Source organism: Lynx rufus, unplaced genomic scaffold (genome assembly GCF_022079265.1).
Source record: "Lynx rufus isolate CCGP_SWC_20201006 ecotype Redwood Valley unplaced genomic scaffold, mLynRuf1.p SCAF_19, whole genome shotgun sequence".
Classification (NCBI taxonomy): Eukaryota; Metazoa; Chordata; class Mammalia; order Carnivora; family Felidae; genus Lynx; species Lynx rufus.
The window spans coordinates 36,795,821-36,867,909 of NW_025814833.1; the positions used below are offsets into that span (position 1 = coordinate 36,795,821).

Here is a 72,089-nt window from a genome sequence, read left to right on the forward strand (position 1 = left end):
GCACGGAGCCCGACGCGGGGCTCGAACTCACGGACCGTGAGATCACGACCTGAGCCGAAGTCGGACGCTTAACCGACTGAGCCACCCAGGTGCCCCTAGAACTAAGCTTTTTAATTAATCTCCCAGAGAATACTATGATCTGGCTCTATTATTAGACAAAGAGGAACACTGGCTTGTTCTCATAAGGTGTCTCCCCAATGATAGTGTTAGTATCTGAAAGCAAAAGGATAGAGAGGAATGCTTATATTTATTAAGGGAGGCTGGGATAATTGGGCTGTGGGAATTTGGGTTTGGGAATACCCTGAGACCTATGTATCTGCTGATATTACCCTTCCTATTATCTATACCCAACTTGTTCCTGTTCAGTGTGATAGCTCCCAATAGAGAATTGGGGAAGCTATGGATTTAACTGAAATTGTGATTTGGCAGGTACCAGGATCATAGTAAGTATTTGGTTTTCCTCTTACTCAACCCTGTAAATAGACAATATATTCATTTAGCATGCTCATGGTCACATAAATCCTTGCCTGGACACTAGAATTTAGGGATTTGAGAATCTTGTTTTTCTTCCACGAAGTGCCCAGAGCTGTTGGAAGCAGCTATCTGTACCCCACGGTCCTTGAATTTCTGCATAGTGTCCTAAAAAGTGACAATCACTCCCCCAAATTTTACCTTCAATGATCACCACATTCTAGGTGCCTGGATGCCTAATTTAATAATCCATTTTGACATCGTATGCCGTGGGCTACTGAGTGATTATCCACAGATATTGGCGGGATCTTTCATAGCATTCAATCCACACTGAGCAAAATAATTGATCCTAGCTTCCCTGTATTTCTGGGTATCTGTGGCACGTAGCACGTTCACTGTAATAATCTCAGGATCGCTTGGTATTCTTGGTTGCAAAGAACAGAAACCAATTCTAGTTGACTGAAGTAAAAGGATCAAGGTATTGAAAGTTTTCTCACAGAATTGACATACGGCAAGGAGAAGTAAGCTCAAAATATGGATAGGAACCAAGGGAGACCGGGGCTTGCCTTCAAGTGTGTTTAGGCAGTAGGCAGCTGAAAACACACTTAAAAAAAGACAAATGAAAAGCGTAGTGAGTAAGGGCATGGTTTTAAGTCCCAGTATGCCGTGCCAACAGGAATTGGTCGAGCAGTGAAGCAAGTAACTTCAAGGAAGTAAAAATGAGTTTCAGGAGAACCAAATCAAATAGGACTCTAGCATATGTACAAAGTAAGCAGATATAGGCCACAAGATAGGAGCTCAGTCCAAATTGGAAAGAAAAAGGCAAACAGAAATGAAGTTCCCATAACAAGCTAGCAGGTTTATGTAAACAGCATATTAGGACTATGGCTGTAACCAAATGGCAAAGCTTTGCAAGCTTATGTTCTAATCTCAGAATACCGCTCTATTTCGTATGAAAAGATAAGTGGTTGCATAATGAAAGTCGGAAGTAGAGACTACTTGGTAGCTCTCTTGGGATTCCAGCAGTTGCCCACAACAGACTAAACAACAACAGCAACAACAACCCTGAATAGCAAAAGGTTAGGTTAAGTTAGATCAGAGTCGTAACTTGGTTTTGATATTAAAACTTTATTACAAAGAACCATAAAAGCACTAGGAGTCTCTCCTGTATTTGGGGCAAAGCTCTGGCATTTTGGCCTTTAAATTTCACAGTCTTCCTTTCTAGCTAAGTTCTTCAAAACATATTAAAGCAAGTACCCCTCCATAATTACCACCTGCTTTCCCATCTGAACTTTCTTTACCTAAGTAGGTAATATCCTTAATATCTGTCATTCTCAGCACCGTAAGCCCTCTTATTAACCCACAGAGGGAAAACCAGGTGAAATCATGGTCTCTTTTTTGTTTCCGTTGTCCATTTATACAGTTTTGTCCAATTAGAAGACAACTTTGTGGGAAATGGTTATACTTTGAGCTCAAAATGTGATATTTGAATAGTACAGATTTGGGGGGAAATAATCATTGTTTTCTCGACAGCCATGAACTTTCTCTTCTAAAGAGCAAATATAAAACCCATTTTAAATTGGAATATCATTTTCAGTAAGCGAAACTGAAAGTGATGTTAAGTTTTATATCTAAATTCAAAAGCATCATTCTCGTTTCAGTCTACCAGTATTGATATATAGGTTTGCCTCAAGCATTCTGTTTGACTTTTTCAGTGTCAACGTGAAAAGGCATCTTTTCTTAGATTGATATTAAAAATTTAACTTCTTTCTTGCCAAAATGATAAAAACAATTATAAACAACAACTTTAGATGTGTTGGCTCTAGCCAAAAGCAAAGTTAAGATAAGGTCAGTGATTTTAGGTTTTATTTCTCTGATGTATCTTAGGTCTTTGGAGAAGGATAATTTGAAAAGTTTAGTTTTCTCCTATGGGTAATCAAGTCTAAAGATTGAAAATTATATGCTGTAGCACTTACCCTACTGTATTGGTATTATATGATATGAGCTGTTTGGAAAGAAGGTATAGAAACCAACCTTCAGTATGGCTCCCAATGATCCTTGCTTCTTGTATTTGTGCCCCTGTGTTGTACTCTCCCAAGTGAATCAGGACTGATTCTCTGTAACCAATAGAATATGGAAAGGTGGCCATTTATGACTTCCAAGGCTGTCATAAAAAGCAATGTGGCTTCCACATTGGTCTCTTTTCACTTGCTATGGGGAAAGCCAGCTTCCATGTTAGAAGAACACTCAAATAGCCCCATGGAGGGGCCCATATAGACAGAAAGAGTTTTCTCCTTTTCTCAGCCAACACCAACTTGCCAGCCATGTAAGTGGGCAACCTTGAAAACTTATCTCCCGGCCACAGTCAAGCCTTCGGATGACTGCAGCTCTGAAAGACATCTGATTTAGAAATGGAACCAAAACTGCCCTGTGAACTACTACTGGAATTTCAGACTTAAAGAAACAATTAGAGATAATAAAAACTTATTGTTTTAAGCTATTAATGTTTCACAGCAATAAATAAATAATCCAGAAGGGAATGTGTCTGACTTATTACCAAGAGTTGGCAACCAATAAATTTTTTTTTTCTGTGAATGAACAAATGAATTTCCACAGAAGTAGAGAATTTCTAAAAAGCAATGCTGATTTATAAGTGTCAACTCCTCTGTCAGAGGCACCTTTGGTTGGCCTTTGGAAACTTGACTTACTGGAAAAAAGGCCCCTGCTGAGTCTTTCCCAGTCTATACACAGTTAATGTTAGTAATGCAAAAGGAAACAATAATGCTTTTCTTTACCACTCCTGTGTTATCAGGATGTTTCGCTGGATGAAGTTCACTAAGACAACCTAATATGTAGGATCCTGAATTCCTTTGTAGTTGCAAGTCTACTTGCTCATTTTATGGGATCAACCTGCATTTGTCTGCATTTGCCTTCTTCTCAGTTAAGGCTCTTTTATTATCCTAAAGTTAAACCATTTTATAAAGCAGTACTGTAGGTAGAGGAAAATGTGTCCATTTTTTTCCTCCCTTTGACCTTATAAAAGATAACCATTGATAAACCTTTTATTCTAGTGGAAGATTATTCCAAAGCTCTTCTAATGAGACTGTTTATGAGGTGTTACTTATAGCTTATTAAAATATGCAAGATCCTTGCTTATGATAGCCATTTAGTAATTTTGACAAGCCTACAAGTCAACAGGGAATCAATTCTCTAACTGATGTTTTGTTTAGCATTTATATTTCCTCCCATATTGATTAATCTTGGACTCAGTCAATTGAATTGACTGCATGTTTTATTTTTTCATTTTAATTTTTTCAAAGTTTATTTATTTTGAGAGAGACAGAGACAATGCAAGTGGGGGAGGGTCAGACAGAGAGGAGACAGAGAATCCCGAGCAGACTCCGGGCTGCCAGTGCACAGTCCTATGCGGGGCTTGAACTCACAAAACCATGATATCGTGACCTGAGCAGAAACCAAGAGTTGGATGCTTAACTGACTGAGCTACTCGAGGGCCCCGTTTGAATTTTTAGTTTTTTAATTTTTAGGTTTTTTTTTTTAATTTCTAATGTAGAAAATATTTCAGATGGAGAGCAAAAGTAAAGAGCAAATGTGATCCTCGTTCAGATTTAAGGGGTAGTAATTTTTGCCTTATTTGTATCAGGCTTTTTTATTTATTTATTTTATTTGTTTCTCTTTAAAGAGTATTTTTTTAAGGTTTAATTTAAGTTCTAGTTTGTTAGCATACAGTGTAATACTAGTTTCAGGTGTGCAGTATAGTGATTCAACACTTCCATACAACACTTCCGGTGCTCGTCACTGTATCAGATCTTTCAAAGAAATTAACTAACCCGGATCATTTTTTCTCTTCTCTTCTTGGAGAAGTTGAATATCATCCCGACGCCAAGCTTTAAGATTTTACTATATATTATGTATTTACCAACAATAGGTGGTTTTGTTGTGTTATTTACAAATTCACGTAAATTGATAATAGCTAATAAGCCTAATAAAAACATAAGGCTAATAAAAACTACATTAGCCTTTGTAGAAGATGAGGGCTCTGCTTCTTCCATTCTAATTCTAATATATTTTTTTTCCTGTTTTATGTTACCTAAGATCTCCAGTATTAGGTTGATAATGATAATATTAGACTTCCTTCTCTCATTCCTAGTTTAGAAGGAATGTTCCTGTAAGTTGCACCATGAAGATACAGTGTTCACTATAGATTTTGGTAAATACCCTTCATCAGGTTAAGGATCTTCTTTCCTTTCCATTCTTAGTTTGATGTTACTTTTTACAAAATCAATCATCTATTGATACATTTCAAAGTTTTTTTCTCCTTTAACATGGTAATGCATAGAATTAAATCAGTAGGTTTCCTTTTGTTAAGTCATCTTTGTATTCCTTGGGTCAAATCTGCTTGGTCACAATATATCATTTTTTATACGTTGATGGAATCACTTTGTTAATATTTAGTGTTTCAGGTCTGTACTTACGATCGAGATTTGCTTATAATTTTTGTTCTTCATCTGGGTCTTGTCTGTCTTGATAAGAGGTTTGGTCCGACCTTGTAAAATGATTTGGAGGAGTGTCTTCTGTGTGCGTGAGTGGAGCTGAAGCAGTTCATTGCAAGACTCATCGTCGCTAGAGTCTAATTGGTCTTTTGGCATGATCTCATTCTCCAGAGGAATTGTGGGCCATCACACAAGTGGCAGTGGCAGTGGCAGTGGATGGGTGGGGTAGCGGCATATATGCTCAGCTGTGAGTTTTCTGGGAAGCCACATGGAAAGTCATTTTTTTACCTTTTAAGATGGGTGGTGTTTAAAGGTATGGCCTCTGGGGGGCGCCTGGGGGGCTCAGTGGGTCAAGGGTCTGACTTCAGCTCAGGTCAAGAGCTCACACTGTTCAAGAGTTCGAGCCCGCGTTCCTTCCGGCTCTGTGCTGACAGCTCGGAGGCTGGAGCCTGCTTCAGATTCCGGGTCTCCCTCTCTCTGCCCCCTCCCCTGCTCGCACTCTGTCTCTGTCTCAAAAATAAATAAAACATTAAAAAAAATAAAAAATCATAAAAAAATAAAGGTATGGCCTCTGAAAGTGACTGTTTTGTCCCCAGCTTTGTCACTTAATGAGTCTGCATCCTTAGTCAAATGACTCAAGCTTACCATATCACAGTTTCTTCATATGTGATGAGGAGAACGTTATAGTACATACTTCACAGAGTGGTTGTGTATATTTAACGAGCTGACGCAACTAAATGTTATAATCGCCTTTGGCACGTAGCAATTACTCGGTGAATGTTAGTTCTCCTTCTCTACCTCTTTGACCTCTTTCTTCTCTTCTTCCTTCTTCCCATCACCATTCTGTACTCACTTTCCCGTTTTTAGTACAGTGCCCAAGTATCACTTGTGCCTGGTGTTAGCCACTCTTTGCTGTAGCATCTCCAGAGAATAAACTCTTCTGCTGGGTTATGGGGGTTTAGTCACCTACTTTTTGTGGGATGGGTATGCGGACCTTCTGACTTTTAATTAATTTTCAGGTTTTTCGTTCCACTCATTTACTTTTAATTCTAAATCATTCTGGGGTTCTGGGGCCTAAATGAGCTGACTTCTTGGCTTTCTGAACTGCTGCTACCTTAAATCAGCTATTCCCATCCTGTATGGTTTCGAACTTTCTTTTTTTAAAATGTTTTAAAATATTTTTTATTGTTTATTTATTTTTCAGAGAGAGACAGAGACAGAGAGACAGAGACAGAGTATGAATGGGGGAGGGGCAGACAGAGAGGGAGACACAGACTCTGAAGCAGGCTCCAGGCTCTGAGCTGTCGGCACAGAGCCCGACGCGGGGCTCGAACTCAGGAACCGCCAAGATCATGATCTGAGCCAAAGTTGGTCGCAAGTCCACTGAGCCACCAGGCGCCCCTCCAACTTTCAAAATTGTATTGTCTCCTCTCCCTTTTCTAAAAAATGTTTGTTTATTTATTTATTTATTTAGAGAGAGAGAGTGACATAGAGAGAGAGTGCCCACACACGAGTGAGGGAGGGGCAGAGAGAAGGAGAGAGAGAGAATCTCAAGAAGGCTACACGCTCAGCTCAGAGCCCAATGAGGTTTGATCCCACAAGGTCATGAGATCATGACCTGAGCCCAAATTGAGAGTGGGACACTTAACTGACTGAGCCACCCAGGCACCCCAACCTTCTCTCCCTTTTTATTGTATGTTTATACCTTTTTAATTCTTTTAACTATTTAGTCAACAAAACAGCGTAACAGTTACTCAATAAAAATCTCATTTTTCTGTATATACACACTGGTCACTACTTTTTATCAGTTTCTTGTCTATCCTTCCAGAGATTTGTTGGACAAAAATAAGCAAATATGAACATATATTATTTTTCTTATTTTCTATTTTGAAGATGGTAACATACTGTACTATTGGACTTTGCTTTTTCTTTTTTAATCTCACATTGTATACTGGAGATCTTTCCATATAGGTATATAGAGAACTCTCATTCTTTTTTTTTAATTGCTGATGAGTACTCCGTCGTGTGATTGTACCACGATTTATTTAATTATTCCTTATGGATGGACTCTTGGAGTGTTTCTTATTTTCTTCTTTGTAAACTAATGCAGCAATGAATAAACTTACACTTTTCTGATATTTAATTCATGCATGGATGTGTATAGAATAAATTCCCAGAGGAAAGATTGCTTCATCAGAGGGTAAATGCATTGGTAATTTTAATAGGCATTTACAAGTTGCCCACAGAACTGTCAAACTTTCGGATTATTTACCAATCTCATAGGTGAAATATGCTATCTCAACAAAATTTTAATTTCTAATTTGTATTTATCTTATTTTGAGTGACACTGAGCACCTTTTAGATGTTTAATGGCAATTTGTAATTAATGTGATCTGTTTGTTCATATTCTTTGATCATTTTTATTGGATTATCAGTTTCTTTAATATTACTTTAGGGAGACGAGGCCTTTGTGTGTAATTTGATTTTCAAGTTATTTCCAAATATGTCATTATTATTTGATATCGATTTTTTTCTACACGGACAATAATGGAGTTTTTTTTTTATATATTCATACTCTACTTCATCAATCTTTGATGACTCCTGAATTCAGAGCCATTAGAAACGTTTTCTCCAACCTGAGGTTGTAAAGAAATTTGCCACCTTTTTCCGATTACTTTTATGTTCTCAAAAAATATTTGGCACATGTAGAGTTTATCATGGCATTTGATAGGAGAAGTGGATTCAAGGATATATTTTTTTCTTCATATGGCTGCATAGCTATTTCAAAACCATTTACTAAAAAGTCCTTTCCCAAATTGACATATGATGTCATCCCCATATATATCTGTGTATTTCTGGAACTGGTATTTTATTTCATTGTTCTATTTATATGTCCTCTATATTATTTACATCATTGAAGCTTTATGTAATGTTTTATTATCTGGTAGGGTTAATTTCCCCTCATTGATATCCCTTTTTAGGATTGTACCATACATATTTGCTGTTTTAGTTTTGTATACAAACAATAGAATCAGCTTGTCTAGTTCCCCCTGCTCCCCCCCCCCAAAACCCATGTATACTTTTATTGAGCTGGTGTTAAATTAATGAATTTACAATCCTCTAAGCAGAAGTGACGTGTTTTTGATATTGAGTCTTCTCTCTTACTTACGTGGTGTGGTGAGGGTATTATATGAAGGTTTAATTATTAAAATCATCATTAAAATAACATGTAACTTCCAATTAGAAGACTGCAGTTAAAAAAAAAAGAGGCCATATCATAAGATGCACCTTCAAAAGAGAGAACAAATACCAAACATATCTGCCATATCATTAAATTTAATTGGGCTAAATCCACTTGTTAAAAGAGAAATTTACATTATATCATGAAATCAACCCAACTCCATAATGTACATAAGATATATTTAAAAAATATGATTTAAAGGTTAAACTAAAATAATGGGCAAATATGAGACAGTAAGATCTTGAAAGTTCTCATCACAAGGAAAAATTTTTTGTTACTTTGTATGGTGACTGGTGGTAACTAGACTTACTGTAGTGTTCATCAGGTAGTATATACAAATATTGAATCATTATGTTGTATACCTGAAACTGATATGGTGTTTTAAGCCAACCAGACCTCAATTAGAAAATGGACAAATATATACCAGGTAAATAGAAACAAAAAAATCAAGTCTTAATATCTTAATATTAAAGTTAGTGTAATTCAAGCCTCTGAAATACTAAAAAAAATTTATTTAATGTTTTTATTATTTATTTTGGGGAGAGAGAGAGAGGCAGAGAGACAGGGAGACACAGAATCCAAAGTGGGCTCCAGGTTCTGAGCTGTCAGCACAGAGCCTGATGCGGGGCTTGAACCCGCCCACCGTGAGACCATGACCTAAGTGGAAGTCTGACGCTTAACCGACGGAGCAACCCAGGTGCCCTAAGCCTCCAAAATATTAAATAAGACAAAGAAGGACAATTTGTTATGCTAAACATATAATTAACAAGGAAGTTGTGTGTGTGTGAGTGTGTGTGTGCACACGCGTGCGCGTTTTCCTAAAAATGTTCTTTTTACCTTCATCGTTGAATAGTATCTTAGCTGGTTGTAGAATTTTCGGAAGGCAGTTATTTTCCTTCACCACTTGAAAGCTTTATTTTCTATAATCAGTCACTGTTCTCTGACACTCTCAGTGCCGTTGAAATAGCTACTATTGGCTTATCACTCTTTTGTAGATAAGCTGTATTTTTTCCAGTTGCATTTCAGTTTTTCTTTTGTTTTTGGTGTGTTATATCATGTTAAATGTGGATTTATTTTTATGTGTCGTAGGAAGATTAAATATTTTGTTCTTCCCTCCAAACAATTGTTTATTTTATCAATTCAGGGAAAAATAAGATTCATTCTTTCTAGTCTCTACTTCTAGGCTTTGATTAGAAGTGTGTTAATTTTCTGATTTTTCTCCCCCATATCTCTTGTTAGTTTACTTGTTTCCCTCCATTATGTGCTTTGGGTAACTGAATCATATGTAGCTTCCTGTTCAATATTTTCTGTTCATCTGTGTTTGATGAATTTTTAATTTTAATGACTGCATGTTTTCAATTTAAAGAAATAATTGTGTTGTTTTCCAAACTTCCTGGTATGCGTTCTGTTTCCACCACTTACTAACTCTGAGAACTCAGTCAATTCACTTCTACTCTTTTTAAAAAAATGCTTATATATTTATTTTGAGAGAGAGAGAGAGAGAGAGAGAGAGAGAGAGAGAGCGCAATCAGGGGAGGGGCAGAGAGAGAAGGAGACACAGAATCCCAAGCAGGCTCCAGGCTCTGAGCTGTCAGCACAGAGCCCGATGCAGGGCTTGAACTCATGAACCTTGAGATCATGAGCTGAGCCGAAGTTTGATGCTTAACTGACTGAGCCACCCAGGTGCCCCAAATTACCTTTATTTTAAATAATGGTTTCTGTTTTCTTTGATGAACTCAGCTCTTTCTGTTATTTTTTTAAATCCCCTATTCATTTTTATCACAGGAGATTTCCATTTTTTCTTATAAATTCAGTTATGCATTGTTTATAAAATTGTCATATTCTGTTTAGTATTTCCGGATATCTGTCATGAGAGGATTTTCAGGCTACCTTTGTCGAGCAATATTCCAAACCTGTGCATTTGTGTTATATATTAGATACCAAGAGGAGTTATTGTCATATTATTGTCAAAATGTTACCGTTGTGGAAATAAAAGGGAAAAAATTAACACACATAATAGTACTTATCTCTTTCTCGAGTTTAGTGAATTGTTTTCTTTGGACTTACATAGTTTACATGTCTAAAGGAAATTGCATCGAGAGTAAATTAAAAGTAACTGGTTAATGGTAGATGTGGAAGAATAATATTATTAAGCTGGGAGAATACCACAAGAAAAGACACAGAGTTAATTTTTTATTTACCTAGAACAGAAAAAAGTTGGCTGAACTATACATCTTGTGTAATTGAGAACTGTGACCACTGTTGAGCATAAGGAATTATTAAATGGGATATAGATTTTTGTATTCATAGACATCGGGCCACACTTCCAGGGCAGAAATCAATCATTTTTTAAATTATTTTTTTAACGTTTATTTTTGAGAGAGAGACAAAGAGAGCGTGAGTTGGGAAGGGGCAGAGAGAGAGGGAGACACAGAATCCAAGAAGCAGGCTCCAGGCTCTGAGCTGTCAGCACAGAGCCTGACGCCGGGCTGGAACTCACAAACTACGAGATCATGACCTGACCCGAAGGTGGACGCTTAACTGACTGAACCACCCAGGCGCCCCCAGAAATCAATCATTTTATAACAAACAGTCATTGAGCAAATATTATGTGTCAGATGTTTTAGGTGCCAATGATGCCTTGACAAATAATATGAACAAAAATCTCTGCCTTTCTGGGTGTATATTTTAGAGAAGAAAAACAAATAGGGCAGGGTAAAGGATGTTGGGATTATAGAGAAGAGGGTGTTGGGATATTTTTAAAAAAAGTTGTTGATGTAGGCCTTCCTGAGAAGGTTACATTTAAGCAAAGACTTAAACAAGTGAGGATGAGCCGTGGAACTATATCTGGGGTAAGAACCACCTGTGCATTGTGAATAGACAAGTCAAACACCTGCCGGTGAAAAAGAATGGCCTGGCATGTTCAGAAATAGCAATACTGAATTAAGTCATTCAATTCTCTTTAAGTGGATGGTCTCGTCCAATGCGTAACAAATCAAGACTGTCTTTGCGGGTTTGCTCATGAAGGAAATTTGTTTACATAGTCTATTAACGATTATTGTTGCAACTAAATGGGGAGAGGGGGCTGCGATTCTGACATAGTTGCACTTATGTGAGAATCTTGTTAGAGTAACCGGGGATGAAGAACTCAAGAGGAAAAACAGAACTAATAGGGATTGCACGTCAGAGAAATCAGCAAACTAATAAAATAAAAATGTCACGCTTCTTAATGGAATGCCAAGGATTCTCATAAATGAAACTCTATCATCATATATGTGCAATATCTTTCCAATTATCACATGCATTTTTAAAATAGCAGTAAGAATACATAGAAAAGAGGGGGACCTGAGTGGCTCAGTCAGTTAAGTGACCAACTTCAGGTCATGATCTCATAGTTCCTGGGTTCGAGCCCCGCGTCGGGCTCTGTGCTGACAGGTCAGAGCCTGGAGCCTGCCTCGGATCCTGTGTCTCCCTCTCTCTCCGCCCCTCCCCCTCCGCCACTCGCGCGCACACGCGTGCACGTGCTCTTTCTCTCTCTCAAAAATAAATAATAAAAATGAACATTAAACAATTAAAAAAAAAAGAAAAGAGATATTTAACAGTTACTAGCATGTATAGGAATCCTGAATTTCAGGGCCAAAGATAACTTGGGATTTTATTGGAACTGTGGTTGCAGAACAGCCAGGAGCCCTTTTACTTTTATTTCTTTACAAGCCTAGATAGTGATGTATTGCATGTTTTTGAAACCACTGGATCTTTCTAAGGAATTCCCAAGTCATTTCCAAAGAAAGAAAGTGCTGAGTGTGATTGTTCCTCCTTATAATGTAAATTGCACTCATTAGGAATTTGATGCACACTTTTTTTTTCTCTATTGAGCTGTCGGATTTCTTAGGCAGCAAAGACACGCTGGGTTAGCCAGAACAAAGGAGATATTGAAAATTTGCCATACATACTGAGCGGAATTAAGTAAAAATTAACAAAATCAGTTTGAAACTTAAATGGCATAAAATCACTTACAATTATCAAATGAAACCTAATGTTCTTTTATGGTTTAGTTGGCTTCTGTATGACGATTTATCTTCTATAGATTCACGTTATATCTTGCAATTAAATTTATACAACTGCTCAGGTTCTCAACTCATTCTGTGGGGTCTCCGCCAACAGGTTTAATTTCATATCAACTCCTTTTTGTTTTAAGTCAAGGATTTTTCTGAATAAAGTTTCCCAATAAAGTCTCCAATCTTTAAAATTCAGTTTGAATTATTTTCCCACTTAATAGCCTACATAAATTAAGAGACTTTCACTAGTCCTCAACGTTATTAGGTTAACTTGGTGTTATCCATATAAATATATACTTTGAAAGAACTAATGAAGAATCTAAACATAACCACAGATCCAATTTTGTGAAAATGACACCGTTTTTATGAACTACAATATCGCAATCTGACTGAAAGACAGTTTTAGCTGTGAATTCCATAATTTATATTGGAATGAGAAGTTTCCTACTTATTAAAAATGCATTGAAAAGCAGGTCGCTAAATAATCAAAATAATCATGATATGCAAATAGTTTAGTGCTTTGAGAATCCAAGCAGCAAAAGTAACATTGTGTTTGTGGATTAATAATGTTATAAGCAAGAAAATCCAATAAGGGAATATGGACCCACACTCTAATTAACGTAACGTGGCTATGTTCAAATGCACAATATATTCCAATCTATTGACAGCCTACAGGTCATTTTCTCCGGGGTTGAAGGCAGCTGAAGGTATTGGTGGCAGGGTTCCCATAACCTCTATTCTTCTAGATTTCCTGAAAATCAGCTGTGGCTCTCTTGGTCTTTTCTGCCCCAGGCTTCCAATAATTGCATAAGCCTCTCATTTTCTGTTTTCATGATTGAACTCTGACAGATTCTTCGAAGACACTATGTATTGCTTTTTTAGTTGTGACTCCTGGTGGATAATGCCCCACTGACTTGACCTCTCTGTTGTACTTGGTGCTGTTAATAATTTGACTTCTTGCATTTGTTCCTGGCTACTGCTTAGCATGAGCTCGTGCAAGGTCCTTTTCCTCCAGTCTCCTCTTAAATGTTGGGGTACCCGAGTTCCATTCTTGAGGCTTCTTTTACTGTACACATTATCCCTATATTATTCTCCACTTGCCCTTTGTCTCAAAAATCTAGATCCTCTAGCCCAGACAAAATTAAATGAATGAACAAATGAAGTAGAGAAAGAAAACTGAATGGCCGGAGAAAATGTGCACTTTTGACATATGTTATGTTTTAACTGAGCACATTGGTTCCGCCTCCAGAATGGAGAAGATTGATGCTGATTTCAGGAAACTGAGGAGAAATGTAAACTTTCAGGAACCTGGAAGAATGTGTTTTCTAACTTAATGTGCTTTTCTTGAGCCTTAATGGCACAACCCTGTGGAAGACAGTCTGGTAGTGTCTTACAGAACTAAACATGCTCTTACCATACAATCTAGCCATTGTTCTCCTTGGTATTTACCCGAAGGAGTTGAAGACTTATGTTCACATAAAACCTGCACAGGGATGTTTATGGCAGCTTTATTCATAGTCACCCAACTTGGAAACAACCAAGATGTCTTTTAGTAGGTGAATGGGTAAATACACCATGGTATGTCCAGATGATGAAACATTATTTGGTGCTAAAAAATGAGCTATCAATCCATGAAAAGACATAGAGGTACCTTACATGAATATTACTAAGTGAAAGAAGTCCACTTGAAAGGTTCCGTACCATGCGATTCCTACTATAAGGAATTCTAGAAAAGGCAAAACTACGGAGACAATAAAAAGATTAGTGGTTTCCAGGTAGCACACAGAGGATTTGTAGGGCGGTGAAAACACCCTATGTGGTATTACAATGATGATTATAGGCCATTAAACATTTGTTGTAATCCATGGAACGTACGACACTAAGAATGAACCCTATGGCAAATCATGGACTTTAGGTGATTATGATGTGTTGATGTAGGTTCATGCTTAGGTAAAAAAAACAATATCCTCCTGAGTGGTGTTGATGATGGGCAAGGCTATGCATGGGACATGGTGTTTTGGGGAAATCCCTGTACCTTCCTCTCAATATCATTGTGAACCTAAAACTTCTCTGAAAAAAAAAAATGAAGCCTTTAGGAAAAATTACATTGTTTGTCACTGCTTCATAGTGCATTTACTTTTTAAGCAGATTTCCTCAAGGATTTAAGCAGAAATAACCTGGAGCCCCAGTTCTTAAATAAAACCCTGATCCATTTGCAGAACGTTTGCTGGGGAAAGGGAGTAGTACACTGGAGAGAACAATATTGAAAATAATATGGCAGAAAGGCAAGATTTCCAGAAGATAGGAAAAACACAACGGTCTGTTTGCCCTGCCTGCAGTCAAACCCTAGGTTCAGAACCCTTGAAGCCAGCGGCTGTGGGGAAGGGGAAATGTGGAGGGAAGGGTACAACGTTTCAGTTATACACGTTAAAGATCTGTTATACACTGTAATACATCTGTAATACACTGGAGATCTGTAATACAGCGTAGAGCCTATAGCTAACAAAACCCTATTGTATACTTAAAATTTGCTAAGAGAGCAGATCGTATGTTAAATGTTCTTACCACACACACATGCAAATAACAACAATAAAGGGGACAGGAGGAAACTTTGGGAGGGAATGAATGTGTTTATGACCATAATGGCCGTAATGGTTTTATGAACGGATACTTATCCCTAAATTAGACTTGTATACATGACATATGTACAGCTTTTTACATGTCCATAACTCAATAAAGTGGTTTCCAAGATATGAACAAGAACCGTGGAAGCACCCCCAGTATGTGGCAAGCCATCGTTAAGTCATGTCTGCCTGGGACTCCAGTGGGAGTTTGTAGTATATCCATCAATTACCCATGCTTCAAGCATGGCCGCAGGCAGCACCGAGTCAGGACTGAAGAGGCCTGTTGATGGAGGTTAGAGTGGTAACATGTCTAAACAGGTAACATACAGACAATGGAGCCCACATACCCCAACCCACTGCTTTGTGTTGCTGCTACGTAAGATCCTAGGGAAGAGGGGGGGATAGCTCCAAGAATTACTCAGATAGGGGGCCACTGGGTGGCTCAGTCGGTTGAGCGTCTGCACAGAGCCTGGAGCCTGCTTCGGATTCTGGGTCTCCCTCTTCCTCTGCCTTCCCCCACTCATGCTCTGTCTCTCTCTGTCTCAAAAATAAACATCAAAAAAAAAAAAAAAAAAAGAAGTACTCAGATAAAACTTGCCACCGAGTGGTGTTATAAAAGGTTTTCTTTGGAAGATAATGTGGTATTTCTGACTTAACCTGTGTTTTTGAACTTTAATTCATAACCATTACGAGCCACTGGGATTTGATGTGAGATTTCATTGGAATGAAATGGGCTAACAAACTACGAACTATAGTCCAAATTGAGCCTATCATCTGTTTTCTAAAGTTTTATTGGAACGCAGCCACGCCCATTGGTTTACATACTTATAAGCTTATGCTTGTGCTACAGTGGCAGAGGTGAATAGTTGCGACAGAGATCTTGTGGCCAGCAAAGTAACAAACACCGATTAGAGTCTGCCCTTTACGGAAAAAGTTTGCTGGCCCTGGGGCCCAAGACCCTGCGCCTAGAATATATTTGAGAACTTTTGAAGTAAATGAACCTCAACCATTGCAAACACAGAAGAAAGAAACATGCTCACGATTTTGGATGAATACCAGAAAGACTACAAGTTTCAAGTGTTATTGGAATATTTTAACCTCGAATCCATTTTAGCTTTATTCTAATCTTAGGAAACCTCCTTCAAATATGATCTTACTTGCATTTGCACAAGCATACTACATCCTACTCAAAGTCTTATAACTGCTCATATTTAATATGCATTCTTCAGAAACGTTATGCATTGTATTCCGCTGGAATCACCCATGGGGCATTTAGGCTACCCCATCTGGTTTTGAAGTGTACATTTTGCTTTTAGGTGGATGTGCAGGTTCTGATACTGATATGGAACTGTGTTAAGTCTGAAACTATAGACTCTGTTAATGTTCTAATTTTCCCTCTATTACAAAAGGGGGGGGGCAATTCATCACAACCTTATGATGAGTTAGAGCTTATAAAATGACTGAATCGAGATGAGGCCAACTTAATAAATGAAAACTGGACACTTTTATCCATTGTCTAGAAATTTCTAGATGGACGAGTAAATGGTAATAGTTGAGGGAATCAAATGTCTAGATAATTAATGGATGAATGGAACTTTTCATTTTTCCTCAGGATACTCAACATATCGCACAGCCGGTGTTTGTCTACCAGTATGGGATTCATCAGAGGAAATGCGAGGAGAGGCGTATATAGGAATGATGCACCTGGCCAAAGTATCTATAAATTTTATGAGCCCGATAGAAAATCTTTAGCCACAAACGTTAACAACCTGAACAAAAATCCCAGCTTAAAAACAGAACTCCAGTCTTTGTTTAGGACAGTTTGCTCTGCCTGACATCAAGGAAAGAAGTCACTAGTAATTCTAATCCCTTTCTGCCTATAATTCCTGAAGACAGCTAGATGAATGGCAGGGCAGTTCGCCAAGCCCCCCCCCCCCCTCCCCACCCCCGCCAAAAATATTCATCATCTTTGTGGATATTGGGCTTAAGCAAAGCTCAGAGAACCAGAGAGTCATTTCGATGCATTTTCTTTAGGAAGAAATTGCATCACTAAGGATTCCAGGCCAAAAACAAAGTAGAAGAGAAATTCATGCTGCTTCAGCTGGAGAATTTCAAAGGTAATTTAATCTCCAAGGGAAATCTCACAGCCTGAATTCGCAACATCACTTAGCATATATAGTCACGTTGTGCTGCCACTATATCAAAAAGATTGCTTGTGCTAATTGAAAAGGAGGAAAAATATAGCACTAAATGAAAAGATGGAGTATCTCCCCTGGGTTTCTACCATTTGCCTAAGTTACCTGTTTTTTTTGTATGTTGATGAACACTCCTGATGCCAGTTGGAATCTAATAAGAGTTACCTATATCATGTTTGGAAATATGAAAACATGTAACAGAAAATTTTATTTTCCTTTAAACACATTCCCTAGTTAACTGAGAAATTGGTTAGGACATACTGAGAAAGGCAGACTAACTACATGTCACAGTAATTTAGTTTGGAAAAAGTGATATTCAAGAAGACAACCGACAGTTAAAGGGCATTCTAAAATTGTTATCTGATATATGCTCTAACATAGTATAGAATAGCAATGTCCGATAGAAATATAATGTGAGCTTCCTATGTAATTCTAAATTTTTTAGAAACCGTGTTAAAAGAGGTAAATGGAAATTATGTAGTAATATTATATTATATACATGTATTATTATATTTAGTAATATATTTTATCTAACCCAATCTGTCCAAACTAGTATCATCTAAAACTTACACTCAATATAAAAACGACAAGATATTTTACATTCCTTTTTCATAGACTTGTCACATTTCGAGGGCTCAGTAGCCGTATGTCACTAGTGGCTATTGTATTGACATTTAAAGGGCTAGATTGTTTTACAAGCTATGTGCAAAGGAACATCTTCCCATTTAACAAACACTGAAAATTTTATATGCTTCTTTGGTCAGCATTTAGCTATGTATAATAGAGCACATCTAGAGGGTATGTGAGAAGTGGTTTAACATAGCCCCCTTTTTGGGCAGTGAACTGCTAGGTAAATAATTTGAACATAAAAGTAGTTATTTTTTGTGGCTCAACACTTTCAACGTTTCCTGAGGTAGTGATAAAAGACAGGCTGTTTGAAAGAGGTTATTTTCTCCCTTGCTTCATTGAACTAAGGTTGATGGTTCTGCTTACTGATAGCTGCAATGACAAGGGACATAATTTACTGGGAAGCCTTGTTGTTATTGCTATTTTTTAAAATTTGGTGATTACACAAAGACACATTGGTAGTCACAGCATTCTGAAGATGGAGATCCTAGATTATCATTCCGCGCCTGCCCCCTGCCCAGCCGTTCATGTTTTCTGAGGTTGGCCGTTGATATTAATATGTTGAGTCCAAGGCATCTTATGGATGACCAGAGGTATCTTGAAGATAGGCAAGTCTTAAATAAGGGGCATCATCTGAAACACAGGGTTAGAGACTGGGAGAGTTATTGGCAATATTGAGTTTTTGAGCTTACATATGAATGGGGGTGCATTTTGTGATCAAGCATGCTGGGATGTGAACACAAACAGACACGAGGCTGCTGAAATTCAGAATTTGGGGCCTACAAAGCACGCTGGGCATAACTGAGTTTCAGTATTGTTTGGGGACTGAGAGATAACAGTCCACAGTGCACCTCATCACACGAGATAGAAACCTGGAAATCATCTTTAACTCGTCCTTGTCCTTTGCCCACACATGCACATCGTCTCCATTTCCAGGCCTGTCAATGCTTTCACCAAAATAGCTTTCGTCTGTCTCCTTCTCTGATGTCTCCTGGCTCCTGCTTTAATCTGGTCACTCGTCAAGTCTCTGGGACAAGTATTATTTTTCTTTGACTGAAGACTGATGAGTAAGCGTTTGTGTTTTCCCTTATAACTCTTAAAATAAATATACTGGATCTGAATTTCAGGGAGGAGTTTACTCAAGTTTTTCATGTTGATATGAAAAAGAGGGCTCAATTTGGGCTATATTGGAATAGAGTTATGTGGATTGGTTATGGGTTAAATAAATACACTGGATGACTAGTTAAAGTTACTGATATAAAATGTAGCATAGCCTATGGTGCCTACCCTAGGCCCTGTCTATAGTATGGAACAGAAGGAGAGACTATTTTACTGGAAAAAGAAAATGTATAGGTTCAGTAATTATATGCAGTGCAGGTAGTGAGATCTTATCGGCAGGTAAGTGGTACAATCACGAGGTTGAAAATGTTTGAGTATGTTTTGTGTGTTAGTAAAAATGTAGATGAAATCAGTGGAATTAGACTGTCGTAGACTGTAAGTCTGAAGTTCTCTTTTGGCCAGCAAAAGAGCGGACACAGGATTAAAGCGAGAGATGGCTAATGTCCGGGAAAAGACAAGAGCCCTGAATAAAGGTCCTTGCCCTCGTTTTTATTAAGATCAGAAGGCTTACAAACGTGATGGACGTGTACAAAGAGACAAGGAAACTGGGAACATTAACGTGGGGACATGAAGGAAGAGGGGGGTTTTGAAGATATACATTGTTTGGGGTTTGGGTTAATACAAAACAAAATCCGGGCACTGGGCTGTCGGGAGGAAGGTTGTTTACAGCAGACATGAAACAGCACCTCTGTTTATCTCAGCCAGCCTTGGGGATGAGACAGATAGGGGGAGTCACCTCAGGGTTGACAAGGCACCATTTCTTTTGTTAACCATCTCCGCTCCGGGCTGCTTTGCATGCAGCGCAGCGGCCCGTAGTTCAATTCACCAGTTTACCTAACCTGGTCCTATCCGCCTGTGAAAGCAGCTTTCTGCCATCGTACTAAATTGGGGGAGCTTCCACCCTGAATATCTATTATTGTTTATTTCATAGACCTGTGTATTGGGCACCTTTGCACCCATTCCTATTTTAGGCCTTTGCCTCTCCCTCTCTATTTTGGGGGCTCTGCCCCCCTATCTCTTTTGGGGTGCCTTTGCACCTCCCTATTCCTGGCACCTTTGTGCCTCCCTATTCTCAGGGTGTCTTTGCACCTCCCTATTCTTGGAGTGACAATCTGGTTTACCCAAACTCAGGTGTGAGCATTTTATGATTTTGTATTTCTTTATGCCTTGTTAACCCATTGGTGTAAGCCCGGGGGATTCCTAAGCTTATAACCCACATTAGACAACCAAGACTTTACTAACAAAAACACTTGTTGGTCAGTAAGGTATGAAGACACAGGCAAGACAAAGAAGAAGATACATTATTCTTCTGTATTTATGTACCGTAGATAGGAGCAAGGAATGTAGTTGGCGACTAGGTAGAAAAGACATTTTGATCGTGGATAAAGTATGTGTGCTACCCCAAGTTTCCCTGGTTACTGCTTCCCTTCATGCTCATGACATGATAATGGACAAAACTGTGGGCCAGTGATGAGTGGTAATGTGGTGGGAAGCCATATGCATTCTTCATAAGCCTTCCTCAAGGGGAAGGACTAGGGTGCAGTTCAAGTAAAATTTGCTTTTTGTTTCCCTTCCTGCTACGATATGTACTGTCTAACTGCTAGTCACAATTCCACTCATGGCAGAGAACCTAGATTATGAAACAATAGAACTACTGCTTCTTGTTATTATGATCAGCTGGGTTACCGTGTTCTGACTTTGTTAGTTTACTGTCTGAAACTGTGGTCTTCCCTCTTGTTTTCATAGATGACCGAGCCCTCCTAGCTTTGACTAAAGAGAATGTGACCACTTTGGAAAACTCCAAGTACAGGCAACATTGGATGGAATCTTTCCAAAGGGCAAAGCATATAGGTCAGTATCTAATTGTCTTATTAATGGGCCAAGAAAGGATTCTATTTCCCAGAGGTTACAGGGAGGCAGTCCCCAGATGGATAGAAGGAGGAGTATCTTCATGAAAGGAGTAAACAGATTTTACTGCCTGGCTTTAGTTGAATTATGGGGGAAGGTCAGAATCTGAGGAAGAAAATTGACTGGGTGCAGAGTTGGACAAAGCTTCAAGTAATTAAGGACTTCCATTTAAAGTCACGTGGAAAATTTAGGATGTCTAGAAATACATTGTGACCCTTTTACAAGTCATTTTGCCCTCACAGGAGAGGGGGAAATTAGAAGAGTATTTAGGGCTCCGGGGACTGTCAAGGCTAAAGGGCAAATTCTGATCATATTTTGAAGTTGAGCCATCAGGCACAAAAGGGGAAAAAAATGTTGAGGCCTCATCTTTTCAAAATGGGAGGCAGAGGATAATGGGTAGGAGAATTTTTCATTGACTACCTTTACAAAAGAGGCTAAAGAGAGGAAGAAGACTGAGTGGAAATAATAGAAAACATTGAATATAGTTAGGCCCTATGCTGGTCACAGGTTTTTTGCATTGTCTGGTTTATTATTTTTTTAATTTGGGAAACCATTTTAAAACAATTGTATTTAATCTCCCCTTGCAGGAAAACAACTATGGAATCTAAATTAAAAAACAGAAAACAAAAAACAAAAAACTAACCATAAAACTATAACTTGCACCAATTTACCGAGTGCTAATTGATTTAAAAATGTGTTTAGAGATTTCAGATTTTCAAAAATAATTGCCAGCTTGGGACGTGCCATTTCAACCAACAGTTAAAACTACCTAAGTGGGAACATAAAATTTCCATTGATAAAATTTTAAGAACTTGTTTCGAAACCTAGGTTTTGGAACATAGTTCAACATCCTGTTCAAGTTAAATGCTCGGATCCTGTGTCAGAAGAGTTAAAAGGCTAAATATTCCCTCAGTGTGAGAATCCACTGTGATCCTGGAGTATATACACTAAAATAGAAGGGAATGAGGATAATTAATTGCTGTGTTATTATAAATTAACTTGTCATTTAAGTCACAAATCTTTATATTGAAGTTATATGTAAAGGCTTGGCCATGTTAGAAAGGATGTATTTCTGGGGTGCCTGAGTGGTCAGTCGGTTGAGGGTCCAACTTTGGCTCAGGTCATGATCTCGCTGTTTGTGGGTTCAAGCCCCACTTGGGCTCTGTGCTGACAGCTTGGAGTCTGGAGCCTGCTTCTGATCCTGTGTCTCCCTCTCTCTCTGCTCTTCCCCTATTCATTCTCTGTGTCTCTCCCTCTCTCAAAAAAAAAATGAAAAAAAAAATGAAAAAAAAAGAATATATTTCTGAATCCTAACCTAGATTTCCAACTGCATACTTGATACCCTAATTTGAATATCTGATAACAACTGGAATTTGATATGTACCAAACCACACTCTTCATATCACATTCCATGTCAACTCTTCCCACAGTCTTTCCCATCTTAATTAATAACAACCTCAGTCCTCAGGTCAAAATATCTTGCCATATTCTTGACCTCTTTCTCACACCCCGTATATTGTCCATTAATAAATCTTATCACCTCCAATCCTGAAATATATTCTAGATTTGACTACTTGTTTTAAAATGTTTTTATTTATTTATTTTTGAGAGACAGAGACAGAACATAAGTAGGGGAGGGGCGGAGAGAGAGGGAGACACAGAATCTGAAACAGGCTCCGGGCTCTGAGCTGTCAGCACAGAGCCTGATGCGGGGCTCAAACCCACAAGCCCTGAGATCATGACCTGCGCCGAAGTCATGGTTATTTTGTATTTGGTCTTTTCAGTATTATCTACTTTTACGTATTTCCTAATTTCCATCATAATTTGTCTTTGACATGAGTGTGTTTTTAAATTTCCAAATGTATGTTTTGGTTGTCTTTTTATAACATCTCTAATTGGAATGCGTCATAGTTGGAAAGTACGATGTGTATGACACTGGATACCATACTTTGAAACTTGTTGATGGGGTTGACAGCCTGATATGAAGTTAACTTTTATAAATGCTTCATATATGCTTGAAAATAATGATTTCCTAATATGGGAGTATAGGAGTAAGCTTGTAAATTGTGTTGCTTACACCATTATCAGTCCATTTGTGTTTAGCGTGATTACCGATATATTTGGATTTTCTATTTTATTTTCTATCTTGTCATCTGACAACTTTTCCTTGTTTGTTTTCTTTACTTCCTTGTCTTTATTTAACTGGTGTTTTATTTCTCTCATTTCACTTTTTCTCCCTATATTTCAGCAAATTTCTACGCTTTTACTTTTTATTTATTTTATTTCAATTCTACTATGGTCAAAACACAGCGCTATATTAGTTTCAGGTGCACAATATAGTGATTCAACAATTCTCTACATTACTCAGTGCACATCATGATACGTGTACTCTTTTTTTCATTAAAACAATTTTTTTTTTTTGAGAGAGAGAGAACACATTAGCAGGAGAGGGGCAGAGGGAGAGGGAGAGAGAGAATCCCAAGCAGGCCCTGTGCTAGCACAGAGCCCTGTGCAGGGCCTGAACCCATGACCCTGGGATCATGACCTGAGCCAAAATCAAGAGTCGGATGCTTCACCAACTGAGCCACCCGGGCGTCCCAGTATGTGTACTCTTAATCCCCTTCACCTATTGCGCCCATACCCTCCCCCCACGTCCCCTGTGGTAACCATCAGCTTGTCCTCCATAGTTAAAAGTCTATTTCTTACTTTGTCTCTCTGTCTCTTTTTTCCTCCCTCTGCTTGTTTGTTTTGTTTCTTAAATTCCACATATGAATGAAGTCACATGGTATTTGTCCTTCTCTGACTGCCTTATTTCACTTAGCATTATACTCTCTAGCTCCATCCATGTTGTTGCTGACGGCAAGATCTCATTTTTTATGACTAAATAAGGTTCCATTGCATGTATATACCACATCTTTATCCATTCGTCTGTCAATGGACATTTGGGCTGCTTCCATAACTTGGCTGTTGTAAATAATGCCGCTATAAACATAGGGGTGCATGTAACATTTTGATGAGTGTTTTCATACCCTCTTCCACAGTGGCTTCCCCAGCTTGCGTTCCCACCTACAGTGCACGAGGGTTCCCTTTTCTGCACATTCACACCAACACTTGCTATTTTGGTGTTTTTTATTTTCGCGGTGATAGCTCGTTGTGGTTTTTTTTTTTTTCAATGTTTATTTATTTATTTATTTTGAGAGAGAGGGGGAGAATGCATGTATGTGCACTTGCACACCAGTGGGGAGGGGCAGAGAGAGAGAGAGAGAGGGAGAGACTCCCAAGCAGGCTCATGAGTCAGCGCAGAGCCTGACGCGGGACTGGATCTCACAAACCGTGAGGTCATGACCTGAGCCGAAATCAAGAGTCTGACACTTAACTAACTGACTGAGCCACGTAGGTGCCCCTCATTGTGGTTTTGACTGGATATGGCTGAATAATCTTACTCACTTGCAATCTTGCTGCTGGCAACAACATGCATGGACCTTGAGGACATTATGTTAAGTGAAATAAGTTAGACAGAGAAAGACAAATACTGCATGATCTTTCTTATGTATAAAATCTAAAAAACAAATAACAAGCTCATAGATACAAAGAACAGATTGGCGGAAACATAGGTGAAGGGGGTCAAAAAAATTAATAATAATAATAATAATAATAATAAAAGTAGGCTCCCGTCCTGTTGGAACTTTAGACCTGGTGCAAACAGAACATCTATATGCCTTCTGGGTATGGAGTAATGAATGTTTGGAGTACTGCGTGATGTATACTATTTATCTACTTAGAAGTTTTTTTTTCCCATGAGCTCTACGTTATTCCTGCGCCAAGTGGTGCTTGGGGTATATGTCCATGAGCTCTTTGCATGACAAAAGGCAAAGGAAGAAGACCATAATTCCACAAGGCAAAGTGGTTGTTTAGTTGGAACAAGTCTTTGTCTTGCCAGTTGAAGATCTTCGGGATTTAGTGGAGCTCAGGGGCAAACCTATGAATGATTCCTGAATCTTTTTACTGAGTTTACATAGTACGGCTATATGTTCACTGGCTGTTTTTCCATTCATTCTAAATAGTTTTTCTAGAAGCCCTTGCTCTGATTCTTTTTTTTTTTTTTTTTCTGAGGCCTCAGTTATTTGCTATCATACTCTCTCCAGGCTCAGAGGAACCAAGTCCACATGTACATGGTCAAAATTCAGTGAAAATTTCCTTTTTCACAACGACAGAATGTTTACTATTTCAGCTATAATCTTTATATCCCCCAAACAGGACACTATTTTTTGTACTAACAGTTTCTGTGTAGATTTACACACATGGTTAACCTTTTCTTTGATAAGCATTCCTCTTGCACCTTGCACTTCACTTTTGAGATCATAATTTTCCATTCTTGAAGCGCTACGTGTTTCTTAAATGAGACTTTTGATAAGCCCAGTTGCTCAAAAAGCCTTCCAGGATTTTAATTGGGATAAGGGTTGTATCCATTGATGAAATGGGTGAGAAGCAGCATCTTTCTAGTATTGAGTCTTCCACATCTTGACATCCCGTCATTCCTGACATTTCTTTGTATCTTTTCCTTGTTTTTCAATAGGTCGTTTTAAATGACCAGAGGTTGGCCATTTTAGCAATTTCTAGGTAGAATCTTCCCGTTTGATCGTTTCTATTTCACTGATACTCGTTCCTTTATTATTTTTCTTCTATTCTCATTGGGTTTACTTTGCTATTCTTTTCTTTTTCTTTTTTCTAAAATTTATTTATTTTGAGAGAGAGAGAGAGAGAGAGAGAGAGAGAGATTGAATCCCAAGCAGGTCTGCACTGTCAGCACAGAGCCTGACATAGGGCTCAATCTCATGAACTAGGGACCATGACCTGAGCAGAAATCAAGAGTCAGATGCTTAACCGACTGAGCCACCCAGGCACCCCATACTTTGCTGTTCTTTTCTCTTATGTAAGATGAAGATTCACATAATATTGTTGATTTTTAGGCTTTCGCTTCTAATAGAAGTATTTAAATCTATAAGTTTTTCTTTGATTACTGCTTTAGCTGTGTTCTACATGTTTTAATACATCTGATTTGCATTATCATTTATGGTAAAATACTACCTAAATGCAGTTATTTTCTTTTTGTTAATGAGTTATTTAGATGTGCACTGTTTAAATTTTAAAACATATGGGAATTTTATGGCTACTCTTTTGTTATTAATTTCTAGCCTAATTGGCCAGAGAATTTTATTCGGATGTTTTTATTCTCTATATTTGTTGAGATTTGCTTTAAGGACAGAATATACGTAATTTTTATTGTAGGGGTCTTTTTGGCCTTCATCTTATGTAATATCAATTTTATCAGGCTTCTTTTGATTAGAATTTGCTGCATATCATATCCCACCCTTTTCCTTTCAGTGTTTATTTTGTCATCCATACATTTAAGATTACACAGGGTAGGGGGTCCCTGGGTGGCTCAGTCGGTTGAGCATCCGCTCAGGTCGTGATCTCACGGTTCATGGGATTGAGCCCTGCACTGGGCTCTGCACTGACAGCACAGAGCCTGCTTGGGATTTTTTCTCTCCCTGCTTGCTGCCCCTGCCCTGTTCATGCTCTTTCTTTCTCTCTCTCTCTCTCTCAAAATAAATAAATAAACATTTAAAAAATAATAAAATTACACAGGGTCATACTCTTTTGGGGTTCAGTTCTACAGGTTTTGACAAATGTATACACTTATGTAACCACTGCCACGCTCATGATACAGAACAGTTCCATCACGTCTCCAAATCCTCCCATGTTGCTCTTTTGTAACCCATCCCAATACCCCCAAGTCCAGGGAGACCTCTCGTCTATTATCTGTGTCTACATGTAAAGTCACATACATAGAATCGTAGAGTATATATAATTTTTCCGTCTTCACTTATGATAACGCATTTGATATTTATCCATACCCTTGTATGTATTAACGGTATATTCCTGCCATTGGAGTTGTTTAAAGCTTTTGATGATGATGTATAAAGCTACCTTAAACTTTCCCTTAGAGGTTTTGGAGTGAACATAAATGATGATTTTTCTGGTGTAATATCTAGGAGTAGGACTGCTGTTCCATACGGTAAGTGGAGGTTTGACTTTACTAGCAACCGCCAAATTGTCTTCCTAAGTGGTTGTACAATTTTGCATTCCCACCAGCAATGTATGGATGTTCCCTTTCCCCTGCATCCTTGCCATCACTTATTATTTTCAATATTTGTCAGAAGCATGAAATGTTTACATTTTAGAATGGTTTTATACTTACAGAAATGTCACATAGATAGCACAGAGTACCTGTAATCCTCTTGCCCAGTTTTTTCCTTTTGTTAACATCTTACATTATCACGGTACATTTTTCTCTCTTATGAATGTGAGCTATGTTACCCTTTTTCTTTTATCTGTGGCATCATACTGAGGAGGTAACCCTGAATGAGAGGTGGAAGAATTCATTCTCTAGAGAGGTTTTCACCAAAAGGTTTGGGTTCCTAAGTCTGGTGCTACAGTAGCTCTCTCTAATCTCTTACTGTTGTTAGAGGGGGCTGAGCCTGGCCAGAGTAGGAACAATATGGAGTTTAGTAAGTACCCCGATGGCGTGTTGACTGAGTTAGTAGGATTGACGAAAGTGAGGAGAGAGACTGGATTAGTCAACATAGACTGTGACCATGTACTCACAATTCCACATTACTTGACCAAATTTTAGTCAGGCTTCTCTCCTCCACACAGGTCCCTGAACTTTGGTTTTGCCCCTGCTTAAGCAAGCACCAAGATACAGACATCCTCCCTTGTGGCTCATTCCATGAATCGGCTGACTACAGAACCAGATTTTGTTGTTGAAGTGCCTGGAGTTTTCCACCTTCCCACCCCCACTGCTTGCCTCCCCCCTCCCCCACTAAAGTTCCTACCAGCCCTCTTACCGTTTCCCATTTTCTTAAGACCTTCCACTGTTTGATTTTAAGACACTTGCAGATCCTGAGGTCAGCGTGTTCTATTTATTGCAATCGTCTTTTTGAATAGCCCTTCCTTATATGCATTCAGATTTTTGTTATTTGACAGCTGTTACAAATAATCCCTACATTTCAAAGGCTTAATACAGGAGAGAGTGTGGAGGATTACAAAAGAGGTTTTACAGGTCAGGCCTGCAAGTGACGCAGGACCCCTAAGAGATGCCGTATAGAGAAGTTTCAGGCGGAAGAGGAGGGTACACTTCTTGCTGAGGGCTAGCATTCTCTGCTGCATTGTGTGTCCTGTCACGACTAGAAATGACCTTAATAGTCTGGAACGATGAACAAAATCCAAAAACAAATAATAATAACATACGAACAAAAATGTTAGAGTTCTAAAATCCAGCTACACAAATATCAGACTCAAAGAAAGTTACAACTGTGGGGACAAGTTAGAATGACTTGGGCCCATAGCTTATGGCACAGGTATGATGTCACCGTGTGCTTAAGAGAAAGAATAATGACTCAAATACCGTTATACTTCCCTCTACCCCAGAAAAGTAAAACGCTAACAGTGACATGGTAATAACAAGTTTCTTTTAGTAGCGAGCAGAGGAAACTAATTTTAGTGTTTTAACAAAATGTCAAGTACACTGAAAGGGTACTGTTGTATTTCACAGTTTTGAAGAAAGATTTTTAATAGCCAAGGCACACAAATGGCTGGAATTAGGGTGGACCTGGAACTTCAACAGCAGAAAATGGTGGATCTTCTCCCTAATATTCTGTCATTAACATGATTTGGCTCTGAACACTCCCGGTCTCTGTTTCAATGTGCCCAAATGTCCTGTAGAAATAATTTTATTTAGTCTATGGAACAGCCAGCTATAGTTACAGATTGAAAATTCACCTAATTATTTGTACTGGTTTCCTCTCTGTACTGAGGGTTTTCCAAGGGAAGGGGGAATTACTATGAATCGGAGAGTTACCCAAAGAAGAGTGTACTGCAGGTTGGAAGTAAAATCGTAAGATTTAAATAAAGCCCAAGAGAAGTGGGAGATGATAAGGTGTGATTTCAACCACGCTAATTGGGTTTCCATTTATTTCAATGCCGTATGCTGGGAGTAAGTGATACGAAGATGAGTCAGACACACAAAGCCTAATCTGTCTTTCTGCTGTGCTCTGCCACCGGGTCACTGGTTGCAATTCCAGATTCCAGTGCTGCAGGCCAGAAGGCAGAGTTCCAGTGTTCCTGTCTCTAATAACCATCAAATTCGGGCCCACCAATATCTGCATTTCAGGTAGAGAAGTCTGTGTGTCATGAAGAGCATACAAAAAGAACTGTAGAGATTCATACAAAAGAGAAAATGAGAGTAAGTGAGGAGATCATGAATGGAACAATACTGCAGAGTCTTGACAGATGGTGTACAGAAACTAATGACTATTTACCATAATTCATTTTTGTTTTCCTCCTAGGCATATAGCTGAACTACATTTCTCAGCCTCACTTGCAATTAAGTATGGCCATATGACAGAATTATAGTCAGTGTAACATGAGAGAAAATCATGTCCTGGACCATAAAGATTTTTTTTTATATGAGTTCTTCCTTGTTCTTTTCCCCTTCCAACAAACTTATGACAACCACCCAGATGCACTTTGAAGCCACACGTTGAATATGGCAGGGTGGCCATCACCCTAGGTCTGTTAATGACTGTGGAGCAGAGTCTCTTTCAACAGCCTGGAACCACCCTGGACAGTTAAACATATGAGAAATTAACCTTTAATATGGTGTTTTTCCCCAGGTTTTGGTCAATTTAACACACACTACCCTACTCTGCTGTAGAAGTTGGTATCAGAAGAGAGGAACCACCACAACAAAAATCTAACGTGTGAGTCAATGGCTTCATGGGTAGGAAAAGAGGTGGTAGGCTTGGAAAGTGAACCCCATTTGATGTAGGGTCAAAACATTTGGCAAAACTACCTTTTTCAATAGTTTTTAAGCTAAAACAAGGATAATATAAGCCTATCGCTCTAGGGGAAGTGATGAACAAGAGATACAGTACTGGTGCCTGCGTATTACTCGGAGTTGCCAATCACCCGCTGCCTTTAGCAAGAAAGAGCTCAGGTACCGAATGAATGATCTTGCGAAACAGAGTTAGGAACCAATCTGGCCCACTCACGCCAGAATGATGTGGAAGAAGGAAAAACTTTTCCTCTCATACGAACTGATGTACTTGAGTCTTCTGGTTCTATCAGCATTGCCTTTACTTTCACTAATTGGGGGAAGGGGGAGGTTAGGGGTTGGTGGAGAGCATGAACAAGGCATTTTGTTTGCCTAGAACATGGGTTGGCAAATTATGGCTCAAGGCCCAAATTCAGCCTGCTGACTTTTTTTTCCCCGATGAAGTGTTACTGGAACTCAGCCAGGGTCATTCATTAATGTATTGTCTATTGTACAGTTATTATATATTGTACTGTTTATGACATATTGAGTAGCTGTAACAGAGAACATATGGTTTGCAAAGCCAAACATATTTACTATCTGGCACTTCACAGAAAAAGTTTGCTGACCCCTGGTCTAGATGTGTATTGTAAATAATGTAGGGAAATGGAGATAATGCCTAAGAATATTTGTTAAAGTCAATGTTGAAGGTCTTAGAAGTCAGAATGAATGGGGTGATGAGGAACTATTACAAGTATTGAAAAGGTGAGCGATGTCCTTAAATATTTCTAGAAATCACATTGTAGGATGACATTGACAAACTAGAGTGGTCACAGGACCTTAAGCAGGCAAGTAAAAGCTCCGAAGCCAGGTCGTAAGTGGGCATGGTTGGAGAATCTATAAATATTTAGCCTGCAGAAGAGAAAATTTAAGGTGTACAATATGGAGGTATTCAAATATTTAAAAGCCTGGCTAGTGGGGAAAAATCCAATTTATTTGCAAATATCCAATTCAGTATCTCATCAGAAGGCAGTGCTCCTCTAAGACACTTGAGTACAGCTAAATTGAGATTCTTTAAGAGGTCAAATCAAATAAATACAAATCTACTCCAGAAATGCCCAGCACAAAACCATGGCATCTATTTTTTATGTTGAAATTCCATGTTACATTCTCTCATTAATCCACTGCGCTCTGACTTGCATCATCACCGCTGCCACTCCCCTGAATTTGCTTTTGCCAAGGTTACCACTAGTAGCTTTGTTGAAAAATTCATTGAATACTTTTCTGGCATCTATACTATTCATGACCTGCTTTGAAATACCTTCTTGTCACTTTCATTTTGTAACACTAACCTCGCTGTTTTTTCCCTTTCTGGACATTTCATGTTACTCTCCTTCAAAAGCTCTTATTTTGTTGGTCTTCCATTTCATATTAGTTTTACTCAAAGTTCTGCAATGGACTCTCTCTTTATTCTACCTCGTCTCATTGGTGACTGCTGCATAATCTAAAAGTAGATGCTAAAGCCATAGTGCATCATGTTTTCAAAGGCTTTTTAAGAGTTTGTGAGGTTTTAGGATGAAGTTTTAAGGAAAGTTCATCTCGCTCAATGACTTTCACATCGATTTTCAATTGAATGCCTGATTGGCTCTGTCCTTGGTGCTGGAGATCCAATTGTGTTGGGGGTACACATGAGTTTCTTGCTCTTGTGGAATTTTTATTCTAGTTGGAGGGCAAGAAGAGAAGTGAACAAAAATTAATAAACATGAAAATTTCAGAGAGGGCCATGTACTATAAATAAGTAGGCTATGATAATTAACCAGGGAATAGCTGGGAAAATGATTAATTTGGATAAGATGGGCAATTATAGTTTCTCTGACTCTTGAATAATGAGAAACTAAGACTTTTGACCTAGGACCTGGATAATAAGAAGGAACTAGTCATGTGAAGATCTGTGAGGAGCAGTATTGCCACTGTATTGAATAGTGAGTCCAGAGACTTGAAGGTGGGAAATAAATGTGGCATGTCGACAGAACCAAGAGATTAGAACATAGCTAACAATGAGGAAAGTAATAATTGATGAGAATAGAAAAATAACGGGAGCCAGAGTATTCTGTGCCTTGTGGGCTATGATGTGAAGTTTGAATTATCTATAAGTGCAATGAAAAGCCATCGGGAGAGTTTTTAGCATGGTGGTGACACGATATCACATTACCTGTATTTTTCCATTTGTCAAATGATACAAATTATATAACTTTCTACTTCGCTGCAAGGAAATTTAGATCCACAGTAAATTCTTGACCACAGGATATGGATTAGCTTATGACTTCATGTATATTTATGATCTTATTCTTTTTTATTTCTGTTACAGTTTTTATATGTTAGCTTCTATAGAGAAATGCCTCAAAGTATTTTTGAAGAACTGATAATATGAACCACATAATACAGTCTGACTTGACATAAGAGCATTGGACTTGGATTTGGTAACCTGCATGCTATGTCGGTTCTAACACTAAAATATTCATGTGAATTTAGGATAATAATTCAAACACTTTGGGCCTTAATACCCTCATCTCTAAATGAGAAAATTAATATTTCTTATTTCTGTGCTTCTCAGAAATGTTGTGTGGAGAAGATTGTGACTGTATATAAAGGCAGATTGCTGTAGAACTATATATATTCAATACATATTTTTAAAAATCTTTTTAGTGTTTTACTTATTCTTAAGAGAGAGAGAGAGAGACAGAACACAAGTGTGTGTGTGGTGGGGGGGGTGCAGAGAGAGAGAGAGAGACACACAGAATCTGAATTGAAGCAGGCTCCAGGCTCTGAGCTGTCAACACAGAGCCCGACGCGGGGCTCGAACTCACGAACCGTGAGACCATGACCTGAGCCGAAGTCAGACGCTTAACTGACTGAGCCACCCAGGCACCCCAATACATATTTCTTAAGCTTCCTCTATGGGCCAAAAATTAGATATTAACATTTGGGGATTCAAGATGTACTTTTAGGGGCGCCTGGGTGGCGCAGTCGGTTAAGCGTCCGACTTCAGCCAGGTCACGATCTCGCAGTCCACGAGTTCGAGCCCCGCGTCAGGCTCTGGGCTGATGGCTCAGAGCCTGGAGCCTGTTTCCGATTCTGTGTCTCCCTCTCTCTCTGCCCCTCCCCCGTTCATGCTCTGTCCCAAAAATAAATAAACGTTGAAAAAAAAATTAAAAAAAAGATGTACTTTTATAAGAAGAATCTGGATAAAGTTAAATATATAGCACCAAACATTTTTAATCCATGTATATTTCATATGGAAAGGGAAATATTGGACATCTTCTCAAGTGTATGAGCCTCCTTAGATTTTTTTTCAGTAAGGAGGTTGAATCTCTTGACAAACATATGAAATCTGAATCAGGAACAGTTTAAGTTCAACGCTAAACTTAGGAGAAAAGTTTGAACAAGTTCCCTGTATGCATCCTCATCAGAATTACTGCTAATGGCTATGTGCAAAGTTTAGCTGATGAATTATTCAGTTTGATATCAATCTTGTCTGTTGCCACAGACTTTTGAAACAAAGAATGCTTTGCAATTCTTAAGAATATACCTTTAGGCAACAATGGAAATATTACTTGACATCCGCAGTTCATGCTTCTAAAAATTATTTAAAGTTTAAGTAAATTGCATAAGAAGGTTTTAATTTCTATAACTTTTGAATAATTTATCTTACCTTTTCATCAAGCTCTTGTGTGTGTGTTGCTATGAAATACTGTCAGTTCCATGCATGCATTATTTTAACCCTCGGTAGGACCGACTTTGTAAATATTAAGATAGGACTGACTTTGTAAATATTAACATGACATGGGTGGCCAACGAGAAGACTCCTTAGAACTCAAGTGTTCTGTGAACCACATTTTGGAAACCACTGGATTATAGAAAACTATTACCTACACACTGATCCCAGCCTTCAGAACTGTAATGTGTGCATTGATTGCTATCTTTCCATTTTGTCCATATCAAAATTTAAGTGCCTGTTCGTGGCAATGCAGAACTTAAGAAATCTGCTTTCGTCATACCTCTTACACTTCCATACCATGGCTTTGGTCTTTCCACCTAACTTGCCTCCCCATCAATAACCATTTCTTGCCAGCTGTAAGACTATGTACCCTTGAAGACTCAGTCTTTTCTACTATCATTTTCACACATCTGGAATACATACAAATAGTCCTTCCTCTGCACTGACTCAGAGCTTTGCCAGCTGGTTATTTATTACATGTCTCCATGGCCATCACTAGAAATAGTTGTGGCCCTGGGGAAACAACCCGTGAAGGCTGCCTGGGAAAATCATTTGTAGAAGGAAGCCACTCTGTAGGTAGGTATGTTTCATAGGATCTCTGGGATAGACAGAACACATCAAAGTGCAACATCCAGGCTGTCACTGCAAATGCGTGGGACATAGCACGACCACCCACGTTGCCCTGCCCAAGAGATGGGCCTATTTCAGTTGCTATACATGCTCTGAAGATTGAAACTGTATCATTTATCTTCATATGTCAAGTCTTCTGCATATTAAACGGTACAAATGAGGCCTCCCTACATACTGGTTGAAACGAATTACAATAGAGTTCTGTTCTTTCTGTTTTCATAGAAAGAAAACAAACCACGTATTTCTAACTAGGTAGACCAAGTGAGAGAAGTGTCAAAATTCTCATGAAGCAATTGAAACGTATTTTTATAAAGCAATTAGGTGTGCAGGCAAAAATGATAGGACTATACCCGCTGTTTGAATATCAGTCATTGGAGAAGCATTAGAGCACAGTTTTGCCAAGTGCAGACTTCCATTGGGGCGGGTGTTGACTCCGGCGCTAGCTTCACAATTTACAGGCCATGTGACCCAGCCCCAAAGTCCAGCTTCCTTAGCTGCTGTAATGGGGACACACTAATAGTATCTGCCCATGAACACTTAACCGAGATACTGCGTATAAAATACCAAGCACCCTAAGAGTTAGGAGTCATTGTTGCTTTCGAGCTTTCAGAGGAAAATTAGGTATAGGGTAAAATGCTAGGTTAGAAAACTTATGAGGTCCACCTTCACAGTTAGCATCTAATTCCTAGAAAAGTTCTCACAGTCTGGGCTGGGCAAACGGAATCACGATCAATCTGACCACTCCTGCCGACTACCTCTTACTCTTACTGTCAAGTGGCTCCCTGGCAACAGGCCCCAGATACTCTCTCTTCTGTTCCCACATCCCATACCCAACTTCAGTTGTCAGGGTCTCCTTTTCTTTCCATCCTCCTCTTTATTATGTCGGCCCAGTCCTCATCCTTATGCTCCTTTTTAATCCCCCAAAGCCTTAAAGAACATAAGTTAGCCCGCCTTGTTTTTTCATCGGCGAAACAAAGAGAATAACCTTCCCACCACCTGTGCTCAAACAAACATGGTGAGAATTAATGAAATAAAGCCGAGACAGCTTCAGAGATAATAAAGTCTAAGAAGTGTCAAAGCGCATTAAGCTCATTTGAAGAAGTGAAGTTTAAAAAGCCTAAGAACCTATTGGCACAAAAACAGACACACAGACCAATGGAATAGAATAGAAACCCCAGAACTAGACCGACAAACGTATGGCCAACTCATCTTTGACAAAGCAGGAAAGAACATCCAATGGAAAAAAAGACAGCCTCTTTAACAAATGGTGCTGGGAGAACTGGACAGCAACATGCAGAAGGTTGAAACTAGACCACTTTCTCACACCATTTACAAAAATAAACTCAAAATGGATAAAGGACCTAAATGTGAGACAGGAAACCATCAAAACCTTAGAGGAGAAAGCAGGAAAAGACCTCTCTGACCTCAGCCGTAGCAATCTCTTCCTCGACACATCCCCAAAGGCAAGGGAATTAAAAGCAAAAGTGAATTACTGGGACCTTATGAAGATAAAAAGCTTCTGCACAGCAAAGGAAACAACCAACAAAACTAAAAGGCAACCAACGCAATGGGAAAAGATATTTGCAAATGACATATCGGACAAAGGGCTAGTATCTAAAATCTATAAAGAGCTCACCAAACTCCACACCCGAAAAACAAATAACCCAGTGAAGAAATGGGCAGAAAACATGAATAGACACTTCTCTAAAGAAGACATCCAGATGGCCAACAGGCACATGAAAAGATGTTCAGCGTCGCTCCTCATCAGGGAAATACAAATCAAAACCACACTCAGGTATCACCTCACGCCAGTCAGAGTGGCCAAAATGAACAAATCAGGAGACTATAGATGCTGGAGAGGATGTGGAGAAACGGGAACCCTCTTGCACTGTTGGTAGGAATGCAAATTGGTGCAGCCGCTCTGGAAAGCAGTGTGGAGGTTCCTCAGAAAATTAAAAATAGACCTACCCTATGACCCAGCAGTAGCACTGCTAGGAATCTACCCAAGGGATACAGGAGTACTGATGCATAGGGGCACTTGTACCCCAATGTTCATAGCAGCACTCTCAACAATAGCCAAATTATGGAAAGAGCCTAAATGTCCATCAACTGATGAATGGATAAAGAAATTGTGGTTTATATACACAATGGAATACTACGTGGCAATGAGAAAAAATGAAATATGGCCTTTTGTAGCAACGTGGATGGAACTGGAGAGTGTGATGCTAAGTGAAATAAGCCATACAGAGAAAGACAGATACCATATGGTTTCACTCTTAGGTGGATCCTGAGAAACTTGACAGAAACCCATGGGGGAGGGGAAGGGAAAAAAAAAAAAGAGGTTAGAGTGGGAGAGAGCCAAAGCATAAGAGACTCTTAAAAACTGAGAACAAACTGAGGGTTGATGGGGGGTGGGAGGGAGGGGAGGGTGGGTGATGGGTATTGAGGAGGGCACCTTTTGGGATGAGCACTGGGTGTTCTATGGAAACCAATTTGTCAATAAACTTCATAAAAAAAAAAAAAAAAAAGCCTAAGAACCGAGTTGGATCGGTAGCGGGAGCAGAGAGCGGACCCCGGAGAGCCCTGAGCAGCCCCATACGCCTGGCTCAGTTACCATCACGCCCGGGAGGGGCCGCAGCTGCGGCAGCCGGCCCCAGTCATCATCACCTTAACCTTGAGCAGAAAGGCCTACCCCCCAGCAGCCGCCCCCGCCCTCACAGAGACGCCGAGCCCGGCACCAGGCTCAGCAGCGAAGGGAACAGAGGCTGGGGGGCCTCACCTCTGAGGTGCCTGCCGGGGGGACCGGAGCGTCATCTCGACCAAGGTTTTGGGAAGATGGTCCCGTGTAGGAAACGGATATGGTTTCATCAACAGGAATGACACCGACGGAGATACAGAAGTGCCATAAAGAATTACCCCAGGAAGTACCTCACAGTGTAGGGGACGGAGAGACTGTGGAGTTGGACGCTGAAGGAGAAAGGGGGTGCGGAGGCAGCAAATGTCACGGGCCAGGGTGGAGCGGACCCAGTGCAAGGCAGTGAGTATTGCAGCGGGTCGTAAGCATTATGGGCACTCTCCCCGTGGCGGGGGACCTCCACGCGATTCCCTGCACAATTACCGGAAGAGTGAGCGTGGGGAAAAGAACGAGGCATCCGAGAGTGCTCCCGAAGGCCAGGCCCTCACAGCGCCGATCCCACCGCAGCAGATGGTTCGCACCTTACTACGTGCGGAGACCGTGTGGACGTGGGCCACAGTCTTCCGACCCTCCTGTGCGGGAAGAGGTGATTGTAGGATGTTCACCACCAGGGTGCAAGAGAACGAGGTAGACCAGTGAGACAGGATATGTTTCGGGGCTGTTGACCCACGGGGTCCTCCTTGCCAAAGTCAGCTTAGAGAGGACGGCAGTGACGAAGATAAGGAAGATCAAGGCGATGAGAGTGAAGGTGAGCAGTCACCTCAGCATCCGTACCGCCACAATTTTGATCACCCACGCGGTCGCCCAGAGGACGCTAAAGCACAAGGTGCCAAAGACACAAAAGCAGCGGGTCCCCCAGCTGAGGATCTGTCCTCTTCTGAGGCTGAGCAGGCCGGGGCTGAGTAAATCCTGATTTACCATCTCTACCGTCATCCTGTTTAGTCCTCCAACAAGGAGAAACGGATATGAAATTCCAGCGATAAGAAATGAACGAAAGATTGGACCTGAAGACCTTAAGGGCTTGCTTCTTGCCCACTGACCAGATAAATAGAACTATCTGCATTATCTATGCACACGGAGTTTTTATTATTTTTGCCTAAAGAGGTCTCTTTTGGGTAAGGCTGGGTTTTTTTCCTCAATATACCTTTAACGATTTTTCAAATGTTTCATACCTGATCAAGGTGAGATTTTTAGGAATCTCACTTTTAATGTTTATTTTTGAGAGAGAGAGAGACAGGGCATGAGTGGGGGAGCGGCAGAGACAGAGACAGACAGACAGAATCTGAAGCAGGCTCCAAGCTCTGAGCTGTCAGCACAGAGCCTGATGTGGGGCTCGCATCCACGTTGAGATCATGACCTGAGCTGAAGTCGGATGCTTAACCGACTGAGCTACCCAGGCGTCCCAGGAACCTCATTTTTAATTTGTAATAAAAGATCACAACTTGATTTTTTCAAAAAAGTCAAAAAATGGCAAGCACCTGTTAATAAAAGGTCTTAATAAAAAAAAAACTGTAAAAGTAGCAACATGATAGCATTGATATGTTGAATTTCTTGTCAGAAAAATTACTTCGTCTCTCTAGATACAAAGTAAAAACTGCATGCATTAATTTACCCAATTTTAGTCAAAAATCAACAAATCACCAACTATTTGAGTTGGATGGGAACTTTGAGATCATGTACTTCAGCTCTACTCTGCTGACGTGAAAACTGAGGCCCCAGTAAGAGAAGCGACCACCCTAAATTCATGCGGTGGTTTAGTGGAAATGCCAGGTAAACCCTCATTATGTACTTATGAAACAGGACAAAAAATATACTTTGTCAATATTTCTCTAGGTAATTACCATGACTCAAAATTTCCCAACGGAAGCCCTCTAATGTTAGCGCAGCGTTTCAAGAACAGTATTCTGTCAAGAATTCCAAAATGTAGGACAGAGAAACAGACCTGACATCTCATCTCCCCCACCACTCTCAAGATATCACCACAGAACAAGAGCTGCTTTTAATAAACCTCAGAAGAGAGGACAATATAGTGATTGTTTTCAGCGGTATAATCTGGACCAAAGAAAGTTCTGGTTACCAAGCAAAGACTGAAACGAAACTTAAGGCAAGGAACCGAAGGCAGTGCCTCATTGTTCTCAGTCAATGACAATTACATGATATTTAGAATACCTTTTGTCTCTTCAATGATCTGTGGCTTTGGTTTAGCATGAAAGTGAAAGGCTAATGGAACTATTAATCTTCATTACCCTAATAGTCCTCAAAGTCCTATTAGGGTAATGAAGATAGAAACCATTCCAGATTCTTCATGTCATTATGGTCATTGACAACCTGAGAAGCAAGATCAGCCTGTCTCCACATCAGTGCTTATTTCCAACCCTAAAAATGGAGGGGATTTTCTGAAGGCAGGGGCGATGGCCTTGAAATTGAGACTGATGTTAACTAGAGATTTGACACTCTAAGTTAAAAGTGGCAGAAACATGTCTCTCAAGATATTCAAAACACACACCAAAATGCCTAACAGATATGCCTCAAAGAGAACACATATTTTGGAAGCAACCCATTGGTAAACATTTAAACTGTATTTAGAAGCTCAATTGATGAGATTCTTTACATTCAAATCTGATTACAAGTACAGACCAGACTTACAACTCAAAAACAAAACAACAACAATTTGGACGCTAATTGGGGAAAAGAGTAGTCATCTCTCACTACCGATGATGAATATAATTGGGACGGAGAACTGCCCAAATCTTACAAAGATACTGAGCCTTGCCCCCACCCTCCTTCCCCCAGCTACCAATTTTGGCTATAAAAGATGTTTCTTCACCGAAACCCGTGGCAACTATCAGTTGATTCCAGATCACTATTCACTTGGATTCTTCAGATCCATAATGACCTGCTCCCCGTGCCCTTCAGAATGAGCCTCAGCTGGCCCCTGAGTAATGCAAGACATAGTGGGTTTCAATTTGGTTATTCACTGATATCCGAGGAGTTAAAAAAAAAAATCCCAATGGCTCAGCTCTACCCCAGACCAATTCAATGAAAACCCGAGTGTAGGACAGGCACAAGCATTCGTGAAAGCTCTTCAGGTGATTGTGGTATGTAGCCAGAGTTGAGCATCTCTATAACCGTGTACCTTCTACGAGCCCCTGCGGCTTTGGATACTTGGAGGAATACGTCTTGCTCCCCACCATCTCCAACCGCACCGACCCCAAATCCTCGAACCAAAGAAGTCTCGGGAAGTCTCCGAAGTGCATGGTACCTTTTCCTGCTGTTTTAATGTTCTGCCACCATTAGTGCCAAATGAACAAGAACAGCTGAGTGGTCACAGGACACAGACCAGGACATAGACTCCAACACATGGAATCCAGCCGGTGCTAGAGCAGATGCATATGGACGGAAGCCAAAACTTTCTCCAAAAGCGACAGCTCGGGGCAGATTTGAGAATCCTCCAGCGCTGGTTACTGGAACAACAACTGGAGGAGCTCACAGACGATGATAAGCCTCCTCCGTCTCTAGGGAACAAAGTCAGGGACAGGATTAGGATGAGGCAAAGGAGGCACTCAAACCAGGCACGAAATTGTAGGGGCCATCAAAAAAACTCAATAAATCGAGATGCACATGGGTTTGATGTACCATTTTAAGAATTCTAAATCAATGAAAAAATCCATGATGAAAAAATTTTAAATCAATACAGGATCCAATCCTGCCCTTGCATAACTCATTCATTTCCTTCATCCTAACCCAGGCCCTGTCAGATACTCTCACCCTAGTCCCGGCTCTGGGACAAATTCCATCCAGGACCCATATTCACCTATAACCCAGAAGAGGAAGATACTCCTCATACTCCTCTTCAGGAAAAAGGTGATGGGACTCCTACCCCATTTTTTTTTTTTGTGAGATGACTAGGCATGAAATAACTTATACCTTAAGCTTCTTACCTATAGCAGGTCAGGAAAGCAACCCCCGTTTACCCCCAAATAAACCTCATGAAATTTCACCAATATAAAATTTAAAAGCTGTAAACAAGAAGAAAGGATGATGGACTCCAGAAACGGAATTTTCCCCAGATCCCTGCCTGGTGTATTGGAGACGAGTGGAAAAATGGGATGAAATGGATAGAAGGAGGCAACTATTGGTCTGTTGCTTGACCTTGCGGTCGAAACTCTTGATGGCTCTGTCCCCGGATCGATCATTCCTAAAATGATTCTCTGGTGGTTAAATTTCATGCATCCAGCAGATTTGGGAGAGAGGTAGAGATGGAAAATTTCCAAGTTCTCCCTATGGGGTACTCATTAAAATAATAGACTTAAGAATGAACAAATGAGTGAATGGATGAATGGGTGGGCACCTGCTGTCTCTGCATTAGAATGAAATCTGTTCTCTACATTTTCAAGGTCAAACAAAAAGATATGGTGGAGTTTGCAGTAAGAACCCTGGTCTATCAATTCGCTGAGGATTATTGTTCAAAAAATGTTACATGAATAAAATTGCACTATCGAGAAAAATGTTAGTAGTAGATACATATAGGGAAAGGGGATTTTTGCTTTATATACTACGTGGTTGGAAATTTTAGGAGTATCTATTATTTTATGATTAGACCTATTTAGATATTCATAAGACAATGGAGATGCTGATTTAATGAGTAGGGACTAAAAAGTCATGGCCATATCAAAACGTAGAAACTGAAATGATAAAATAAACATTGAAAATGATTTAAAAATAAAATGAAGCAGTAATGATATGCCATGTGTCATCTATTAAGTTATAAAAACTAATAAACCATATTGATGCTCCATGACGGTGAGGTACTATGAAACAAGCATCAAGTATTGCTGGGGCAAGTGGAACTTAGTACACATTTTGTGACTTTATGGAAAGAAACAGCAACGGATAGCAACCTTGAAACATTTTCGAGCGTTATGCCAGAGAAATCACACTTTGAGGACTATATCAAACAGAAAATCAGAAACGGGGATATATATCAGTGAATGACCACGGTCCTCCCAGAATCATTGTATAATAAGAAAAAGCTGAGGAAAATTGGAAAGATTTAACTGCAGGGGAATGGGATAAAATAAGTTACAGCACATTCACGTGATCACGTCAAATGTAGGCCTTACATTTTATTTGGGAAAATATGGGGAAATGTCGATCACGTGATGTAAATGGGAATGACGCAGAATACAGAATTGTGTATCCAATTTTAGGATCTACGCTGCCAAGACGAGTCCCAGAACTGTGTATGCAATTGACTCTAAAAGGAAGACTGGAGGGGTGCCTGGCCGGCTCAGTTAGTAGAGTGTGCGACTCTTGATCTCAGGATTGTGAGTTGAAGCCTCACGTTGGGGGTAGAGATTACTTAAAAATAAAATCATTAAAAAAAAAAAATTCTTAACGGTTATCCATTTTTGAGAGACAGAGGGAGACAGAGCCTGAGCGGGGGAGGGGCAGAGAGAGAGGGAGACCCAGAATCTGAAGCCGGCTCGGGGCTCCGAGCCGTCAGCCCAGAGCCCGACACGGGGCTCGAACTTTCGAACCGCGAGATCATGACCTGCGCCAAAGTCGGACGCTTAACCCGCTGAGCCACCCAGGCGCCCCTAAAAATAAAATCTTTGACAAAAGAAAAAAAAGACAGGCTGGGAAATAGTGACCCCTGGTAAAAAGGTTGTTATCTCTGATAGTATAAATATATATTCCAAAGTGTCAACAATGAGCTTATTTAATTTTTATAATCAAACAGGTAAATAATATCTAATTTTTTGAAAGTTTATTTCTTTGTTTTTGAGAGAGAGAGAAAGAGAGATAGTGGGGGAGGGGCAGAAAGAGAGAGAGAGAGAGAGGGAGAGGGGCAGAGAGAGAGAGAGAGAAAGGGAGAGAAAGAGAATCCCAAGCAGGCTCCACACTATCACCACAGAGCCCGATGCGGGGCTCAAACTCATAACTGTGAGCTCATGACCTGAGCCGAAATCGAGTCAGATGTTCAACCAACTGAGCCACCCAGGCGCCCCTAAATAGAATATAATTTAATTGGATCCTCATAAGGGAATGGATTCCTAGATTATTATACCTCTGTCCTTGTTCTCTCCATACACCCTACTTTACCCATGAAAATGTCTTCTGAATTTTGGATTTACTGCCTCTATGAAAGACAAAATATAAAGCCATAGCTGAACTACTATCTATGCTATTCTCCAATATCCTTTATCAAAATTACATCCACATGCCATAACATTGCTATTTTTTTTAGGTAAAATGGTTTTGTTCAGGCAAAAATTTCTTTTGTTAGATAGTGACAGAATTTACTCGGTAAGAAGTGTTTTTTAGGGCGCTTGGGTGTCTCAGTCGGTTAAGTGTCTGACTTCACCTCAGGTCATGATGTCATGTTCCTGAGTTTGAGCCCCGCATCAGGCTCTGTGCTGAGACCCCGGAGCCGGGAGCCTGCTTTGGATTCTGTGTCTCCCTCTCTCTCTCTGCCCTTCCGCCGCTCACATTTTGTCTCTCTCAAAAATAAATAAACATTAAAAGAAATTTAAAAAAAAGAAATGGAAATGAGAGAAGTAGGTGGATTTAAGGTACAGTTTGGAGGGAAATCCAACCGTGCCTGCTGATGAAATGGAAGTAATCGGGGCCAGGTTTGGGGTGAGCGGGGAGTCAACGTGCTTTCAGCTATCTTCTCAGCAGGCCTTGGTGGCTTACCTGGTAAAGTGACCCAAACCTTCATTCTTGAGCTCTTGGAGAACTTTTCGGTCTGGGATTGCTGCACTTGTCCATTCACAGTTACAAGGCGGGGGGCGAGAGGGTACCAGGAAATACCAGGAGATACCAGAAGGCCACCTGGGACCCACACATAACCCTCCTGGCCCCAGTGGAGAAAAAGCAGCCCTGCGTCCGCTTGGTGATCAGGACCAGTTATACATACGTGCAAGTATATGGCTGTTCCTCTCACCTGCTGGTCCTTGGACATAAGAAATACAAAAGGCCCTGGGGGCAGCCATAACTTGCCATTACTCATGTCCCCTGGCAAGAGTGTGGCCTCTTTGTAAACTAGACTTCCCAACCCTGCAGAGCCCAGGACTGCGAGGGCAGGCAGCACACAATTCCCCAGGGGGTTATGGGGAGTGGCAGTGTGGGACCAATTCGACTGCCAATCCTTGGTTCCCAGGCACATGGACCTTCATAAGCAAGACACAGTGCCGTATAGAGCCCTATGATTTAATAAATACACTCTTTTTTTGAATGTTTTTATTTATTTTTGAGACAGAGAGAGAGAGAGAGAGCAGGGGAGGGGCAGAGAGAGAGGGAGACAGAGGATCCGAAGTGGGCTCCGTGCTAAGACTGGAGAGCCCCATGTGGGGCTCGAACTCGTGAGCTGTGAGATCATGACCTGAGGCACCCAGGCACCCCGGTAAATACACTCTTGTACACTGCATCTCAGTGTACAAGATGACACCCCATCCCATCCTTTCAGAGCATGTCTTTTAATCTGGCACTTTGGTTGCGTCTTTAGAAGACAGTTCCGGCGTTCTGTGAGGCCAGCTGCTTCTGCACGGTATGGCATGGGGTATGGCTAGTGGAACCCCACTCCTGCACCTGCTCTTATGTGAAGTGGGTCCTCCGGTGAGATGCTATGTCCTGTGGCCCACAGTCCAGGAGTTCCGTAGGCCCACAGACAGTGTCACTGACGAAGGCTCTACAAGCAGGAAAAATGAACTCCTGCCTGGATAAGTATCTGTCCCTGTGAAAATGAAATGCTGGCCCTTCCAGAATAGACAGGCCCAGAGTAGTCGCCGGGGTGGCGTGTGGCCAACGGGTCTCCCTGTGGGACGGTGTCATGCCAGGGGCTCAGCCTTGGTCCGGGTTGCTGACACTTGGGACATTCAGAAGTAGCAGTAGCTAGATCAGCGAAAGTCTCTGTCGCCATGGACACTCCATTCTGGGATGGCTGACGAGAAAAGCTGGCAACGTCAACTGGCTGAGTCATTCTGTCAACATCGTCTCGGGGACTCTCCGTGCTGAACGCTTTCTGGTGAGCACTGACATGTGATATAAATGTTTTCACACTTCATGCCTACTCCCATATGTCTATCCACATGCCACTTCCTTAGACCTCTTTGTCTTTGCCTTCCAGTCCTTGTCTTTTCAGGCCCTAGGTTAGAAGGCCAGGCCATTGACCACTGCCCAGGAATCTATTCTTTTCTCACCTCAGGCTCTTTCTCCCTCTACACGAAGTAGATAGCCAGGTGCACGACTGGGAGCTCTTGCCATTGGGGAGATTTTGCTCCCCACTACCTTATAAGGTTGCCCCTGACTGTGACTATAACGTAGCCAGTGCCCAGTTTGGCTTTGCATTCCCATAGCATGCCGATCCATCCATAAATCAAGTTCAGGGTTTTTCCTCGTTTTTCGGTCAGTCACACAGGAACCCCCATAGGTCCATAGGTGCAAGCCATGGAAGGGCTCTGGTGCGACTTTTCGGCGACAGGAGTTCTAGGCTTCCAGCTCATGTAGTTTACTCGTTCCCTCTTGTCTTGCTCAGGTTCAATTCGAGATGTACATTTCCATTTCACGATAGACTGCTGTTAGGCGTGTCTGACCGTATAACTCGGGGCATCCGACAGAGGATACAGTTCTGGATGCATGTGTACTTGACACGTGGTGAGATGTTGTCTTTCAACTACAGCACGGTAATACTTAAGAAGCTGTTTCTTAGAAGTCATAAAATGTCTGCTATGAATGACATAGCCTTGTGACAGAATCCCCAGGACTTACACTGTGAGTATTCCACTGGAGCATATGCTCCAAACTGGATTCTTTTCCAACACTGTAGGGTTTATTGACTTCTGTGGCCCACGTGACAAGGATGATGGAATTGTGGCTTGGACCTGCTCCCATTGCCTTTTCCTGCTTGAGCCCTAAAAAGCTGGTGGATTTCTATGGCAGCAGGTATATGTGAAGCAATATTTCCAGCTATGGAAGTCTAAGCCTCCAGAATCCAAAGATGGCTACCAGATGCTATGCTTCCTTTTTTGTGATGAGGGATTCATGATAGATCTAGCAACGCGTCTTTTGCTTTAAAGGGAATATCCCGGCATGCCCCTGACTACTGGAAACCTAAAAATTTCACTGAAGCTGCAGGTCCCAATAACTTAATAGGCTTTATCTTCTACCTTCTGGAATGTGTCGTAACAAGACCTCCACTCTAGCTGTCGCTATTTGCCTGCCCTGTCAAGCCAGCACAATGTTATCAATGCAGTGGATCAGTGTGAAGTTCTGTGGGTTGTCCAGGTGGTCCGGAGATTTCCAGACTACATTATGACAGAGGGAAAGAAAGTTAATATAGCCACAACACATTATAAATGAATACTATTGATCCCACGTGAAAGAACGATTTCTTACACTCTTTGCTAATTAGAACGGAAAAGAATGCATCCACGAAATCACTGGTGACGTGCGATGCTTCAGATGGCTTATTCCTAGGCCCTACCAATCACGCCGTGCACAGCACAGTATCTGCAATCGGGACTGTCACTATATACATGGTGGTAGTATACAGTCGTTCTTCGGAATTCATCCATTTTCTGCAGGGGCCAAATTGGAAAATTAGAGATGTAAGGACTACCACTCCGGCATCCTTTAGATATTTAATGGCGACACTGACCTCCACCATACCCTCCCTCGTGATGATATTATTTTGATTTAGTGTTGTTTTCAGGTGGTTTCAGGGGTTTTCATTTGGTCTTCCTTAATATGATACCTCTTACTTCACAGACAAAAGGCCCAATGTGAGGTTCATTCCAACTTTCAAGTATATCAATTTCAATTGTTCAAGTGGAGCCTGGAGAAATGACCCCGGGTGTGTTTGTAGACCAGTGGGCCCAGAATTAGCCGCACGTTAGCCAATACTCCATTTAGCGCCTGGCTTCTGAGTTACCGCTCCAGTGGGAGAGGGGATTGTGAAGACACTGTGAGTCTCTTGTATCAATGTCAACTATGATTAACAGTCTTAGACATGTCTTATTATTCCCCTTTCCTCACTGTATAGTCACCTAAGTCAATGACCCACAGTCCTTTAGGGGAAGGACTTTGGGAACCATCATGAAATATACTTGCCGTGGTGTTTAAGGGGTCTCCTTCCTAGAGACCTGGCCATCTCATCAGTCATGGATTCCAGATCTGAAAACTCATTCATGTCTAAGAACTGAGCAAGAGACATGACTTTTTAAAAATTGTTTTAAAGTGTTTTTATTTATTTTTGAGCCAGAGAGAGACAGGGCATGAGGAGGGGAGGTGCAGAGAGAGAGGGAGACACAGAATCCGAAGCAGGTTCCAGGCTCCGAGCTGTCAGGACAGAGCCTGACGTGGGGCTCAAACTCACGGACCGTGAGATCATGACCTGAGCCGAAGTCGGACACTTAACCGACTGAGTCACCCAGGCGCCCCAAGACATGACTTTTTATTGTGTAAACCACCCTCTGCTGTAACTTGGTCTCTGTTATTTTGGAGCCCCGTCGTCTTCATGGATATTAACAACTTAGCTCCATGACTGCCTTTCTTATCATCGGTCCTGGCCTGCGGAAGAAAAAAAACCCACTGAATTCCTTCGTGATGCTGGGGCCCCTCTCACCAGCACATTCCTGACGGCTTTGGTGAATGGTATGTCTTCTTGATCCTTCCCTGGATCCTAAGACTCTGGCCTTCCAGATTCACACAGTCGGTTCTAACAGTCTCTTTTTCCTTCTGCTACTGTTTTCCAGAGTTAATCAAGCATTTCCATTAAGTATTGACCATCAGTTTTTCTGACTTCCAAGAGCCACGCCAACAGTGAATTTGTTCCATCCTCTGGGCCCTTGCTAGGGGGTCCCATGTCCTAGTAATTATCCTCAGTTGATAAATTATTACTGATCCAGTCTTGCGTTCTGGCCTCCTTGATCAAGTACCTTCAAAATCCAACCCTAGGATACATCCCTGAGCCTGCCAGTACTTACCAGCTAATTATTATAACTCTTTACATGTATAATACCTTCTCTTTCTTATATAGACTTAGCATAATATCACCCAGGTTATGTCAGGGTTTAAGTCCAGTTATGGGACCAGGAGCCAAGACAGGAGGTGGGGGCAGATCCTGAGGGGATAGCAGTTGCCCTGTGAATCTTGCACCGCGGAGGCAGTGCTCGCTCTTTTTAGGGAAGGATGAGCTACCTTCCCTAGGTAGCTCCCTGCCTTCCCCGGCTCTAGGATGAGCCAGCCTAGGAGGTCTCAGGGTCAAGCAGTTGCAGGGCCAGCTTCCTCAGGGGGTGTCTCAGTCCCATGTATCAGGGGTCTCTGATCTTTGCATAACCCACCTTTCTTGGCTAAACACCGAAACATTTCTGGATCTCTGGTATTCTGACACCTGGGCCTGCAACCTGCTGCTCAGTTATGTCTACTCTTGTACTATAGGTGATAAGACTGCTTATGTACCAGTGACTGTCAGCAACTTACACTGACTGCTTGTTAACATCTTGTTAACATCTTACTAACTGCTTGTTAACATCTTTCGGTCTCTCATTAGCCTTCTACAGTATATGGATACAACTTAGCATTAACTAGGCAACTGCTGCTCTGTAGGCCTTGTACTCCCCGTGTCCTTCAAATGCCTACTTCATTGTACCCAACACAAAAGTCTTCTGCACTGGGACAGTTTCCCAGATCATCCCCTGAGAAATCTTTGGCAACTGAGTTATCAACTTGTGCTATGGACCACCCATGCCTTAGCTCCCAAACAGGCCCCACCTTTTCATCTGCTGGGCCATGGGTGAGCCAGTACCAAACCCCCATCTTATTCCCTGTTTTCTCAGACCACCCTAGTTTTGGTACCGCTGTTATTATTCTGAGTCCTCTAAAAGGTAGACTCCAAGGCAGTACTAAACGTGCATGGATTTTATTAGAGCAAACACTTATGAGAGGAAATGAGGAGGATGCCAGGAAAGGTTGAGAGAGTTATCATATCCAAGTGTAGGTTTAGCCCTGGAGTAGAGGACAGAAGGAAGTGTGAGTGAAAGCGTATCACACAATCTAGTCTGGGGAGGGTTCGGCAAGGTCACCGGGGAGTCCTTGAGCCAAAGTCGGTTATATATATCCCCACAAATACACCTGCCTTCGTATCCGCTGCTCTCAGTCGTTGGTTGGGGGCAGTCTGTGGGAAGTGTAGACTCTCCACAAATGTGTGGGTGGATTTCAGGGTTCAGTATCTGGAGACGTGGTCCTCAGGTTACATTACAGTCCCTGTATTTAGAGGTCTGTGAGGAGCATTCTCGTGGCTGCTCTGATTGAGAAGATTGGGGTGGGGGGGGGAAGATTTGGATGGATGAACACCACAAACCGGTGTCCCATGTTGAACGTTGGACGGTTCTTTTGAAATAAACATTAGATATTCAATTGCAGATACAGGTAGACAATGGGATCGTTGACGCTGAAATTCAGAAGAGAGATGTGGACTATATTTATACCTTTGAGATTTTTGGACATAATTGATGCTGAAAACCATGGGAATAAATGAGATCACTTATGGAAAGAAGCACAGAGAGGGGAATGTGGCCCAAGATGTAGCTGAGAGGAATTCTAACCTTTATAAGGAGGGGGAAAGTAACAAAGACCGAACCAGAGTAACCAATCAGGTAGGGGGAAAAGCAAGACAGTACATTGTCAAGAACTTGAGAAGAGAGTGTGTCAAAAAAAAAGGGGAGGTGATTCCCTCTGCGTCTGGCTCTGAAAGATCAAGTAAGGATACACAGAACAGTGTCTTCAAATTTTATAATTCGCTATGGCTCCTGTATTTCTTCACTGCCGAGAAACTTAGGGTCTGTTTTTGTGTCCACTTGTAACTGCAAGCGTCTATTTACTAAGTCCTCAGTCCAAGCCAAGCACTTAGCAAGGTCGGTTTACTTGCCACAGAATGAGTAGCATACCCCGAAGCTGCCAGGGGTATCCAACCTTTAAGAGACACGTGCTACTATAGACGGGAGCCTGGGGTCTTATGGAAAGACGAAAGAACAGGTACCTAACTCAACCTTAAGAGCAGAAAGGGAGCAGGGTCAGGGAACACTTCCTGGAAGAGACAAAACGTGAACTGAGTATTAAGATCATCTCCGTTCTAATCTTGTCTCCTTTTGTCCTACTTACGTGTGAACAAGACTTAAGGTGCTTTGAAAGGAATCATGACCTTTTATGGAAAAGAACCTCTCCAGCAACCCTTAAAGCGTTGCCGGTTCGGCGGTTTCCTAAGTCGGCACCCGGATGTTCGATGCTGGCCTGAATCTCGTTTTCGGGAACCATTATCTCATCAAAAGCTCATTTTCATGCAGCTCAGTCAGTATCCTAATAGTCACTCCCATTGTTTCCTTCAGGAACCTTCCACCTGACACGGCAGTGGTATGTCTCTTCACCCCTAGCTGTTCCTCCTCAGGGAAGTAGAAACGAAAAGGGAAGTGATCATTGGGGAAGATTTCATTTTAGGGGAAAAAAAACAACAACAACAGGATTCCAATAGTGTGAACTGCGTACAACTGGGCATTGCAGTAGTTCCCACAGATGAGGGACACTTGATAAATGTGCCCAGAGCTCACGGGGAAACGATTTGCTTTGTTTGTAAAACGCAATGGGACCTAACCCTCGATTTCCCCTTATGCTTCAAAAGTAGAAAGAAGAAAGAAACTTATTCTCAACAATTCTTGCCACCCTGCCTTAAGACTGCTATAGCTGCTCAGCATTTCTCAGAAGTGACCTTAGGCCTGAAGTCGTTGCGGGCATTATCACCTCCCCCAGCTTTGCAGGGCTGTCGATGGCAAACTTTGGTCTTCATCAGTCCGGTCCGGGTGCCCCTCTCTTGAGCTATCACAGCACTGCTCCCAACACACGCTTCTTCCTGAATGCGATCTTTTTCCTTCCTGATATTGGCCACACATTTTTACGTCGTGGCATTTGCCACAAGGTTACCCACGAGGGCAAGACGGTTTCTTAGGCAGCTCTATCCCTTTCACCTTGCACGGTCTGCGTACATATCGTCCATTAAGTGAAGATTTAGTCACTGGAGGAATAGAAGAGAAGAGGAGGAAACTGACGCGGAATTTATCCATTAGGACTTCCTCTCCCTGTCCATACAGAGAGTTGTCTGAATTTTCCACCGGTGGTAGGGGTCTATCTAAGTCTCTCTCCAAGAGTCCTGTCACCTGGTTATTCGATCAAGCGCTAAGCTGGGTCCTGCTCTGAAGAGATTTGGCAGATGTAATGAGGTTAGTAATCAGGTGACCTTAAATTTGGCAAAGGGGGTTTCGATTCTCCAGGTGGGCTCAATGCAATCACATGATACCTTAAAAGCAGAAGAGGCGGGCGCGAAAAAGCCAGAGAAATAAATGCATCAGAAGAAGAGGGAACGGGCGGGAGAGGTACAACAGAAAGGTAAGTGAGAGAGATTGCAAGCGGGAGAAGGATTTGGTGTTTCTTTGCTGGTTCTGAGGTGTAGTGGGCTGTGTGTAAGGAGGAAAGTCCTCTATTCCTAATTGGCTGAGTTTTTAAAAAATCATGGCAAGCCTCGGCTTTTGTCAAATGTGTGTTCTACGTCACTTGATGTGGTCATGTGGTTTTTCTTCCGTACCTAGAGTAAAACCAAATTGCTCATGGTGGTTATTCTTTTTTGCTAGATTCAATTTTCAAATATTTTATTGAGGAATTTGCAACTATGTCGGTTAGAGATACTGGCCTATAGTTCTTTTTTTTTTTTTTTTCCTCTGTGTTTGTCTGGTTTGTTATCAAAGTAACACTAACCTCATAAAGCAGGTTGGAAAGCGATTCTTCCTCTTTAATTTTCTGGGAGAAATTGTATAAATTTGGAGTAATTCCTCTTTAAATATGTGGTGGAAGTCTCCTGCAAACCATCTGGGCCTCAAAACTTCCTTTGCAGGCGCTTTTTAAATACAAATTCGATTTCTTTAACGGCCATAAGACTGTTACAGTCGTCTATTTCATTTTGGGTGAATTTCAGTAGTTCATGGCGTGCAAGGGGTTTGTCCATTTCTTCTGTATGCAATTTGTGGGCACGGAGTTGTTTATAGCATTCCCTTAGCATAATACATAATCCCTTTATATTATCCTTATTATGGCTGCAGGATCTGTAATGATCTGCTTTTTCCATTCTTGATGTTGGAATTTTGTGTTTTCCTCTTTTTTTGTTTGGTCTTTTTATGGACTTGTCAATGTTATCGATATTTTTTTAAAAAAACCTGACCTTATTGGCTTTTGGTGTTCACTTTTACTAACCTGTCCTTCTACTTGCACAGGGTTTAGTTTGCTCTTATTTTTCTAACTTCTTGAGGCAGGAAATTCTGTTGCTAATCTAAGTTTCTAAAGTAAAGATTTACTGAAATGAATTACAATTATAGTAAATGTATAGCCCAAATCTACCCGCGTTCACTGCTTAACTGCCTCTTGTGTAAACTGATATATTGTATTTTCGTTATCGTTGAGTTCCACATATTATTTCTCTTTTCTTTGAGAATTCCTCTTTGACCCAGGGATTCTCTGGAAGTATGTTATTTACTTTTCAAATCCTTAGAGCTATTTCTCTCTCTTGTTGACTTCGGTTCGATTCCATTGTGGTTAGAGGACACACTCTGTATGACTTTGGCATTTATTGATTGGCTTTTCTCATTTGTGTTTTCTTTTCCCCTGGTTTTCTTAACTGTATCCTGGTTCTTTGGGATGATGTTATACACTGTTTGCCTTTCTCCCCAGTTTCATATGTTGAAACCTTATCCCCCCGTATGATGGTATTTGGAGGTGGGAGCTTTTAGGAGGTGATTAGGTTCCCCCTTATAAATGAGGGCTCTGTCCTCATAAAAGAGGCCCCGGAGAGATCCCTTGCTCCTTCCTCCGGGTGAGAAACACCAAAAGACTGTCCTCTATGAACCAGGTAAGCAGGCCCTCCCCCGGACAGCAGGTATGCTGGCACTATGCTCTTGGGTTTCCCGGCCTCCAGAATTGTGCGGAATCTCTACCTATACGCCACCTGATCTATGGTATTGTATTACAGCGGTCTGAAAAGACTAAGAAAGATGTTCTACTAGGAGATTGTGGATCCTGTTGAATATTTGCTCTTAGTAGAGAGCGCCCCTGTTCGGGTGTAGTGCAAGGCCCTGGTGGGTACGTGGGTTCAACTTCCCTCGGGGCCTCACTAACACCTCTCCGGCAAAAATGGAGTCCTGACTCCTACGGCTTCATTACCTATTGGCAGAGTAGAAGTTCAGCTCACCCCTTGGCTTTGCCGATCCCTTCACAGAGGATACCAACTCCGTTCCCTACCCCTGGCGCAAGGGTATGGAGAAGGAGTACAGTAATGCAGACTTGTACTGCCTTATTCCCGCTTAGACCATATTGCTTAGTCTCTGCTGCTGTCAGTTGGGTATGGATGTTAGCTTCCCCATTGGGCCCCACCGACTCCAGCGGTGAGGGAAATTACGGTGTCCCTTCTGCTCCTACCGTCTTGTTCAGTCTTGTCTCTCCAAGTCGAGGATGGAGATTCAGCTATCTTCTGGAACCTGCTGGCACCTGAAGAAGAATGTGGATTTGCTCTGACTCCTGTAGGCTCGCTACATCTCACCGCTGCCAGGTGCGAGCCAAGGCTCTGCTCACTGAATCTTGCTGACTGTTGGAATACTACCCATGTCTACTGGTGGGGTTGAAAGATCAGTGCCCTGCAGGGCCCCGCCTATACCAACATGGCTGGGCATCACCTGCTTTTGCTTAGCATAGGCTGGAGATCCAATCTCTATTTGGTTTCCTGACACTGTTCAACCGGGGGAACCAGAACACTGCTGGCTGTGTCTGTGGGGTTGGGGGGGATGTCCACTTCCTATCGGCTTCCTGCTCAAGCCAGCTGAAACTAGAGAAGGGCTACGTTTTTGCCACTGATGTTTGGCTGGAGCCAGATGGATATTTTCAAATATTCTGTTTTAAGTCATTCTTTTTCAAGTCTTTTGGCTGGGAGGAATAGGCTTTTTTTTCCCCCCTTAAATCTGTTTCTGTTGCTGGATTGGAAGGAATGGGGATACTTCATCTTGGCTAAGACTAGAGGCAAATAGAAATCTCCAATGTTTTAAATTTGTAATTGAGTCATAAAAAGTAAAGTTATTTCTTATGTTATTGTAATTATGTTTAGGATTGCCTTTCTATCTTGGCATGTTTATATGCCAATTTGCAGATGGCTTGATTTCTATATCCTATATCCTGTGCCTACAACTGTACCTTTCTCCCCTAGGCTTTGAGCCTACTTTCCCTGAGCATGGACGAAGTTTAGTTTCACACCCCGCCCCCCAAATAGGAAGCCAGGTTAGACTTGATTATCCTATTCTACAGTGAGAGCTTTAAAAAAAAAAAAAAAACCAATTCCCTCAGCCGTCTTACAGGGAATTTGTTCTAAGCTTTCAGTAACCAGAGTGAGATCAGTGTGGTTTTCCACTGATCTAAACTTCATCTGATGAATTATTTTTAAAAAACGTTTTATTTTTGACAGAAATTATGAGCAGGGGCAGGGCAGAGACAGAGAGACAGAGACGGACAGAGAATCCCAAGCTAGCAGCACAGAGGAGACCGATAAGGGGCTCGAACTCCTGAACTGTGAGATCATGGCCCGAATCCCAAATTAAGAGGTGGAAACTTAATCGACTGAGCCACCCAGGTGCCCCTACAATCTCTAGTCTTAAACTCTACCCTATGCAAATTATTTCCCTGTCCTTAGACTGTTCATTAGAAATGGTGCTTTGTGGATAGATTTTTGAATACTAATTAAATTTTAAAATGATTATAGCTTTCATATGGTTTTCTATTTATCTCTGAGTGATTGTTAGTAATTCATCTTTTCAGAAAACCACTCATTCTCTTGCCACTCTTTCCTCGATGTCTCCTTGTTAGGAGGACAAACTATCACAGCTACTCCAGAGAACCCTTTATCCAAGCTACTTTTTTTCTTCCTATTTTTCTCCTATGCTCTCATGACTGAGAGGTCTTTTTAGTTTTCTTTTTACATTTGATCCAAAAAAAAAATGCCTGTTTATTGCAAATCTGTGTTTTCTAATATTTTATAGAAACTTATCTGAGGAGTTAAAAATTTTCTTATTGGGTTCAGCGTGGGTTAATAGAAAAGTTTCCTATCAGACTTCATAGGAGTGGAGTTTTTGGTTTAATAGTAAATGATATTTGTATTTAAGTTAACCTCTGATATTAGAGATGTGTGGGTAAGGAAGTGATATTTAGATAATTAAACTGAGGTACGTGTATATATGTATAGCAGAAAATTTCAGTATCACTGCAGTAACACTATCAATTTGTAGAGTACAGATTAGAATCAAGTTATCTTTTTACTCTGAAACTGGGAAAAATATATTATGTAAACACAGTTAAGCAATCAATTATTTATTGCAATGTACATTCATCTAATGCTTTCAAAAAGCAGTTTATATTTATTAAAACATTTGTTCCAGAAATGTATCTCCCACAATTTACTACAAAAGAATAATTGAGACCATGGGCTAAACGGCTCTGACATTTATACAACAAAACCTGAATAGAAATTAATATGTAACAATATTCAGTTTTATCTTTTATTTTTATTTAAAATTTTCTAATGTATATTTATTTATTTTTTTTGAGAGAGAAAGAGAGAGAATGTGTGCGCATGCGAGGGAAGAGCAGGGAGAGCGAGAGCGAGACAGAATCTGAAGCAGGCTCCAAGCTCTGAGCTGTCAGGACAGAGCCCCACGCGGGGCTCGATCCCACAAACCGTGAGATCAGGGCCTGAGCTGAAGTCGGACGCTTCACTGACTGAGCCACCCAGGTGCCCCACAATATTCAGTTTTAAAATCCTGACCCGTTCATGCAGAATGATGAGAATTGTCAAATTAGTCACTTCAAGGTTTTATACAGAAAATAGGAAAACATTCATGAAATGTTATCTTTTTACAGTGTCTTGTAACTATGTGAAAGCCCTATAGTATATTTGACATCTATAACCTATATCTAGCATGGGGGTGAAACTAGATGTAAGCCCAAAGAAAAATTTGACGGGAGAGGAGGGAGTATAAGTAATTTGTGGGGGGATTGCCGGTTTATTTAATATTCAGGATTGCCTTAATTAAGAGGGCTATTAGCCAAGCAAGAATTTAGATATTTTAATGCAGTCGTTCTTGAGCCTCTAAGAGGTTTCATTTCAGGTAAAAACTGTTTCTATTTTTATTCATTCTAAACTTAGAGGAAAGCCTTTTTTCTGTATTGTCTTCAGTCACAGCCGTCTGTCCGTCTGTTCCTGGGCCTTAGTTACTGCAGCTTTGTAATAAGTCGTATTGGCTAATAGGGCTGATAGGCCTCATCCCTCCCCTTTCTCAGAATTTTCCTGGATGACCTCTAACGTTTATTTTCCACATCAATTTTACTCTCACTTTGTCAAGTTCTCACATTGTTTAAATTTCAAGTGCTCTTCCATAAAATTTATAGTTTAATTTGGAAGACTTGACACGATAACTATGTTGTCCATTCCTATCCAAAAGCAAAATGCTTCTCTATTTACTCAGGCCTCCTTTTATGTCCCTTACCTGAGTTTTATAGCTTTTTCTCCTATAGTAGCAATGTGTTTCGTAATGAGTTTATTTTTTGATTTCTTAAGTTTTTTATTTATTTTTGAGACAGGGCGGGGGGCGTGGGGATGGGCAGAGAGAGAGGGAGACCCAGAATCCGAAGTAGGCTCCAGACGCCAGGCTGGAACTCCTGAATTTCGAGATCGTGACCTGAGCCGAAGTGGGGCGCTTAATTGGCTCGACCACCCAGGCACCCCGTAATGAGTTTATTTCTGTTTCACATTTCGTGGCTGTTGGAAATTTCTTTTTTTTTTTTTTTCAACGTTTATTTATTTTTTTGGGGACAGAGAGAGACAGAGCATGAACGGGGGAGGGGCAGAGAGAGAGGGAGACACAGAATCGGAAACAGGCTCCAGGCTCCGAGCCATCAGCCCAGAGCCTGACGCGGGGCTCGAACTCACGGACCGCGAGATCGTGACCTGGCTGAAGTCGGACGCTTAACCGACTGCGCCACCCAGGCGCCCCGGAAATTTCTTTAGTTTTAAGGCTGATTATCTTATCTATGGAAAAGCTATTAATTTCTGTGTATTGGTGAAAGAGCCAGTCACCTCAAACATTTTTGTTTTAGCAGTTCTTTGGTTTCTCGGATCTGCTGAAAGACCGATCCTGTCTGAGTGTGATTTTGATTTCCTTCTGATATTCATTTTTTAAGCTTCAATTTTAATTAGTCCTTGATCCCTTGATCTCAGTAAAACCCTGTTGATCACTAAAATCACTGAATTGTAGAACACATGTTGTTATTGATGCAGTAGGCCAGACAGACCTGGGTTTACGGCCAGGGACTTGTGAAACTATACTGCATACAAACTCTAAAACGAATCTTCTGTAATTGCTCAATAGAGATGAAAAGTACACGGGCATATCAATTTATCACGTACATATCCTCATTTTCCATTTGGTAAAAACAAAACTTTAGTGAAATATTAGGTCAGAAATGTGCAGTAAAACTTGGATTGGACCCCGACTGTACATGTGACAAAAGCAAAAATAGACTAGTGGGACTATGTCAAACTTAAAAACTGTTCAGCATAGGAAAAAACCTAGAGTGAAAAGGCAACTTACAGAATGAGAGAAAATACTCGAAAGGCATATATCTCGTAAGGGCTTAACGTCCAGGATATATAAAGAACTCCCACAACTCAATAGCAAATCAGGTAACCTCATTTAAACAATGGGCAAAGGGCTTGAATAGCTGTTTCTCAAAAGATCTACAAATGGCTCACAAGCACATGAAAATAGGAAATCATTCAGCTGACAAAATCTAATTAGGTTCAACATCTTCAAGATGACTAATCATCAGGGAAATATAAATCGAAATTACCGTATCACCTCACACACATTAGGATGGCCACTATGGGGGGGGGGGGAAGCAAATGTTGGTGAGGATGTGGGGAAATTGGAGCCCTGTTGGTGGCATTGCAAAATGGTGCAGTCACCATGGAAAAGAGTATGGAGGCTCTTCAAATTAAAAACAACTATCCTGCTATCCAGCAGTCCCGCTTTTTATCCAGAAAAAATCAAAATAAAAAACATTACCTTCCTATGTTCATTGCAGTACTATTCACAATAGCCACAATGTGAAAAACTAAAGGTCCGTTTGAGGGATGAATGAATAAAGAAAATGAGGTCTACACAAATGTAAGGCTATCCCTCGGCCATAGAAAGTCTTGGGGGGGAGGGGCGCCTGAGTGGCTCAGTCAGTTAAGCGTCCAACTTCAGCTCCGGTCATGAACTCCCAGTTTGTGAGTTCGAGCCCCACATCAGGTGCTCTGCTGTCCGCTTGGAACCTGCCTCAGATCCTCTATTCTTCCACTCTCTCTCTGCCCCTCCCCCCACTCATGCTCTGTCTCTCTCAAAAATAAACATTAAAAAAAGTCTTATTACATGCCCCACCATAGATGCACCTTCAGAACATTACCTTAAGTGGAATCAGCCCATTACAAAAGTACAAAACCAGTATGAATCTACTTAGATGAGGTGTATAAAGCAGCTGGACTTCTAGAAACAAAGTAGAATAGGGCTTGCTGTGGGGGAAGCGGGGACTTGTTCAGTGGACGGTTTTAGTCGTGCAAGATAAAGTTCTCAAGATCTGTCGTAGGATAACGTGAATAGATTTTTTTATAATGAGTGAGTTTAGTTGGATCCTCAAAGGTATTTGCAGCGCCCAGGCACGCTTAGCATGGCTCCTCTCTGGCGCAGAGCTAAAAGAAGTCATAATCTGTGCAGGCAGGCTAAATTCTAACTGAGCCACTATCGAGAGTGGAATTAACCAGACGCTACAACACTAAGGGTTCAAACTTGGATTTTCGGTGTTATCTAGACTCTGATGTTTCTGATTTAATAGAAACATAGCTAAGCATGGCCGATTGAACATCCGCTTTTAACTCCTATCCGTAGCCAATAAAGTTAGAGTGCAGGAACAAGCATCTACAAATACACAAATAAACAAAATATGGGTAAGAAAATGATTCCAAAAATGGTTAAAAAAAATCTTGCAAGATGGAGAAGTGGTAACTTAATTAGCACAATGCAGACAGGCGAAGACCCAGGCTGTGGCAAGGACTATGAACAAAGTATCTTCTTAGGTTGGTCAGTTTCCCCAGCCACACAAACACGTCCCAGCCTCGCGTTTGGGAGCTAGAAACCCGGGACAAATGGGATTAGGATCTCCTTGATAGCTATGCCAATTCCCACGGACGTCGCTCGTCTTCACTGTGTGCAAAGCTGGCTTGCACGGCACATTTGTATCTTGGAAAGGCTCAGAAAATGGAAGGCGCCAGGTACTTCTGGGAGCAGAAGTACACGTGAGGTGCGCTGTGGATACTACTGGTCAAAAGTCTATATTAAGGGCTACCAGACGACCCAGATGACCTCCCAAATCCAGCAGCAGAAGATCGTAGTTGGGACCTCTAGAGAGACTGAGGAGGTTGAGCCCAAAGAAATTCTGGACTCGCGGAAACAAGGTACCGTTCCGGGTGAGGTGTCCGAGGGAGCACGAGGTAATGGACAATAGCATATTTAACCACAAGATCCTAGTCCCGTCTCTCCCACTTGGAGATCAGAACACTGGCAGCCAGGCTTCTGTACTCCAGATGAGAGGTAAAGCAGTCTCTTCCCCTACCCCATCCCCACCCGCACATAGAACTTCGAATCCACATTTAAATATTTCACCCTTAAATATAAACTGCCAGTCAAGTGTCGGTAGACATTGAGGAAAGCATTTAACCTAAAAGACAAGATTAAAATTAAAATGATACTCAGAGGAGATAATAACATATGAAGAAACTAGTGATGAAACTAGGGAAGAAACTAGTGATGAAACAGACCTCATACTATTTAAAAAAAAAAAAAAACAGGGGCATCTGGGTGGCTCAGTTGGTTGAGCGTCCAACTTCAGCTCAGGTCACGATCTCGTGCTTCACAAGTTCAACCTCCATGTCGGGCTCTGTGCTGACAGCTCAGAGCCTGGAGCCTACTTCACATTCTGTGTCTCCCTCTCTCTCTGCCCCTAACCCACTCACACACACACTCTCCCTCATTCTCTCTCAAAAATAAACCTTACAAAAAAAAAATAAAAATAATTCACAGAGTAAGAGCTATTGAAAAATTTTTTGAAAGCCAAATTAAGTTTGTAACTGCAGGGTTAAGGTATAAAGGTGAGAAATCTGTCCTAAAGACCAGCAAAAATGGAAAATTCCATAAATTCAAAGATAAATGAAGAAACTCAGAGAATCAATTCAAGAAGTCTGATATCAACTAAGGGGAGAAAATGCTAGAGATAGAGAGGAGAGGATCCCATAAGCTTTTAGAGCTAACATACTTAAAATAGGTCAGATTATATACAAAGGAGTAGGAATTAGAATGACATCAGCATTTTTTTTAAAAATGAGAGCACAAGTGTGTGCGTAATTGGCAGAGGGACAGAACAATGGCGGGGGGGGGGGCGGGACTATCCCAAGCAGGCTCTGTGCCAATGCAGGGCTCAATCTCACAAACTGAGAGAGAACCAAAATCAAGAGTCAGATGCTTAACCAACTGAGCCACCCAGATACCCCAAGAGCTATGTGACATCTGAATTCTTAAAATTTGAATCTAAAGGCAATGAAGAAAAAATGGATACTTTTTTCCAATCCATAGTTCCATACCCAGCCAAACTATTCATCAAATATAATGGCAGGGTGCAGACCTTTTTAGGCATTCAAGATCCCAAATCTAATGTTCAAACATCCTTTCTCAGGAAGCTACTGAAGAATGTGCCACACTAAAACAAGGGATTAGACTACTAATGGGGAAGGCTTGGTATCCAGAGAACCGGAGATCCAACATAGGAAGGCTAAGGAAAGGATTTCTCTGGATGAAGTTGTAGAGAAATGCTGTGATGACAGGTTTGCTTCAATTAGATGCAGTCCAGATTGGTAGGAGATCTCTGAGGGCACAAGGGGTCACTGAAGGGGAAAAAACTGGAGCTGACAGGTTATCTTACGTGTTTGACTGTAACGAAGAAATTAAACTGACAGGTTTTGGGATCAGTTATAAATAGATATGCACATGATAATTAATTCCTTTAAGACAAAATGTTGCAGGGAATGTAAATGTAATTATGGTATAACCCATAGCTCATCTCTGATTATATTATGACAACTATACAGATATTAAAAGCTGACAAGTTATATATCTAAAAATTGGTGGGGGGGGACAACTATCTTTGGGAGATGGCTGAAAAAGCCAGGTTTCCTCCTCTTCCTAGTTGGAATTTTATAGTAAATACAGTTGAAAATTTAGGAAATACTAAAACATGTTTGTTTATTTAATGATGTTTATTTTTGAGAGACAGAGCGTGAGCGAGGGAGGGGCAGAAAGAGAGAGAGAGGGAGTCACAGAATCTGAAACAGGCTCCAGGCTCCAAGCTGTCAGCACAGAACCTGACACGAGGCTCGAACTCACAAACTGCGAGATCATGACCTGACTCAAAGTTGGACGCTTAACCGACTGACTCACCCAAGTGCCCCAAAACATGTTTAGAGATAACCCTGAAAACCTTTAAAATTTCAAAGTGGCTACCTCTGGAGAGAGTAAATGAGTTTGGTGCATCATAGAGTAGACCACTGGTTGTTTTTTTTTTTATGACCCTTATGGTAATATTTGACCTTTCAAATTCTATTCATCTTTTAATTTGACCAAAAAAACTAGAATTAGATACTTCCTAGTACAGAACAAGGCACACACACACACACACATACACACACACACACAAATCCAAATTACCTGTGATTTTTTCCACCCAAAAGGTAATCGCTGTCAATATTTTGGTCGGCTACTTTTGTGTCTTTATCTTCTGTATGAAATAGTTTTTTTTTTTTCTGCTATCAAAGCACATTCAAATGACTAGAATCTATTTCATCAAATATTCAGAGTATATTTGGGATGCACTGGTTTAAAATTAAGGCCACATGACACACGAAGTTCATTTGGGACATGAGCGTTTCAAAGAACTGGGCAGATGGCTAACCCTAGGCTATAGAACGAAAGACCCTCAACCTCATTAGCTTTTGGGGAAACGCAAATCAAAACCACGATGAGGTACCGTTTCATATGAACTGCAATGGCTGTGATAAAAAGCAGACGATAGCAATTGTTGGTGAGGATATGGAGAATTAGAACCGTCATACCTTGCTGGTGGGAATGTAAGATAGTACAAGCACTTTAGGATGCAGTTTAATGGTTCTATAAAAAGCTAGACATAGAGTTAACGTATGACCAAAAGATTCTACTCCTGGGTGCATACGGAATAGAACTGAATACCTCGATCTACACCAAACCTTGCACACGATTGTTGGCAGAAGCGTTATTCCTAACAGCGAATGTAACGTGTTTTACATTTAAGGTGTTTTGTACTTTTGTTCTCCTATCATCCTGATTTTTTTCTATTTTGCATAGGAGATTCATTCCGATTACAATCACGAGGTAGATTTCTGACCCATTGTTACCTAATCATTGTAACGCTGTTAGTAAATAGCGTATCTTTTTTCCACTTATTATTTTTTTTTAAATCACAGACTAGGTTTGTTTCTGGATGTTCTAGCCTCAGGTTTTGCTTTTTCTAAACACGGATAAGTATGTGCAAATATGTATGTATATTTCTGGAAGAACCTGCTGATGTGATTAGACAGAAGTTCTAAAATAAATACAAATAAACAGAAAGGGATAAATTAAATTATTTGCCAATGATAGGATGATGTACATACGAAACCAGGACTATTGGAAACTGTGACTAAAAAGTTTCCCATAGTTCTTTGGAAAATGGTTGCTTCTAGTACTGAGGCAGGGGATATCCAACATGAGCCTGGGGCGTCTTGTGGTGTCAGAAAGTAAACAGATCAAAACAAATACAATCGTGGGGGTACATCCAAGGGGTATAGGAATGAATGAAAGCGCCTCCCAATGTCCAAAGCCAGAACAATTTCAGCAAAAATAAAGTAGTATTGGACTAGAAACCAAATTATAAACGTCCACGGGTCCATACGAATATAAATCAATGACTGGATAAATGGGAATGAACAAATCTATGCCGAAGAATATCCTTTTACAGAGATACTCCCTGCATAACTTCCCACCCTTAATTGTGGGCTGTGCATAGTGACTTCCTTCCAAAGGATCAAGTCTGAAAAGGGAGGGTGTAAAGTAACTTTGCAGTGGGGAGACCTGACCAATACTACCTGAGCCAGGCAACCAAAGTCAACATCAACAGTGATAGGTTCTATTGTCCGGATGTACCTTTGATCTGATAGGTGCCTTGTTTCTGTGATCTTCCTCCCCAAATCCATAACTTCAGTCTAATTGTGAGAAATACATGAGATAAACTCCAACTGAGGGACCTACTACAAAATACCTGAACAGTATTACTCAAAACTCTCCAGGTCATCAAAATCAAAGCTTGGAAAGCTGTCATAACCAAGACGAGTCCAAGGGGACCTGATGATTAAATGTGATATGGTATCCTGGAACAGGGAAAGGACCTTAAGTAAAAACTAAGGAAATCCTAATAAAATGTGGACTTAGTGATAACATATTAATACAGGTTCATTCATTGTGACAAACGTCCTATGATAATGTCAGTTGTTAGCGGTAGGGGCAATGGAGTTACATAGGAACTTGCTGTACTATATTTGCAACTTCTCGGTAAACCTAAAACTATTCTAAAAATGAAAAAGGATGTATGATGAAACTGTGCACCAGGGATCAGCTCTGTCTATGGTGTTTAAGGCCTGTCCTGTCCTTTTGTTATTCAGTGTTTCTTTCTTTTCTGCGAGATTTAGTCTTTTTTTTCAAAAAAAAAATTATTTTGAAGTTTATTTATTTATTTTGTGAGACAGAGAAAGTTAACAGGGGAGAGGGAGAGGGAGAATCCCGAGCAGGCTCCGCACTGTCAGCGCAGAGCCCGACTTGAACTCTCGAAACGTGAGACCGTGATCTGAACTGAAACCAAGAGTTGGATGCTTAACCAGTGAGCCACCCAGGCGCCCCTGTGAGAGCCAATCTTCTGGATGGGAGGTTGGGATAAAACCTTGCTCCTCAGCTTGTGGCCTTGTAACATAAAAAGCATTTCTTTAGGTCTAAAAATTCTACTTTTAGGTCACAGCTGTAAAACTCCCAAACGGCATTTTCCATTTTCTTCCCATCTACCTTCTCCCTTAAAACTGAGTCGGGAGTTGATATTAAAAATCAAAACGACTGAGTGAGACTGGGTAGCCACTTTTGAGGCCCTATGATTACTGCCAATCTCTAATGGGTGAGCAGGCTCCAAAATATGGTGGTCCACACCCAACTGTGTCTCTGGCCATCCATTCTTCAAAAGTTCTTCATCTTTTTGTCTGAAGTAAGATGGCAGACTCTGAAGCAGGAATACTTTTTGTTTTGTTTTGTTTTGTTTTTTCCCCAGTATGGTCAATTATGCATTTTATTTGACAGATGTTCTTTGAGGTAACTTCCCAGTTTTAGCGTAGGTGTTTTCTCATTTTTTTTGATTCATTGATTTCAGTTCATTGGAGTTGAGGATTTGGGGAAGAATTAATCGAAAATGTACAACATTCTTTGGTTTGTTGACTCGCGTGGCGTCCCATCACGTTCTAGCACAGTTTACTTGAGCGTTCATGTAACTTTAGACGTTAAGACTAAATAAGGCTAGAAATATTCTAAATACCAAAATATATAAATAATAAGATGCCCTTATAAACAAATATTTGATCACATTTCAAGGCCTTTATTCCCCTACAGGGTTGCCATATTGCCTTCCAAAATGCTATACTACTTCCAACTCTTATCACGGTATTTTGGAGGCGCCTGGCTGGCTTGGACAGTAGAGCGTGGGACTCTTAATTGCGGGATCGTGAGTTCTAGCCCCACATTGGGTGGAGAGTTGACTAGAACAAAACCCCAGCATTTTGGAATTGGATACTTTATTAATAATGTTAGTTTCTCAGACTTGAATGTTACATCACTGATTTGACACTCCCCAGCATAATTTTTGCTCTTTTTGGCTTTGGATGAAGATTCTTATTCCAGCATTTCTATGTGGCTTACTTAGAAAATTCTGATCTCCATTTCCCTTCGACGCTCTGGACGTTGAAATAAGCGACCTTTCTACCTTAGTTTCTTATGGTCTTATTTCATTTTACCATTTGCTTATCTAAGTTTCTTTTCTCTTCATTTTAAGTGAGTGTGCAAAGCAGGTGACTTCTGAAATTTCCTTATTAACGCTGAGTACTTCTCAAGCATACCTGTGTTTTCCTTCTCCCTTGACCATGAAATCTTTTCAAAGGCTCCATATTGTTGTTTCTGTTTCATTAACTTTGAAGTAACGAGTTTTATTTACTTTGAAATAATGAGTTTCACTCACATCTGTGGTTTTCCGCTAAACAATGTAGATAATTTTGCTGATTACCCTCAGGTTCTACGTGGGTGCTCTTAGGTCCTTTTCTTTGATATTATGTTGGGGTTTTGCTTAGGTATGTAGCCACTTCCCATTATTTCTGAAGTCTGGGGTACTTTAATAGTGTGGTACTGCTGGACGGAGGAGGAGAGATCTTATTTCCCTCTAGCGCCTGATTATCTGATTCTACAAAGGGATATTAACTTCTAGGGCTCGGCTATCTGATTCTACAAAGGGATATTAATATCTGGGTACGTTGCAACCTTCTATAATGTTTATCTTGCTCCTCTTCCAGGGTCTGTCTAGTGGTTACATATTTGCAGGACAAACTTTTAACTTGAGAATGCTGGAAGACCTGTCCTGTAGGTTTTGCTCTCTACCTCACTGCATTCCAAACACATAAAAAAAAAAAAAAAAAGGAAAATGTTAATGGCCATGATGGAGGCCAGGAGAAAAGCCTTTTACTTCCTCAGAAAGCAGTTCTGATATTAGAGACCGGGGGTCGCCTACTTTGTGTGCAAAGTTTCCTAGTCGGTGGAATCTGTGCTCGACAGAACATGGCCGGGAATCTTTTCCTACCCTTTCTGTTGTCCTGAAATTATGTACTAGTCCCCCATGCCTGTTTTATCTGGGCAGTCTTTTTTCTGGGATACGTCAGGGCCTTGATATTCTTGATTTGGATTTCTAATGCAAATTTAGGTATCTTTTATGTGCTTCTGTAAATGTTTCAGATGAGAATCGGGGGCCTGCCTGTCAACTTTATATGAAAGTTGAATGATTTTAGTCAACACACAGTGCATGAAGTCCTTGCAGGTGCCACCACTGTTGTAACATGTTTTCCATAAAAGGTTCTCTGGACCAGAAGCAAGAGAACTAAGTTTACGGAGAAGCAAGTTGATGACTGTAGCCTCACCTATGATCTTAGGATATCTAACATTGTTGTAGAACTTGGAAAGAGGAGAGACCAATTTTCTTGGGTCCCAGCTAAGACCTATCACAGGTGGTGCCCATTCGGGACTATCCTATTGATAAGGTGTATCAGGATTTTATAGTTTGTAACCATTAGTCAAGTTACACTTTGATTCCCATTCTCCAGATCAAGAATCCGCTCAAAGTGAAGTCCTGGTTTGTCTGAAAAACATTAAAAAGTACATGTACTGTCTCTTGTAGACGGTTGGGATATTTTTTAAATTTTGGATGTTGGAATTCTCCTTAGTTTTAAGTAGCGCCGTTCTCTAACTTGGTCTATATGAATTCTGGAACTTTGGAGACTAAGGAATTGAGTTTAGTTGTTCCGACTCTTAACTCTCTTTTAGAGACATCCACAGCCTTTTAATCACAGTACAAACCAAATCCTAGATTTCATTCAGGGCGTTACAATAAAGAAACACATTCTGGGCTTATAGGTGTAGTACAATTTTACATGAGGGTTTTAGAAATACTGTCTACAAGAGAGGGCACACGCTCTGCAAACGTTTTCAAAATCTCCAGAGGGCAGCTAATTCGATTTCTCAAACCTGACCAAGTACTTGAGGATAGAAGCAGATGGCCACTTCATTAAATGGCAAATGTGGCCACCAGAGAATACCTTGCATGAGAACATACAAGGTGTAATCAGTGGTATATATTCCACGAGCGAGCCCTACTGTCCTGTCTGAGCCTTAAGACTTCAATGATGCTGCCAATGTCTCCAGGCCTGTACTTGGAACTACGGAAATGATGAGTTTTTACAGTGAGTTGGTAGCAAATAATAATTATAATTACTTTCTCCTTGATAATGCGAAGTAAGACTTATCTCATAGAATGATAAGAATATTATATGTATACACAGATGTAGTTCCAATCTGTGATTTTGAACGTTAATAAAACTAGAATAGCAAAAAGTTCTACAGTCCTCACTATGGCCTGGCACTATTCTAAGCACTTTGCCCATGCGAACTCCCTGAGTCTTTATGATAACCTTAGTCCGCAGGGGCTGTTTTTCCTCCTGTTACATACAGATGAGAAAATTGAGGCAGAGAGAATAAGTGGGGGAGGTGAGATTTGAGCCCAGGCACGCTGGATTGAGTTTGGAGTTAAATGTGACCTTTTGCTGCCTCTTAAAATCAAAACGGAGACCCACGGACATAAACTTGTTGAATTCTGTTACTGTATCATTATTAATTATAAAAAAAGTCGGTTTTATATTTGAAGGTACATTTTTCACATTGTACATAACATTCAGTAAACCCCACCAAATCGGCAAGAGAGTTATTATCTATTTTACATGGAAGAACATAGAGGGTCCGGACCTAGTACGAAACATAAAGCCTTCACATTGGCTCCATGGCACCCAGGATATTTGACACTGGATGGAGAAATGATTCATTAAAGAGGGATAAAGAAAAAAGACCTACTCGTTATCCTTTTTAAAAATTCTGGCTTGATATCAGAATATTAGCATATATCATTTATTGGGATTTTAATGCATTACTATCAAAGGCATTACTAATAGAGATTTATACAGTGTCTTGGAGACTTCTTTCTTTCCGCTTTTCCCACTTTTGTTCTTCATCACAAAGTTAATTTGGTCAAATATGACGTCTTTTTTTCAGAGGCAGGCAATGGAGCCAGGATTGGAACCAAGGGTTGGATCAATTTCACTCGCCATATCCTTCCCAGTTAACAGGCAACTCTCATCCCACAGCCTTCCTTTACCTCTTTCCTCGTGGAATACAATGAAGTAGGCCAGCTTCCTTTCAATGTTAATACTTACATCTTGGAGGAGATCTAATTGAATTTTTGATGGCAGTAATGGTACATCTTAAAGTCCATTTTATTTACAGCAGGCTATTTGGCCACATATCAAAGTGTCTTTTGTGTGGGTAATGTTCATTAAGGGCTTGAATGAATAGATGAATGAATGAATGACCGTTCAAGTTGTTATCATCTAGGCTTTCCAGCTAATGCTAAGGACTAAAGGAGCCCGAACCAGCCTTTCATCTCTTACAGTGTTAACGCTTCAGCATTTGGCCAGCTACCTCAGTGCTTCCGACTATAGTTAATTAATAGTCATCTGTGAAGAAGGAGAACATGCATAGTTTAAAATGTAACACAAAAGTGCTTCATAGAAAATGCCAGGATTTTAAAAAGTCCTTTATTGCCTGCAATTGGGGCAAGGGCCAATGTAACGTAGATTTGAATCTAACTTCAAAGTGCTTTTCTGAGAAGGAATTGGAAATGGCAGGTATACATACGATTTTAGACGTAAATTTCTCAACGATTACATATAAATCATGAGGAAATTCTTAACCTTTAGAGTAACAAATCAGAGCATTTAATTTCTGCATTTCGGTTACTGTCAGAATGCAATCAGGGAGTCTGACAGATGCCAACTTTGCTTTCCATCTCCACTATTGTGTAAGATGATTAAGCCTTCCACTCTATTTTCTGTTTTGTATCTGTCTTTCCATTTTCTCCCCACCAAATACTTCTAACAAGTCTTGGTGTCGACGTTGTTGGATCAAGGAAACCTAAATACGTCCACAATAAATCCGATTTTTATTTATTTTTATTATATCCTATGTGCTTTTGACACCCTGCCCCCTATACTTAGCCCAGCAGTTCCAGCATTACATTGAATGCCTCTCCAACTTTGTTCTGGGTTTATGATGTGTCCATTTAAAATGAACGAAAAAACACTAGATTTGTAGTAGACGTATCCTGGCACGTTAAGTCGGTTTTCCCAGTTGAAAAGGGGGTCTTTCCTATGTGTATCACAAGATTTTTAGGAGCAATAAATGCCAACAATAAACTTAACCTCTAAAGTGCTACCAAAGTGTAATACGCAATTATTTTAAGATGAATTGGTAATTAGACGACCTTAACTCATTAAAATAAAGATTTTGTTTTTCAAATTAGTCTTACGTAAGTTTTTGTCATAAAATTATAACAGCATAAGGAGGGTCCACTTATCCCTGATTCTATAAATCACACTGATTTTGTTTATTTTTAATTTTTAAAAAATGTCTTTATTTTTGAGAGAGACAGAGAGCGCGAGCAAGTGAGCAGGAGCAGGGGAGGGGCAGAGAGAGAGGGAGACACAGAATCCGAAGCAGGCTCCAGGCTCTGAGCTGTCAGCACAGAGCCCGATGAGAGGCTCGAACCCACGAACTGCGAGATCATGACCTGAGCCAAAGTTGGAAGCTCAACTGACTGAGTCGCCCAGAGGCCCCTTAAGTTTATTTATTTTGAGGGAGGGAGGGAGAGAGAGAGAGAGAGAGAGAGAGAGAGCGTGAGAGCGTGCGTGCATGAGCCAGGGAGCGTGAGGGTGAGCATGAGCATGCAGGGGAGGGGCAGATAGGGGGAGAGGAGAATCTCAAGCAGGCTCACAAATTGTGAGATCAAGGGTAGGATGCTTCACCTACTGAGCCTCCCAGGTGCACCCACACTAAGATTTTCATATTTAGAAGGCAGTGGTAAATCTGGAGCAGCTAAAGAACCACTGCTCTCAGTGCTTACGTATTCACTCCCTAGATGCCAAGAGCACTGTGTTCAAATCCTAACTCTGCATTTCTCATCTTTGTAACCTTGTGCGAGTTGCTGTACCCACCCCGAACCTCAGCTTTTTCATTTGTAAATAAGAGCAGGATTGTAACTAATAGCAGGATTGTTTTATGTCTTAGTTTGCCTGCATGATGTCAATTCAATGCCTGGGTCATAGGAAATCCTTAATATTAATTTCCTTTTATGTTTGGATTGGCTGGGAGGAAAGTTTTGTATTGCAGTCGATGTAGTTGAGCACAGGGTTCCCCCATTGTTTCAAGATTCATATTTCTATGTTTTCCTGTTTAGTCAAGAAAACAAATTCTCTTGCCAAGTATGAGAGAGCTATGAAGGAAACCAAGATGATCACTTCAAGGAATGAAATGTTCTTTGTGCCTAAAATGTTAAGAAGCCGTTCAAGAAGTTAGGTAACCAATCAGTTGATTCAACACGGGGGATATAGCAGTGGCCAAAACAAGTCCCTGCCTTCAAATCACTTAAATTCTAGTGGTATGGCACAACCACATAGATGAATAAACATATGGTGAATAAGATGGCGGTAGTGACTAGAACATTTAAGCAGAGTAAGGAGGTTAGAGGATGCTTGGGGCTTGGGAGCGGGGATGCTGGTTTGGGCTGAGCCTAAAAGGAAGTGAGAAAGCCTGTATCCGGGGGAGGGCACTCTAGTTAGAAAAAAACAGCAAGCGGGCAGGCTCTGTGTTGAGAATGTACTTGGGACGCTAGACGACAAGTGACTGGTGGGCCTGGAGTGGACTGAACAGGGAAGCAGGAACCTTCGCAAGTGAGAATAAAGAAATAGCCATTATAGGCCAGTCTTTTCACGTGTATTGTTACACAAGGGAGCAGGGAAGTGAAGGGGTAGCTGGTGAGTGAGTCGAGAGTTCTTTTTAAGTGTTTGTTTTGAGAGACCAAGAGAGAGCCTGTGTGAGCAGGGGAGGGGCAGAGGGCGAGGAAGAGAGAATCCCAAGCAGGCACCCCACTGTCGGCACAGAGCCCAACAGCGGGTTCCATCTCGCGAGAACCGTGAGGTCATGGCCCGAGCCCGAGGCAAAAGTTGGTCGCTCAACCAAGCCACCCAGGCGCCCCTGAGTTATTTTAGAATAAATAATTTTTGCGTGCTGATGAAACTGCTCCGGTGAAGAGGAAAAATTGATGTGGACAGAGAGGGGAAGCATTGTAGCAAGTCAGGGTCTTCGCTAAGCAAGCAAAGATGGAGTACAGTGTAGAAGGTGAGGAAGCGGTAAGTGAAGATTTTTGAAGGCACTAAATAGCTCTAAGAGTTGACAGAGGTCACCTCTGTTCATTACTTTTTTCAATTCTGCAAGCGGCTGGAGATTGGGGCATTGTTGACGGCACCTTGAGAGAGGAGTAGGAATTTATCATCTGGAAAAACTTTAGAAAGAGTATTCCAGATAAAAGGGACACCACGTAGAAAGACTTGGGGACATGAATGGGCCTCCTGTTTTGGAAGAAATGCAAGCTGGCAACAGATACAACTGTATAGGGAAATAGACATTGTGGGAAGTTTAAAAAGTATGACCTGCTTCTCTTTCAGCAAAATTCACTATTGGAATAAAATAGGTTTCTATTTGCAATGTTATCTTTGGACTCAGCATATTTTTTTTTTCCTGTATCACTGTGCGATTTTTTTTTTTTTGTAGCATAGTAATAGTATGAGCCTTGAGATCAGATAGAGGTTTCAGCTCGAGTTCTATCACTTACTATGAATGAGAACTATGAGCCTCTATTTCCCCATCTGTAAAATTCAAACAATTATAATTCCAATAGGACCTACATTATAGACTTGAAGAATCAGTGGGATTCTGCAGGAGGTCTGAGGCAGTTCGTGGCCCATAGGAAGTGATCTATAAATGGTTGTTACTCTTTCTATAGCTGTATTTCAATAGTAGTAAACACACCAATTGCATACTTCTCTTCAATGTAGACTCCTTAGGTGCATTCATTTCACTGGGAATCACCATTTTGCTGATTAAAAAAGGAGATATTACTACCCAAAGACCAGTAAAGCCAACTTGCAGTTCTGCAGTTACACAAAATGAATGGGACATAATGTCTCAAGCTATTCATTTAATTCTCTCTTTGTTCATGAGTCATGTACTCACAGAGCGCAATGTGTTTAACTAGAGTTGTAACAAGATCAATAAAATTGAGGTTTCAAGAAATCTGGGTCAAGAAAAAAGCTTTGTTTTTACCCA

At 40.8% G+C, this 72,089-nt stretch overlaps 1 pseudogene; it reads left to right on the top strand.

Moving 5' to 3' along the window:
* Window positions 1–15,148: 15,148 nt before the first annotated feature.
* Window positions 15,149–37,641, top strand: LOC124513850 (Y-box-binding protein 1-like; annotated as a pseudogene).
* The last annotated feature ends 34,448 nt before the right edge of the window (window positions 37,642–72,089 follow it).